Genomic DNA, 72,089 nt, shown 5'->3' with positions numbered 1-72,089 from the left:
GATGCAGAGTGGTAACCCACTGGGGATGCCAAAGGTTTGGATTTTCCCATGAAAGCAACCACTCTCACTGGATGAAGGGTGAGTAACCAGGAAGGAATCTGTCCCTTTTCAATGGCCACTGAAAGGGGAGCTGTGAAATTGTCCGAAATTTCTCTGTGTGTAAACAGAGGACTGAGGGGGGAACCCAAGGACCCTGCCTGGGCCAGACTGAACTGCTTCCCTGGACTCTTTCTACCTCTCTCTCTCTATATATATATATATGCATGTCCCTCCTCCCTCTTTCACTGCCCACTCCTGTCTCAAATTAATTTTCTTTCTATCTGTCCACCTCCCCACTGTGAACAAGTCCCACACTGTGAGAACACAGGAGCGGTTTTGCACGCTATTTTCAGATAGCATTAATTAGTTTTGAGCTTTTCTTATCGAGAGACTGATACTAAATACCTCAATAATAAGAGTGCAAACTGTGTTTGCCTCCCACAGCAAAATATTGCTTTATGAATAGAGACCAGGGGGGCAGAAGGAGAAACAGACACCTGTCTAAATGTGCAATGTCTTTTCTTGTATCTAAGTTTCTCTGCCATAAGTGTGGGTCTGTTACTCCAGTTAAACAATCTGAATCATCTCCGGCTTTGAGTGAGCATTACCACACAGGAATTTCCCAAAACTTTTTGCTGGTTGCTAGGTGACCGCTTCAGCTCCTGTGAGCATGCTGTTTGAATGAATAGGGGGTAACTAATGTCCTCACCCAATGACCACGCTCTCAACAGACCGCTCTTGTCCAGTAAAAAAACAACAACATTATGCTACTTTCTCAATACAGTCAAACACACTGCAACGGGCAGGCTGAAAAGCACTAATACTCAACATGTGCTGTCTGATGTATTCCACAGGAAAAAACAATAGCGCTCAAATATGGGAATAGCACATGCAAGTGGAATGAAACTGCAAAAATATCTATTTCAACCAGTACATTATTTTCTTCTCATTTTACTTTAACATATTTCCCATTGTTGCCTACCCAATTCAAGTAATTTAAGAAAAATCGAAGGTCCTATTATTAGTGATAAAACAAGATTAGTATGCTGTTTTCAGTCAAAAGATGCTTGTTCTAATTATCGTAACTTTATGGCAACAATTTCCACAATTAACAGCATTTGTTGTAAAAGGATATGAGCAACAACATGTTTACATTTCACCATGTTTGGCAAAATGTAATCTGTGGACTGAGATTTAATATTATGACATAACACTGTACTGCCAGAATAACTCTCTTTAATGACAAAATGCTACTCACAAAAACAAAAACACAAAAACACGCATGCATGCCCAAACAGTACTTGTACACACATACTGCATACATATGCCGGGCATACAGGCTGTGAAAGAAACTCCAATAAGTAAAAACAACTGAATCTCAGTGAGAGGAATAAAAATACCTCACAGTCAAAGCGGTACATATCTGCTATCAGACGGCCTCTGCAAAAGCTCCCTCATCTATATTCCTGACAGACCTGATGTTTCGCCCATTTGCTTTAAAACATACATTTGTGTCAAACGAATGACGCTATAATCAATCTCTCTGCCAATGTCAGAGTCAATGGCAAAACCATTTACTGCCTCTTTGAAACTTTACTATTTACCGTCAGCGAAAGGAACTTCTACATAACCAGTGTGTCTCAAAATTTGGAGCATGACAAGGCACACCACTTCCCAGTTTACTCCCTTTAAATACATTTAATTGATCTTAATGGAATAAATGTGGCAGGGAATACGTGAAATGACTAAAGAAAAGAGCTGTGCTTCACTGCTAAATCATATTTTAGTGCACTTACAATACTTCTAAAAGCCTGGGTGATATGTCCTCGCAGCGAGAGTGATGGCTCACAGGACTGTGGGGTAGAAGGAACAGCTTGAGACTGCTCGTTACAAACATTTAAACCAACCTAAAATACCAGATGCTCACAATGAAATGCTCCTTCACAGCGCTTCTGCCATCACTTCCTTTTGTTGCCAAATGCTCGGAAGTCTGTCTGAGAAATGTCATATCCATATTCATATAAGTTAAATGTACTTTCAAAATACAGTGAATACGCTTAGGATATTGTACACTGAGTGGACAACAATTCCAAATAAAATGAAATCCTGCCCATTTTCCTGTTTCAGGACATGAAGACAAAAGAGATATTTAAATTAGTTAGCAGAAAACGGCATAAAAAGCTCTAAAAGTTTTCTCAGTCTCACTGAGATAGTGGCTCAGTTTGTCTGCTGTTCAGTCCATTCGATTATATTGGCAACTACAGTTTGTCTGGGCCTTGTGCCAACGATCTTTAATTTTAATGGCTTAACTCAGCTGAGGGTGTGGTATGCAAATTTCAAGATGTGCCTGTTCCATTTCCAGCCCATCTTTACAGTCATTATCATGACTGCAAGTGAAATGGGACCCAAGAAATGGTGTTCAAATCTTAGTCAATAATTAATTATGAGCCATTTATTGCAATAATGGCCGATCACTCCTATAATGTTCAATAGCCATTAGGACTGTCTGGGGGAAGAAATTGGTAAATTGGCAAAATAGCAACTATGGTGACTCTAATTTGGACATTCCCAAGTCCCAAGAACATCACAGATGTCTATGGCCTTAATTCTTATCTATTCCTCCCTAATGAAGCAAGCAACATAATCTTAATGTTTTGGCAACTATGTCTGAATAACTAATAGTCAACAGTATATATATTTAATAGCATGTATTCACTTGGTGTTTGAGTGACCTTAGTCTGTAAGTCATAATGGAAATAAATCAGATTAGGAGTACATATTTGAACTAGCCTTGTCTTCTCTGCGGTCTCCTTCAGTTTCTTTAAGAGGATTCTGACATTTGCGTTTGTCAGAAATGTCAGACGGATTAACGACTGGTGATGAACACACATTTATGATGCAGGAATGATGGCGATTAACTAGTCCTCAAATATTGTTGAAGGAAGTGTCCTTAAATATCTTGTTTTAAATTAATACTATTAGTCAGTTGTCAGTTCGTAATGATTTAAATGCCCAAAGGAACTGTTGATTTCTAAAGAGGAGGCAGTTGAATGAAACCTTAATCATTTTATGAATCTTAACATGTTTTTGTTGTCCTTTCCATTGTGAAGATATGTTGAAATTGCATTTCCAATGACATGTGAACCCATGCTTGTTGTTAGTTTAGAAATGTCGTTGTCAAAAGTCATTACATGTTTGTCAGTATCATCCTAACTTCTGATTTGGTTATTTAATGCTTTGATCATCCTACATTTCCTCACTGAAACCCGTCCTCTGAGGGCTAGTGTGGTGGCCATATCCACTTGACTTTAATCCAGACTCCTTCTCTAACTTCTGATATGGTTATTTTCCCTGCTCTTATCTGAAGAGTTGCTCTCTATGACAACATTTTTTTTACAGCAGGCATTAAGAGGCTTAGCAGCACCAGTGCTTTAGCAGCCAAAAGGTCACTTTTGCAAATTGGGTTCATTAATCTTCTAGTGTATGGCGGCCCCGATGAGACACTCTTCATACACAGACACAGATTAAAATGGGGAAAGCGCTTGTAGATTAGCCTGAAAAAAGAAACTCTTGGAATGATAAAGACTCTTCAGAGGAAGTTGAGACTTGGCTCTTTAAAGTCAGATTGCCAGTTTCACTCATATCAGAGAGAGCGAGTGAGAGCGAGAGAGAGAGGATATATGAGCCTGGAGTGGAGTTTGACTGAACTATGATTATACCATCATAGATGATTATAGTTAGGCAATCCTCTGACCCAGTGCCTGACAGAATCTCTCCCTTTCCTCTCTCCTTCTCTCTTTTACTCTCTAGATCTCTGGGTGTGTGCCAACTGTCCCACGGCAGTAAAACACCTGCTCACGCAACAAGAAGTGATATAAGCCCCTAGCTGGTGCTGCGTAGTAGAGGTAAGGATATCTTCTAACAGACATACGGGCTGCAGAGACAATGCCAGGCCTATTTATATTACCTAGGGCACAATGACATCACTCTGCTGAATACAACTCAAAAGAGCAAAAACGAATTCAAAACAACGGACACCAGAAACTAGTTATTTGCAGTGTAGAAAATCATATTTCTACATTAAGCCATCATTTTCTTTTAATTGGCTTAAATAGCTAAATATTTAGTAAAGTACTCATTCATGTTTTGTTAGGGTCATTCTGATTTCACTGGGCATTTTTGACCTTTGCCCCCCATTCATTTCTAACACTAGTAATACAGATAGGCTAGGTTGAGCAAAAGATCCCCACCTTTTTGTCTGAAGCATCTACACATTCTTATCAGATCAGCAAAAGGGCCCCTTCATTATAGCCAATCATCATACCCAGCATATGCCAATTGGTTTGGTCAAGTTTGCATTCGTACTATGGATGGCAGTAGCTCAGTCCGTAGGGAGTTGGGTTGGGAACCGGAAGGTCGCTGGTCCACATACGGACCAAAGTATGGAGGTAGTATGGTGGCTGGAGAGGTGCAAGTTCACCTACTGGGCACAAGGGGCTCTTGAACAAGGCACCAAACCCTGTCTCCATTTAGTGCATGTATAGGTAATGAGCATGTGTGTCTAATTCAGGCCTGTGTGTAATAAAAACAGAGTGTAAATTGTAATTTCCCCTTGTGGATAATAAAGGATACATTCATTTTAATCTTGCCATCTGGAGTGGCAGAAGCTGGAACCAACCAGTCCTTCATTAGTAGAATATTTCATTATTACATTTCAGTTGTTAATACATTTCTTTCAGTTTACTAATTCAAACAAATATTCATCAATTTAAGCTAATTCTTTTGGATTTGTATAAACTATGTTCAACTAACTATGTCAGCTTCTCTCATCACTAATTAATTATTTTAATTGGTGGTTGGTGGGAGGTGTGTACGGTTTAGTCAGCCTATCATTGCTTGTTCCTCACTGTTAGCATACATTTACTACAGGTCAGCATCACACCAATTTGTAAAACAATTACAATGAGTTACTCCACAATCTTCACACATGCACCCTGGTAACTGCAGACATACCCAGTGGGGTGTAACCCCAGGTTGGGATAGAATATGAACAAACTCACTAGCCAGCATTGTTGTTAGCATACCAGAAAAAAGCATTAGTAAAGATATTCGCTCTTTCATTGTTCTCAAAAACCTGAACCGACTCCATCAAACCTTTACAGTATAATCAAAGGGAAGCACATTATCATCATATTGTAATGACTACACATTGAACTGAGTAGATCAGAAGCTAAGGATTCCCGTGTCTCTGCCATACTTTCAGCATGATAATCAAGGTCCAGACCCCAAGCACTCTCGGGCAAAAGGCAATGAATGGCTGTGTAAATTAGATCTAGACGCACTAATAAAATTAATCAAAATTTCATTTATCCATTTTGTTTTGACAAACCATACTCATCGTCCAGATGGCGTTGTGTGTTTTTTGTCTCTGTTCTGCAATCATGATGCTTATTAATAATGTATGTCTCATAAATGACTTATCAGCTCCTTCTCCACTAGTTTTTTCTCTCAGTTCCTTCTCTCTATGTTATGGTCCCGTAAACACTACGGATGGCTGGCACTGGTCCACTAAGCCAATGAAAATGCATGAGTGTTCTACGGCTATGAAGTTCCAGCTTGGTAAAAGAGACGGATTGCTTGTTTTGTCTTTTGTTTTTTGCGGTAATGCTTTTATTCGACTGACTATGGTCACGACGCCTGGAGTTTATGTAAAGCCACTTCTAAGATAGAAGGCTAATGTGTTTTTCTGAGCACATAATAAAACACTGGGGACTCAGGCTATGACATATAAACTAGTCATCACTCACACAATGAAAATTATTCTTACCTAAACATTTTCATTAAGGAGACCTTTAAAGGCTCTAATGAAACTAAACTCATAAAGGCTTCCTGTAATGATCAGTGAGGATGCAGATGGGATTTGATGTTGCTCACTTACACTAAAAACACCCAGGCACACACTTGAATTTAGAATTTGTATTTCATTCTGTATCCACTGGGTGTGTAATGACGCCGTTATTAAAGTGGGTAATTGTCTTACAGTGGTGCCATGTTATTGGATCCAGGTTCTGCAGACACATTCAGAGGAACTGGATGTAAAATCGCTGAGCAGTGAAATAGGGAGCAGGGCTGAGCAGACACACAGAAGATGGTATCACCATCAAAGGGAGATGCTAGCATTGTGCTGTCCAACCCTTGTGAATGGCATTCAGCCCACCTGTTACCCTATCCCCCTTGAGACTCGTACTCACTTTGCCCCGTTGCCTCCAGGAACCAGACACTTGGTGCATGCAATTACAGTTTCTCTTGCAGAGGTCCGCGACAGATCATATCCGTACAAAGGCATCCTAAGATAAATAGTTAATCCTCTCTCTCATTGCAAAGTACAGGTCATTTTTCACCGAGGACAATAATTCTCATCTTCTTCCCCGACAGACTTATTTAAGTCTTCAGGGTTTTTCTTTTGCTAGTTGACTTCTGAGGCTTTCTAAAGACGAATAAATCTGACTGCTCTTACTACTGCTTTTAAGTCAACTCTCCGGTCTGTCTGCCAGCTTTGCCATTAGGTAGCAGCCCTTACACTTGTAATCTGCTCTGCAATACTTATCCCTGTGTCTTACATGTCAGTTTTCTTTTAGGCGTTTTCAAACTCTAATACAAAGACGCTCAAAGCATTTATTCATCTAAAACCAAACACTGTGAACAAGAGAAGAAACTTTTGTTTCAGTTATGAAAGGAAAGTGCAATCATATGTGTACCTTACACAAGAACTGTGAAAACATAGCTATAGGGTCATAATTTAAATTTCATCTAAATAAAGTGTACTCTTCAAAAAGGCATTGGAAGAATTAAGACATTAAATATGATATGATGAGGAGCATATGATTGATGCAAATTGAATATGAGCTACTTAGAAATAATCAAGATCCCGATGACAGTACAGATAAATGCATCATAATTATTCAGTGTGGATAAAATTACAGGATAGTGAGTGTGTAATGCCAGTAATGGCATTCACCCTAAAAGGGGCCAACTACAGGGCAAAACTTGGATAAATTGATGAAACACCACCATAATACCATAAACCAGAAAAATGCTGCTCCTAGCAAACAATGAGAGCTGTGATTTATGAGTCTACCATTATCTGGGATGCACTTTAGCAATATTTAACGCATTTTCTATTAAATCTAGTGTTGTTGCCCAGCTAAACTAGGTAAAAACAATTAGTTCATTTGAATCGCTTTGGTAATGAATGCCAGAGGAAACAGCTTCTCTGACTTGAATAAATATGAAAACAATGAATATTGCAAAGCAATCAGCGTGACCAAGGTGTAAGCACCGAGAATATTCCCGAGAAGGATTTCTGTTGGAAGATGACGTTTTGTAGTTGGCTCACGGCCAATTAAGTTAACTAGTCATGCTTCATTTTCAGATGATGAGCATGCCAAAATACAACATTACTAATTAACCAGCAGTGTCAACAATCAGCGGTCAAATTCAGATATGCCCTTTCATTGCCTCTTTGGTTCAACAACAGACCAATCCTCCTTTACGGCATTATTGAACTCTTGTTTAATCCCGGGCTCACAAACAACATTAATCTAGTTTGTGCCCAGCTGTTTGAGGCGGTGCTGGCAGGCGAAGGAGGAGGTGGACCCACGGTCCAAATACCCTGTGGTCTGCACTCCAGCCAGCCAGCTGGTGTCATTGGAGCTCTTCTGGCTTGGACCGCGAAGGTGATTGCTCAGTATGGGCCATGGATTGGGATAATAGTGTACTATGGCCAGGTTGTCTCAGTGGTAGAGCAGGCGCACATGTACTGAGAGGTTTACGCCTTGATGCAGAGTTTCAGGGTTTGAATCCTGCATGGGTCTCCCCTTTCTCACCTAACTGTCCAGTCAAAAATTAAAGGTGGAAAAGCCCAAAAATGTATGTATGTCATTTAAAAAATAAATAAAACGCAGGTCTTTACTGCGGTCATTTTATCATACGATTTCTTTTAGGAACAGTCAATGGACTCATTACAGGAACAGTTCTCCTTCAGCCTATCTATAGCTATATCTGACCTTGTTATTGCCACTCTTCATTCCCACCCCAACCGGCCCGTCAGACACCGCCTACCAAGAGCCTGGGTCTGACCGAGGTTTCTGCCTAAAAGGAAGTTTTTCCTCGCCACTGTTGCACTGTTGCTTGCTCTGGAGGAGACTACTAGAACTGTTGGGTCCTTGTAAATTCTGGAGTGTGGTCTATCTGTATAGTGTCTTGAGATAACTCTTGTTATGAATTGATACTATAAATAAAATTGAATTGAATTGAACTTGAATTAATTAGAGCCATCATGCTAGCGTTATGAGGGCAGTAATTCAGTGGAGAGCCTGTCACATTCTCACTTTTGGGAGGACATGGGGCAGGAAGCAATTATGCCTGTCTAGGTCTGGCCGGCAAACACTTTAAAAAAACACTCTTTCAGAAGTGGGAAAGCATCCAGAGTTCCAAAAACACAGAATCCAATACCAGTGAAATTTTAGAACCTATAACCATAACCAGGAAAAAGTGTTTGATTTTTTTGTGAAGGCAAAAGCCCTTGTGTGGATTAGCGGTGTACGCTCTTGAAGTTAAACATGCACTGTAAAATCACCATGCTGTGTTGTGCTAAAGCACAGTGGCACACTTCTTCTAGTATTTACTTAGCAACTGGAAAAGCCAAGCTATTTCCTCTTTTGCCAGACCAAAGGAAGAGAAGACAGAATAAACAGGCCTTTCAGCCCATCCTGTGGGAAGTGTTATCCTTTTACCAACCAACCATGGCTTTTAACATTTGTAACATTTTCTTTTATCCAAATAACTAAGAGAAGCAAGTTTATTTGCCTGATGTCTTAATATATGCAAAGTCCTGAATAAGAGGAATAGGCATGGGCCGGTATGAGATTCTGATGGTATTATAACAAGAATATCACGGTATTGCAGTTACAGCTTTAAAATGTATTATTTTGAAATGTCTGGGTAAAGAAAAGAAAAAATACTATATGTATATATTATTTATTTACACACATGCTCTCTCTGTACAACCCAGATAGTCGTAAAACCAGATGTACACCATGGTGGAAGACTTACAGACGTGATATCAACTCAATTCAATTTTAGCAGTACTGTGAATGTACTAACTTCGCAGAAGGTTAGTAGGCCTATATCTCTGCTCTTCTTCGCTCTGGGAAGTTGCATTAGGGAGGAAACTAGCTGACGTTAGCCATGTTATCTGCCGTTATAGCAGCCTATTGTATTTATTTCATTATTGTTAGGCTGGCTACACACTTGCTGCGTTGCACGAACGTGGCGTTTCTGTTGCGAGGCAGCTGCGTGGATTTTTCTATGTCCTACACTCCAGAAGCATGTCTGACACGGCGGCGCTGCTGCTGATAGGTGACGAACGGGACATAGCGTCGACAGATTCAAACTCTGAAAATTGGGTAAACATAAATACTGTATATAGGCTACTGATCTGATTAAGGCAAGACAATGTAGGCAGTATTGACGGCAAAATATATCACAAAATATTTAATCCTGTATGACAGGTGCAATATTTAAAAATCGTTTTTGTTTGTTTCTTTACATTTTTATCTGCATTTATGTCAAAACCTAGAGACTTTCAAACATCAAGATGTCATTTATTAATATGCATTCATGTCAAAATGACATATAAACATCTTTTCCTTTTCTATTTTGACTGGAAATGCTTCCAACACGCTTGTGTTTCGCGCCAAAATAGGCGTTGGTTCTATTTCTAGCATACACGCGTTTTTGACGCAGCTCGAGCTGCGAGTGAGACATGCGTGCCACGCAGGCAGTGTGTAAGCTCTAACCTGTTAACATGGGAGCCGAAATGAAAACAGGACACGCCACGCAGCTGAGGATTCTGACCTGCACTTTCTGTCCTTGACAACTCATAAGAAACAGCTCAACAGCAGGACCAGTATGAGCTGCTAAGTGGTTTTAAAACTGAACTTTACAAACCGCGGTACACCTGGAAACCTGCAACCGGCCCATGCCCACTGAGGGGTGAAGAAAAGCAGGGAGTGAGATAGGTTATCCATGCTAAAGATTGTGAAACTCAAGGTTCAGGTGTGCGTACCTCTTTTTAAATCATGTCAAATGAAATCTTTATCAAAAAGGTGCATGTTACATGACGCCCTCAGTAATGTCAGATCAATGACCGCTGGACATGCATTATTTCTAATCTACCTGCAGGGACATGTAGCCCATGTATGCACTGTCAAGTTTTCAGGAATCTGTGTAATTTGTCTGCAAAGTGTCTTCCCATCTGCTCCATTCACCTCAGTCACATCCTTTACATCAAGCCCCCGTCTCTTGTCTCATGAATGGCAGTCCATTACTGCATATTAGCAGCAGAGTGAGGCAGGGAGATAAGGGAGGCTGCTGATCAAACACACAGACAAATCGCCAGTGACAGAAACACACATTTGTTGCTCAGCATTTAGCTTTGATCTCTGACTCTGCTGAGAGCCAAAGCGAGATTCGAGTCTCAGCCTTTGAACTGGGGCTTTTCACAGGAGGTCTCTCGCGCTCTCTCTCGTAGAGATCTAATGTGTGTACGCTCAACATTCAGTCATCATTTGCAATCCTGCTCCAAAACTGATAGTACCTACATATTCAGCAGGACAGTGTAGGGATGGATACAGTACAGCGCAGAGCATAATATCCGCATCACTCATAGAGAACATGACAAAGGTGATGTTGATGCTGATTATTTGAGACGCTGGGTCTCTAGTGGGCTGACAGAGGCCTATTATAGAAAAAGGATTGTTCAAGGTTTAACAGCATCGTCCTTATAAAACCTGAAAACACTCCCAAATCACAGTCGACCCAATTTTGGTATCAACAAGTTGTGATTATGCTTCAAACTTGTGCGCACAGGCAGTATGTTGATACACAGTTTACACACACACACGTGAGACTCACTTTATACTATTTTACAAGAGAGTTCTACTCAACTCTATTATCAAACTATCTTCTAAACTTCTAATCTCTGATTTGTTTTGATATTACACTTAGTTTTGTTTATATCCATGCAATTGTGCGCAAACACATGCAAGCGTGCACACACATACCCACACACAGGGCATAGCGAGATTGTTTTTGCAGCATAGTAATAGATAAGTGGCTTCTGTGTGTCTAAGCTGTCATCCATGGATCATCTCATTTCCTGACCGGGCCGGCCCTGGCCCCCTGTGTGTTATTACAAACAGCCCGGATCATGTGACAGGAGAGGGAGATTACTGTAGAAACTAATTGAGGCTTCTCTGTGTGTTCTCTGGTGGAGAACAGTGGGGTGACTGTTTGGCCAGGCGGCCTGATACTTGACCCTCCCGTGTCCCCTGCAACCACAGAATGGCCATTACAAACAATGACCCTGTCAAAGCCTGCAGACCTGGCCAGCCTGTAGGGAACCAGATAGCTCTTTTGAAGATTGGGGATTCCCCTCATCCTGAAGGGGGTGTATGGGTATGGGATTAGTACAGTAGTCCATCCGCACACCTGGCTCAATCTGTTTTCGGATTGGTTCAATCTTATTTAAGGCAGGTTTTAAACTGTGATTAGACTGGCAACATTCTCCTTGATAAAGTGTGAATGAAACATAAGCCACATAGAAATCTTTCATGGATCTTGCTATTGTAGCAGCCAGTATGATATACATACATTCACTGATGTGAATTCAGCTGTGAATACACCATTCACATCTTCTCTGCTTTCCCCAAAGCTCTGACCCAGCTACATTATTGATAGTGCATGTCCCTCCGGCTGCCTCGTACAACAACTGCCCCGGTCGTAGCGTCACCAGCTCTGGCTTTGTACCATGCAGTAGTATTGTTACCTACAGTACAACTGAACTGGTGAGAGGTCACTAACAGCAGCTAGAACCCACTGGTCCCCCACACATAGGAACAACTGTCAGCTAGCATTTGCTCTGAGGGGAGCAGTATGGCTGTCACACAGAGCTATTATTATGATACAGCCCTGGGTCAAGCTGGGGCTCCAGGGTGAAACGAAGGGATCCTGTGTCATCACTTTTTGCCCTGCTTTCCCATATAACAGCATACTGTAAGGCCTTAGCGGAGGCACATTCACATTAAGAGCTACACAAAATCCAGTCTGACAGGATGATTTACACATGGAGCTATGAAATGCAGACGGACAAGAAAACCTCCATAGGTTATGATGACCATGGATGGTATGCAGGCGCAATACCTCCTTTTTCCAACAACATTTACACAGTGACCCCTAATATCCACTGCCCTAACATAAACAGGCACATATAGGTTTGCACTTATGTGCACTATCCCAAACACACTTTTCACTAGAGAAGATCCAGGCCCTGGTCAGTGAAGCAGACAGTGGGGGATGGGGCTGTGGAGGGAGCGAGGGATTGTATTTCCTCTCAGGATATGGTCCCTGTGTTTTTATGTGCAGTAAGCCCCAGGCCCAGCCCAGTTCCAGCCAAGTGCCAGTGCCAAGGCTAGCACAGGCGCCATAGATGGCTGGACAGGTCTGATAGCACTTTTTGGGGGAATCTGAGAGCCACTGTGCTTTTAAAGCTTGGCTACTTGTGCTGAATCTCAAATGGCATCCTCTTGCCACCAATAAAGCAATAATCTTGACCACTCCTGTGTCAAGTGGCTCTCTGGTTCTAAGTAATGCACTGTGTGTGAGACTGGGAGATTTGACCTGGGCTCGGGGGAGTAACCACCCTTCTTGGACAGGATTCTGGGGTTCGTCGGAGTGGAAATGGTGATTGATCTTTTAAAGTGCTTGCTGGGCAGGTGACTATTGAATGGTGGCCTCAAAAGTAGGAGCAACCCAGTCTACACGACTAGACAGCCGGTCTTGCGGGAATCTTAGCTTTGACTGGATGGTGTTCGGTGGCTGCTCAAATGATACCGTTAAAAACTGAACTAAACTGAAAACTGAAACTAATTACTACTGTTAACTCTGCAAACCACAACATGTTACTGAAGGTTTATTTTTTCATTTCTGTGCACCAGATTTCATGCACAACAACATGCTCTCTATCAAGCATGACTGCCAACTTACCGATTTGGTGACTTTGATAGACTACCATCATTAAAAGTTATCTTAGCAAGATATATAGTGAATTTTGTGAGCAAAAAAAATAAAGATAATTTTGCCCGCTCACTGTGGCTCTTCAGCCCACAGAGTTGCTGATGTTTATGCAAAATGAAAGATCCTTGTTCAGTAGAGCAAATAGCTGTGTATTTGTATGAAGCCATGACTGCCCATGCCAGCATGACCAACTACCAATCACTGAAAACTACTGTTTGTGTTTGTCTATCCGCCACAACCCATTCCAAAGACTGCCATGACTATACTTCCCTACACTCACTAAGGCCTGCTACATTCAATCATATACAAGACTACACTACACTGGTTTTGTATCAAGTACAGGTGTCACAATTTTGATTGTTAAATTGTAAAGTGATCAAAATGAGCTATCAATTTGGACTAACACTAAAAAAAACAGACATACAGTATACGGTTGCTGCAAAGTACCCTTCTGCAATCTTGTGTCTCTTATTGTGGCATTACTGTCCCTGAAAGAAAAATGTAATCAAATTGAGACCTTTGAATTGAAAGGTAAATAGAATTGTGTATTTGAAGAATCTTGAAACCCCTACAAACTCTATGGGGTACAATACAGTAAAATTCGAGGGATTTCTAATTGGTCTTTCATGATGTTGGACTTGCAAGAGACAGTGTCCTTCAAGAATGTTCAAAGTTGATCCAGCAGAGGCATCCTGAGTTTAAGTCCGTAGTATGGGTTAAGCATTAAAAAAAATACAGTGGATCCTACACATCCTACAAATCAAGTTGGTCTTTAATGCACCAGTTTGTAGCATAAGCTTTTTGATGACAGCAATGTGCACTTTAGTGCTTAAAGGCTGTAAGCAGCTTCTTGCAACTTTCTTTACAAGCATTTTCTTCCTTACACTGAACAAAACTGGCAACACTCCTAGGTCCTTGCGCCCCTCCAGATAATGTTTCGATTCCTCCGACTGATGCTACACCCAACAATATCTCACATCCAAAATCTCCACCCCCTCCTTTACATGTAGGGCTGCACGATTATGGCCAAAATGATAATCATAATTATTTTGATCAAAATTTTGATCACGATTATTCTCACCATTATTTGTTGATTTTAAACAAAACAAATTTTATCGTCACATAGGCTATTTATAACTGCGAGAGGGAGTGTGATGTACGCTACTCACAGAGAGACGGCTGACTCATTAAGAACGGGTCCAGCCCGGGTCAAATGGCGGACACACACGTTGTGTGTATGAAATCTGTCTGTATCGTCACTGCGCTGCATTTTTATGACCTAAGATATTCTGGCCATGTGTCCCATCTCTGGCCCAGGTCCAGCAGCTCTGTCTCACACACTGTTACTCTACCAACTGAAGTTAGTTGCATTCAATAACTTCTTCTGTGTTCTTTGCAATGGCCGCCAACACACTGGTACAAATACAGGTTTGTTGCTCATATTTAATAATATACAGCTGTGTTAATACAAAATTAAAACTGTAGACAAATGTCAGAAGCGTGGACCGGCGGCCGCTGTGGGGCCGGGCGCGGAGAGTAAGAGGAGAGAGAGTAGAGGAGAGAGAGTAGAGGAGAGATTCAACACAGGCACGGCTTTACAGAAGAAATGGGTCATGTAAAGCAAAATTAAACCATATCCATATAAACAGCATTGCAGCGGATGCGAGGAAATTAGCACCGGTGCGTCCTAGAGGAGCTAACAGCTAACAGACGCTACTAGCACCGCTCACTGCTGTTGTCTGAAAAACAACAGACGGGACAAAATGTTGCGTTTACTGGTAAACTGGTAAACCTTGAGACCGACGCATAAACGACTGCTACCTGTTGAGTTTTCCTCCCGTTACTCTGTCCTCTGTGACTGTCTCCATCTACAAACTAAGCTGCACGGGGTACAGGGAACTACTCTGACCGGCACAGTATCAGACAGTGGTTTATGGAGCGGTAGATGGGCTCTGAAATTACGCTTTAAAAAAAGAAGAAAAAAAAGAAAACCCTCGATCACGCATATTTGATCATAGGAAGACAAAATCGTGATCGTGATTAAAATTTGATTTATTGTGCAACCCTATTTACAGGTTAGTCACATAATTCTTCCCAGTCTTTCAAAACTGAGTGCACGCTCAGGATGCATCTTGCTTGAAAAGAAGCAGCACTGACAACATGCAGCTTTGACACTGCTTAAGTCACGCTTCCATTAGCTTGTCCATCTAACCCTTCAGAGCTAATTATGGAATCAAATAATCAGAGTTAAGAGGCTCTGAAGGCACATCAACCTGCTGCGTGGATGTTACACTCTTACAGCAGCGTTTATGCACCGCTCCCCATTTCTGACCCCTAACCATTGTTCCCTAAGGCACTCATTATCCTATTGGTGCGATATGAACAGGTTAGTGTTTTACACAGAATGGATGTATTAAAACTAACATGCGTGTGGATGTGGTGAACAAGTGACAGAGGCAATTAGAGAAAATCCACAGGTACACTTTGGATCCATTACGGAGCTATTACTGTCACTGACCGCTCAGCGGTGCCATAAAAATATTTAAACTCCATTATGAGCAATATTGTAATCAAGCTAGTTAGTATGCCCAATATAGTGAAGTGAATTTGTTTATTTACGCCGGCTGGCTTTGGATTACACAACATTTGACAAGAACAAATTCACAGTCATGCCAATTTTCTTCGGAACCATCCAGCGTGATAAAGACAACAGGGCTTTGATGGATTCTCTCAGGGGACTTATCATGTCAGCCAGATAACAAAAAAACACTTGTTAAAAGACACATACCGCTTCTTTTGAACGCATTTAATTAGGTTTGTAAATTACTTGCATTCCTAGTGGAGTTGCCTTCAGGATACAGAACAACTTGACGTGCAAATGGAAGTCAGACTGTGATTTCCTCTTCGCATGCAATTACAGTGACTTGTGTACTTCCTTGCTGTTGACTTTTAGGAAAGCTGACATCACTACCAAATACATAAGTGTCTTATAATGCTGACGAATAGCCTCCAGTGTAGTGAAGGCAAAACTTGCTGCTTTAATGGAAGAAGCATACAGCCTTGATGTATTATGACCAAACAGCATATGAATCAGACAGGGAAATAGAGAGTGGATTAGCATTGGGACAGGTCTCCTCCCCCAGCCTTCCGCCAGCCTCCCATCATTCATTATGATGATCTATGGCTGCTCTTTATGCCCTGACTTGATATTTCAGACTCATGTGAGGTGTGGATCATTAGGGAAAGCTTTTACCATTAATAAGCAGACGTTGTTTACATGACTAATACTCCAAGAGGCAATGAGGTTGAAGCATTTAGAGCAGGACATTTATCTTCCCCACACCAGTAAATATCACCCAGATGCTATTGATATTTACTGGGCTGTAGAGAAAACGGCTGGAGTGGGCAGACTTCATCATGTAAGGCAACATTTCAGGAAGGAGGAGATGAAAGGAAGGACTGAAGAAAGTCGTAGGGAAGGGTGGATGGAAGGTTTAGAATTGTAAAAGGAAGTAGGAGAATCAGAAAAAGCCCTTGTGTATATTTGTTTGGTCAAACCAAAGTGAAATGCATGACAAAACAGAAATCACAGTACGAGACAAGTGTATAGGTATTGGATTATGTCTGAAGTAAGGAGTGACCTAGGTGGGGTTGTTTGCTAAGGGAGTTAGTGTTTGCTGTTGCTCTCACTAGACCAATTAATATCTAACCAGGGGTAAACCCGCTAAAGCCTTATCAGCTTGCTAAGATACCAGGCAATAAGGTGAATTGTTGAGTTGACTTATCATGAGTATCTACACATGTAAATACGTAGACAAATGTGTATGCCAACCATATGTGTATCAAGAGCTACTCCCAAACTTTAATAGCAACAACAATCTTAAAAAGATGGGTGACGAATTACAGGAAATGTGTATAAGTGAGTAAACAAACTGAAGGCACATGCCTCCATATTTCTTATTTTTTATTTAACCTTTATTTAACCAGGAAAATCCCATTGAGATTACTAATCTCTTTTTCAAGGGAGTCCTGGCCAAGACAGCGGCACAGATCACAACAACAATTCCATACATTACAGACAATTTCATAACAATTTCCTAAAAACTATTTAAAACATTTACAGACCATAGATTTAATTTCCAAACCTTTGAGCAAGAGTTTAAACTGACCGATTGCAACCACTTCATTCAATTTCCAGAACTTTTGTAAATTGTTCCATGTTGTGGGGGCAGAATAGTGAAATGCCACCTTACCAACTTCTGTGCGGACACTTGGTACAGACAGTAGCAGTAAGTCTTGTGAGCGTAAAGGATACAGTCTATCCGCTTTTGGTTGAATATACTCACACAGATATGAGGGGAGCAGACGCAGAATACCCTTATAATAAATATATTATAAATATAAGACATGAAGCAACCCTGTCATACCCTATCATTTTTATTCCACTATTTAGTTGTGTCAGTTATGTTGTAGAGGAGGAGCAACTGCTGTCTGGATTATGTATGCTGGCAAGGAGTTTTCTTTCCCAGTGATGGAAGTAAGTGCAGGTAAGTTGTAGGGAGGTCAACTGGGTGGAGAAAAGATTTCCCTACTTTGAGTGCCTGAATATAACTATAAACATGGAACATGTCTATTTGTTGAATGTATAGAGATAAGTAAGTATACTTGGCCAATGAAACAGATTCTGAAATCATGCTTCAGTTGCTATTGGAGCGGACACAGCACTGCTAGAGCACATATGATGGAGAAAAGAAATGGAGCTGTCAGATTTGATTTAAAAAAACTAAATTCACACGGCATTACATGTCTTTCACAACATACTGTATGTGCTATTGCAAATTAGTTAACGGTTTAATGGTTTTATTTCACCAATGGTTTAATAATTTAATAGGTATAAGAAAATTACTAGGGCTGGGCAAGTTAACGCGTTATTATCGCGTTAACTCATTAATTAATTAATGCCGACAATTTTTTTTATCGTGCGTTAACGCAGTTTTTATTATTTCTTTATTAGTGTAAAAGTTTGTTGCTCACAGGCTTTGTAAATACTGCAAAGTTGAATTTTCTTATCACCGGAGTACTTCCAGTCTGAAATATCACCTTGACAGTTGCTACCAGCAAATCATTCAACGACACACACAGTGGCGCGAGGCTTCGGCAGGCTACGTTAGATGTAGCGTGGGGGTAAGTTTAGATAAACAAAGGCCAGAGACGCTAACAAATACCATAGCAACGTGGACAGCTACAGACTGCCGGCCCATTAGAGGACATCGGTCCGAGAATCACAATGACGACGGCAAGTATGAGATGCCCTCAACACGCACCATCACAAGGAGAATACACGAGTTGTTTGAAAAGGAGAGGACTGCAAAAGCGACGACGCTACAACATGTGCACGCGGGACACTTTATTGAAGTTGCACAGCAGTGGAATGTGTCAAATAAAGTCCCCGTAGTTAGCCCAGATAGTACGAATAGATACGAAATATGATCGCTGCTGTGAGCCTTCTGCCTTCTGATCATGTCCTCTGCTTTGCGCATGGTCTCCAGCGTTCTGTCACAGTGTCTCTTTACAGCGCGTTGGACAATGTCCCTCAGTGTCTCTGCTTTACAGCGCGTTGGACAGTGTCCCTCAGTGTCTCTGCTTAATAGCGCATTGGACTTGCAAAGTGCAGAAAAGTTGTGGGGCTCTGAACCCAGTCCAGCAAGGCTGCAGAGTTAGAGCAACAACAGAACAACGTGGACATAAGAAGGAGTTGCTTAGCAACACGTTCCAACCAGATGGAATTCATCTCTGGACATGATAAATACATTATGTTTAAGTTCAGATGTACACTACATATTTTATTTAACAGGCTACATTATAAACAAAATGCTGGTAAGTTTTTGCAGAACAAATGTTACGGCACTTTTTTTCATATGGCAGAACATTAAAAAAAAAATTGCACTGTATACACCCTTCTTTTGAATTCATTATTTCATTTAGCGATTAATCGCGATTAGTCAGGGAAATTAAGCGATTAATTGCAATTAAAAAATGTGATCGCTGCCCATCTCTAAAAATTACATAAAAGTTTAGGTTCTGGTCTTCACACTCCCCAATCTCAATACAAATGAACACCAATGGTAGAATTTGGACCAATCTGTAAGACAACGCTCTCATAATCAAAAAACAATCATCAAAACACCAAATAATAGCTTTTGGAGTAAGCAGGGTTCAAATTATGATTTCATCTCTTAAAAAAAAAAAAAAGAAGAACCTAACTATTTTGGTGCTATCACTTGTCAGAAAAAAAAAATGAATCTTGTTTTAAATACAGTACATGCTCACAGCATGTATTGAAGTCCCTTCTTTTTCTAGTTTTTGTCCCTTTCTGATGGTTCTGTATGAACATTAATAGTACAAAGATATTTTGAATTAGACATTGCTTATAGAGATTTGTGCATATGGTTGTAAAACATGTTCTCACGTTAACTTGTGAATAAGGGTTTGAAATTAAGCCTAGAGTCCTCCATTAATTCCCTCTGCTCACTTTTAAGGCAAAGTAGGCTAAATAATAATACATCGTATCAAAGAAACTTTACAGTACAACCAGAACAATTATCACATAAAAACAGAAACTAGCATATTTGAAGCAATTAAAACACAGTGTAGCCTACAAATTTGTTAAAAAAAAGTGACTAGTAGGCTAAGTAGATATTTTTACATCCTTACACAATCAGTCGGTCCGCTACAGTCTGTTGGGCTTTTTCTCTCCGTTTGATAACAGTCGTATTTCCCTTTCTGCATATTATATGCTTCACCTCCTCGTTACTTTCCATTAGAAGCTGCTGCTCATTGGGTGAAACATATGTTGCATGCGTCTTCTCCATTTTTGCATCAGTGAATCTGTGATCGATAGCGTGGTCTATTTGAGAAAGCCTTTAACGTGCACTTATCCCAGCTATCTACACCTGGCTTGACATAGCTTTACATAGGCTGTTTATGGACATAAATATGTCTCAATATGTTGGGGAAAAAAGATAAAGTGCTTTATTTGTCAGTTAAATAATGGTGCTGATGAGGTTTAGATAAAACCCCCCCCGGTGTAGGATTATACTGCTTTCTCAGCTCCCACTGGCTCCCACGTATATTTCAAACCCTGGGACTAAGGGTTTGTCATCCCTCCTGTCGAGCTCCACAGACTCAAAGAATATATGCCAAAGACATTTTGATGATTTTCGTGTTGGTCTTCTCCTTTAACTTGTCATCCATGTGTACCTGCACATGCACAGACTTACATACCACATACTCACAAGACACATTCACACAAACTGCACCATGTGGTGAGTGATGCTGGCACAAATTAAAAAGCTCTTGGTGAAAGGTTAGGGTAAGCAGATGCATCACTTGACCTTTTGCAAACATCATCATTACATAAAAAAACAAAATTGGAGTGTGAGTAAACAGAAAGCAAGATTAGCATGTTTTGATGGTAACATGGATGAGGTGGAGTACTGCTAATGACAAACGGTGTACTGCCGGTAAAGAAGAATCAGCAAAAGGAAGCACAGACATGACCTGATGTACCTTTTTGCAGCACAAACCCTAGCAAAGCATACTCCAAAAAGCCCTAAAAACATTAGGACAGCCCAGTCGTGCAGAGATCAGTGCTCCCATGTAGGCTGTGTTGCACTCGCCAGGGGAGGAGGGATTAAAGACCAGGGAGCAGGAAAACACAGCCATCAGGCTCCCACAAGACACTCATCTCCTTGGTGTATGCAACTGTGTTAAATTGCAATTATGTCCTTGTTCCTGTTGTAATAGAGCAGGGCATAGGGGAGAGTGGGGGATGGACGCTGAGGTTGGGGGAGCTGTGGAACAACCACAGAGGTGAAGCGCCTTGCCAGGACTTAGTTATGTTTCCTAATATTCACGTAGAAGCTGACAGAAGACGGAGACAGTTGTTTTCTGCTAACCAATAGCTGGAATAGTCGATGACTGATGACAGCAAAAACGTGTCCTTCCACCCTATGGATTATTGAGATTAGCTTTTAGGCCCGCCTCCATGCCTCCGACCAGACCAGGAAAAGAGAGTGGCTTAACTTGTCATCCCTTTAGAGAACAGTGTAATTAACAGGCTCTGATGAGCAGCTCAATCTCCACAGACAGGAGGAGATTGGCCTGGTTTTAGAGAAGAGGCGCAGAGTGTGAGTATGTGTGTGCGAGACAGAGAAAGAAAGAAAAAGACAGAAACCCATACCTCGCAAATATATGCAACATCCCTGATGCTGACTTGCCCTTGATGGCAACCTTGTAGGTTTTCCTTTGATTTCCTATGTATTTGTCTTGGACTTAAAACGTCCCATGGCATGAAAATTTCACTTTATGATGTTTTTCACATTAATATGTGTTCCCCCAGCCTGCCTATGGTCCCCAGTGGCTAGAAATTGTGATAGGTGTAAACTGAGCCCTGGGTATCCTGCTCTGCTTTGAGAAAATGAAATCTCAGATGGCCCTACCTAGAATATTGCCCCTTATGAGGTCATAAGGGCTTTCTATCATATAGGTCATATGAGGTCATAAGGGGCAAGGTTACCTCCTCATTTTTTGCTTTGTCCGCCCAGAGAATTTGGCCCGCCCGTGAGAAAAAGAGAGACATTATAGTATTTCAAACGAGCAAGTCAAGGCCACACCCCCAGCCTCCACCTTGCCCCCCCCCTCTCCTCCTCAAAAGCTTCAAACACAGAAAAGGGCACGTCCTAAGGAAAGCTCATTGTGGGACTGGCTCTAGTGGCTGTAATTCTGCACCAAGGCTGAATTTTGGGAACGAGACATCAGACACAGTATTAGGGGACCACTAGGACTATATGAAAGCATTCAAAGAGCACCATGTCATAGGACCTTTAACAGTATTAGTTACAATTTGATCCATCTAGAATCCTGATTTGCAGATAGGATTCAATTAATTGTAAAATGCTGGAGTGGTATATTTCAAAACACTGTGGTAGTGACGGGGTGCTAAAGCAATTCATAATTTATGGTGTCACAATGCATACTGCAATTCCAACGTGAATATGGACATGGTGAAGCACAATTTCATGAGATTGTTAAACATGCCTACTGTACTGTACGTGTGCTTTAGGGATTAACTAATACTGACAAATGAACCTTTCAACATAAAAATTGTGTTATTCATCATATCTATATGTAAACAGTAACTAAGTGAAATAATGTTATAGTTACATGTGTACTATATGTTACTTAGCTGTAACCAGTTGGTAAATGTAAATGTAAATGTGCTGTATTAATATAGCGCTTTTCTAGTCTTAACGACTACTCAAAGCACTTTTACATCCTACAGGATACATTCACCGATCACACACATTCACACACTGTGGCCAAGGCTGCCGTACAAGGTGCCACCAGCTCATCAGATAAACACTCACACACATTCACACTCCGATGCGCAGCACCGGGGGCATCTCGGGGTTCAGTGTCTTGACATGGGACTGCAGGGCAAGGGATCGAACCACCAACCTTCCGATTTGCAGGCAACCGCTCTACCACTGAGCCACAGCCCCCCCCCCCAACCCGTACTTGTGTATCAATATACAGTAGAGCCAGAAAACTGTTACACTATAAGGAAAGAAGCAGGATGCATTGCCACTGCCAAAACACATTCTTATGTATTCTCATATAATAACAATAAAATATGTTTGAAGATTTGTACTCTGAAATTTAAGCTACTTTCTACCGAGGAAATAGTCCCTCGCAAATAGCAACTGGGTTACAGTTTCTGGAAAGAGATGTTGCTTTTGAATTTTTTAAATGCTATATTTAATGCTGTGAGCATTTCAAAAGCAAATTCATTGACTTCCATTTCACCTAATGCATGCTGGACTATGAGTCAGGTCTCCATGACCCTGAAAAGAACAAAAAAAGCCTTTAGTAAATGGATGTTTTAGTAACAGGCTGCCCTCAAGACTCTAGGCAACTGAATTAAATTCACTAATTCACGTCTTTCCATTTGTATTTTGTGATTCCATATACAGAAAGCCCCTGCAACCTTCTGGTCATCCAGCACCTAATGTATCTGATGATGTCATTCATTTAACCTGATTTAAAATATTAAAAAGGGAATGGGCGGACCATTCCCCTTAGTAATCTGTCAATATTGAGACAGTAGGAGCACTTAGACAGTGTTGAGAAAGCACAATAGAAAGTGTTTTAGCAGGGCCTGTTCTTCAGTCTGGGCAAACACAAATGCTTCCAGTCATGGTGGTCTTAAATGGAAATACTATTTGTTTCAGCTTATTAGTAATAAGATCACGGGGATTATATCTGAGTTTGGACAAGACATCCAATAAGGTAACAGACAGGGAATGCTTGGATGAACTGATCTGCACTAGACTGTGTGAACATCTCATAATTACTGGAGTGTCTTATTTTTCAAACAGGCTTTTTTTCCCCTGCTTCTGTTCCACATGCATTTATATCCATCTGGATGGATATATAAACCAGTGAGCATGGAGGATAGAAAGCCAGGAAACCAAGAGAGAATTGGACATAAGAGTTATGTAGATGCAGAGTCACAAAATACATCTGCCGTTCCTGGTACCTAAGACTTATGTGGCATGCTTTTCGCAATGTGTGGGAGTATTTTCTATGTTTTTCTAACTGGATGGAGAGGTCCATTAGGTAGATAGGGCAGGTTAGGCAATAAGTCACCACTAATATTAGATTGAGTCCTGTGTTTCATTGAAACAGTTAAACCAGAGTAACTGTAAACTCTTGGACCGGGTGCAGAGCATTAACTGAACATTAAACTCTTTGATTTAGGTTGTTCTGAAATAAGAAAACAAACAATGTGTGTAAGTCAAACTTTAGAATTACAGTTTACTGTAGACAGTAAAAAATTAAGATGTCTTCTGTAAGTGAATGAACCCACATTGGTATGCAGCAAGCCAATGTTATTGCAAGGCTTCAGGGAAGGGGTTATTATTTTATAGTTTTAAGCACACAATAAATAAAGGTTGCAGTAAATGAGACACTCTAAATTAATATTGGATATATGAGCAGGGCAGTGATACACTAATGGTGATATAAATTACCAGACTCTCACTCATTTCTCCTCTTTTCACTATAGCATCCAGCTGTGTCCACACACAGCTGCCACTATAAAAGAAGATGTATTTGGTAAAAAAGGACACTATGTGAATGGCACAATAGGAGAGGCTGACTCACTCAACCTTCACAGATGTACTGACAATCAGGAGCAAGCAGCCTGTGCACCTTCCAAGCATGTAAACAAATAAGTTGTATTAACTGCTGCTTTTGACTATTTTTTGGGTGCATTATTTTTGGGAAGGTAAAATCTTTCATAAGTTTATCATTGTCTTCAGATTCTTATCTTCTTACCCCTTTCTGAGAGTTCTGACTTTGGGTTCATATTAGAAACCTAAGGGCAGGAAAGATAGACATTTATGTTCAAACTTTCAGAACCGGAGCTACCTGTTGTTTGCTTCGTGTTCCCCCAGTCTAGTTAGTATTTGTGGTTGGTGTGGTATAAAACTGTAATGTATTGCTAGGGTTTACCTTAATTAAAGGAGAATTCCAGTCGATTTCAACACGTAGCTCTGTTTTTTATAAATGTGTAGTGCTGTCAGTAGCAAGACAAATGAAAACAATCTGTGCTGTCTACATCGAGTTATCCTCCTACTGGAGTTAGCACCCAACAGGCTTAAACAGGGCAAGTTCTACATGTTTTCAGCCTCCAAACATGTTCAAAATCTCATTACCAGTGCCTAGCCATGTGCAGTTATTCCTTCCAAGAGAACACAGTGAATGTGACTGCAGTAGACAAGTCAACAATTGACTAGAGAGGACTTCACTGGAAAAAAGGAAACAAACAGAAGTATGGATTAACACAACTTTTATGTCTTTGTCAAATTTACTGCAGTCAGATTCGCTGTGTTCACTTGGAAAGAATCACTACACATTTTGAACATGTCATGAGGCTAAAAACACGTTTAAAGCTTGCCCTGTTCAAGCCTGTTGGGTGCTTACTCTAGCAGGAGGATAACACTGTGTTGGCAGCACCGATAGTTATTTGTCTCGCTACTGACAGCACTACACATTCAAAAAAAAAAACAGACCTACATGTTGAAATCAACCAGAATTCTCCTTTAGCTGTTGAGGAGGAAAAAAAACTGGTAGGAAAACGATGCCAGACCTGGTTAACACCCCCTCCCCCTCCTTTCCCAGATGACATCATCCTGTCTGGGATTGAGGTACGTGATTGACCTTGAGATGTCCGACATCACAACATACCCCTTATCTCCCCTCCAGTACAACCCCTAAGACAAACTAGTATAAGTAAATTAAAAAATAAATAAATTGAATAATTATTCCCTATTCGTTTAAATAAGCATTCAAGTAATGTGAATATGAATTCTGACTTCTACCATGCAATTATCTCTTTCTCGCGGCAACGGGGTTTCCAATCCACCCGGCCTCGACTCTCTTTCTCTCTGGATCCTCATTGTTTGGCTGACCTTCCCATTTCTACTCAGTACTGTAAGCGACATGTCCAATCTCCTGCTATCAAGTAAAAACCTGCCTCCTTAAAAAGAAATTCAAAGATATAAGGAATTCAAAGATTTATACCAAACTATCTGCACTACTTGTTCTTTACCTTGTTGGGGCCCTCAAATCTTGTTAAATGTGTTTTCGGCCGGATTCTTATTTCTTTAAGAAGTGGACTTTCATTTCATGTAAACTCTATTCAAAGTGTAGCTGCAGGGACATTTTATGTATAAATAGTAATGTCTGAGTGCTGTGACTTTGACCCATGTAGTTGTTACATTATATTGCTTGCAATGTCGGTCATATTCTTCTGTCGATTGAACATACATGTCTGCATTGTTGATCTAAGTGTCATGCAGACAGCTAGACTGGAACTTTCATAGTTGAGCGACCCAAAGATTGGATCATGATTTTGTTATACAATAACAGCTTTCAGGCAAAGGTGAATAGTTGTTCCATTTTTATTCTTATTGTAGATTACCACAAAGCTATGCACCATCAAAACATGATGCTGTGTGCTTCACATTAATTCAGTTTTGCAGTACATTAGAGATCCCTTTCCAAAAACGTTTCCCTAAAGGTTTACGGGATGCCATTGTCCTTCAGTTCCCCTTCATTGACAGGCATACCACACTCATTACAAATCACGAATTTCACTTTACCAGGATTTTAGAATGCTGCCAAGCATTGTTGTTTTTGATAGTGTTTATGACACACACACACACACACACACACACAAACAAACACACACCAGTGTACTCATTAGTCATTCTGTCATAAAAGCAGTGTCAGCGTGAACAATAAACATGGCTCATCCAAAACAAGGCGTTTGTCTGTCTAAAAGAAATTGTGTTGGCAGGCATTGCCTCAAACAATGCAATAACCAAATAGGCCACACACACACACACACACACGTATATGGTATTGGATGTAAAAGAGCACAACACTGCTCCTTTGGGCCTGTCTGATTACAAATAGTGATAGAGGAGAGAGAAATGAGCCTATCTACCAGACCATCTGAAGCTAAAACAAACAAGGAGATGTAGCACAGAGACAAACAAGGAGGGGGTAGATCAAGCATACAGAAGACCAATTAAAGAGAGACAAGGTAGGATTATGAGAGGAAGATGTTGGGTGAGGAGGAGGAGGAGGAGGAGAGCAGATAAAGCAGTAAATACATCAATATGTGCTCACTCCTCCATACAAAGGTGACAAGGTGAAAGGCACTGCTATACAGGTCAACAGAAATATATTAACAATGTGTTCTAAGGTAAAGAATGGCATAAGGAGAATGGAAAGAAAGAAAGAAAGAGTGCCAGAGAGAAAGATGTTACGGTCAGCTGCCCAACATTGCTCAGCCATAAAATCTTAACTGGGGGGGGGATATGGACATTTCACACACCTATGAGCAGGGAAGCATCCCCTACTCTGATGTTCTCACACACACAGCGCAGAGAGACCGTTCAGCCTGAGACCAGATGGTTCACAATTGTCACACACACACATGCACACCTACACATGCATGTGCAAACACAATTAGCCGGTGACTGATGAGGCTGGGATGCTAGTGAATTTTTAGGGGTTTGCATGTCTAGACGCAACACAGGGGGTGGCAGGCTGGTTCCAGCGGTAGGTGAGTGTCCCGATGCATAATTAACAGGCCGGTTTGGCACCTGACTGCCTCTGGGATCATCGTGTCCTCTCCATTAGCCGGGCGCCAATCAGACTCTGGATCACCTGAGCCCGTCCTTGTCCCAGCAGCATATTGCCCAGAGGACATCAGTCACATTATACAGCCCCATCAGCGACTGGGACTCACACAAAGGCCTGAGCAAAGACAGATAGAGATAGAGTACAGGGGTGATGTCTCCCAAATGAAGCTGAGCTGCCACTCAAGGCAGATGGGGCACAAGACAAAGCATACCCTGCACAAGGATACCACCTTCCACATGCTGAAGCATTCCTCCAGTGGCACAGATCTGAACAAGGGCAGACTGATGGACACATACTGATTCAGCCTGACTGGTGCTACCTGTGGCAATTAAATTGGTTTCTTTACTCAATGCTGGATATATTCATGTCTCTTACATTTTTTTTTTTTGTTGCAGTAATTCCACTGATGGGTGCAAATGTGTTTCTTTTAAATGTCAGTCCCTCGCAGGTCAGTATGGTTGTGTTTCTGAAAATGTCACAGCAAGTGTCACCAGCTATAATTTATCTTGGACATTTTGTGGCATTCTGTTGAGATGTATTAAATAACTTTTGAGATTTATTTTTATATATATATATATATATATATATACACACACACAAACACACACACACACACACACACACACACACAGTATTCATAAAAACTAAAAGAAAGATTACTTGAACTTTTGTTTGAGGACCTGGGCCCTACTACCGCTTGTGACCAAGCAAAAGGATTTAAAGCAAGACCTGGCGCCTCTGTCATCACAGTCACATTAGTTCTACTGCAGTAATACTAAATACTTGAGTCTGCAATACCTTCAGGCTGATGGAAGCTCTGAAGCTACTTCAGACCACTCACCAAACAAACCATTTGTTCCCACTCAGACTCCAGTTCTAAATCTCTGGGCCCCTATTGACCTGGAACTGGGCCTCAACACAATACTGAAAGACTCCTTTGAGAGAGCCAGTACGACAGGCAGGAGTAGGAGGGGTTTAAGGGTTAGGGAAGCCGGGCTGGGGTACTGCGACTTGAGGGTGCCTTAGCTCCTGTTTCTCAGCTTAGAGTGATAGACTCAGGGAGATGAAAGACCTTCATGCTCTGTGAATCGAGCTCTAGACAGGTCTCACAAAACTAGATGTGGTAACACAGGGCCTCCTTCAAGACTGCAGAATGACTGCATTCAATTGGCAGACCTACTGTCTTCCTTAGTAAGGTCAGTGTTTGACTTCTGATTGGCAACAATGCAGTGGCTATGTGCTATTGTTGTGGCTCAATTGGAGGCGTCATTTGGGAGGTTCGAAGCTTTAATAAGATTACAAATTCGACTTGTTTTTTTTCATGCTGCATGGAGCTAAACTGATGTAACCACAGAATTCTCAAAATTCTAGTTCAGTTAAGTTTGTTTCATTTAAGAAGCACGTTTTCTCAAAATTGAGAGCAAGCTTTGTGTTCAGTGATGTCAGTTTCACAGACCAACAGCTGTGATCAAAGGTAAAACAACCTTTTTTCTAACATAGCCAGGGGTGAATTGTGTACCTGTCCTTATTGCAGACAAAAAAACTGGTAAAACTAGCAGTTAGGTTGTTTTCTTGCTTCTTGGCAGGTTTTTTTCTGCCAAAGGGGGTAAGCAACCACTCCAATATCTCTCTGTTGTTGATGCCAAACACTGCTGCTGCTACTAGCATGCTACTTTAAGATGAGGTTTATTTTTCAGATTAACCTACCTTCTTTCCTGTGATGTTTATTGCGAGAGGGAATGATATGCAGCAAAGTGACACGGGTCAGAGTCAAAACTGCTCCGCTGCTCTAAGAACTCAGCCTTACACACTCAGCTCATACACACTCTATACCAGGTGAGCTATCAAGGCACAGCGCAGCAGGAAAAGGGCTGGGTACCGAATCCAATGCTTTTTAGGCACTGACGGAATTGCCTCTAAAAGTATCAAGTATTGAAAAAAGCCTTGTCATTCAATAGCCAATTGCAATACCTAAGGAGTAACTCTCATCAGTGCCAGTGAGCACATGTCATGCAGCATGCTTCCACCAAGTACTCACTTCCTTTGCTTTCTTCTGGCAAATGAATCGCCTTTTTGAGGGCCTCACCATACACGAAAACTCATCAAAATTGGCAGATGCATCAATTCTGGTAAAAATGTATGTTTTTTAAGGGTTTCTGCTAGCGCCCATTTCAAGATTTAAAAAAATTGAGCCGCTGCAGTACTTTTAACGTAGAATCACGAAACTTGTTACACATATGTAGCATGTCAAGACGTACAAAAAAGCTAATTGGAGCCATACCCCAAACCCTACAGGAAGTCCGCAATTTTAAATTGATAATTCAAAATTAGTTTGGCCATTTCCACATGTCGTACTTTAACAAACTCCTCCTCGAGATTTCATGAAATTCGGTCTGTACCATCTCATTACCTTAAAGATGAAAAGTTTATCAAAAGCAAAACTTTTTGGAGCATTTAACGATGAACGAAGATGTTTGTGCACATTGACCAATTTGACTGAAATTTCTCACGATTGACCAAGGCCCAGGCATGAGGACATTTATAGGCCAAAAATAACATTTAAGAAAGGCAACAACCTTACTGTGGATGGGCTATGGATCCTTTCTCCTTTTAATGCTTTTGTAAGCCAAAGCTCATCTCTCAGTAAGTACAAATGTAACAGCAGCACTATTTGGCACCTCGTTGTGTGTCCACACCTTTGTGGAAGCAGACAAATCCATTCTGGACCCGTCAATGCAAACATAAGCAAAATGATCACTTTGAGTAACAAAAGGAGAGTGGACCACACAACCCCTTTGGCCTCTCTGGCCTATTTTCCCTTTTCTGTCTCAGCCAAGAATTCTTCACAGAACTCTGCCCACGCTACCGTCCTACTTGTCTGTCAGCTAGCGGAGATGTGGAGGTTTTGTTTTTAGCTTGAAAGTGTCTTTAATCCTCTCACAAGTCTAAAAGCAGTTGGCTGGTCAGACTGGATCATGTGATGAAGGGTCTTTTTGTTCCTCTTTGAAGATAAAGATGTGGTTTAATGGTAAGCACCATAGGTTGGCAGTTAAACGTTACGTAAAGACTTCTAAAGAAAAGATATGCTTCACTCCAAAACATAAATTTGCATGATCAAATTGTGTTTTGGTCTGTAGATTAAGACGTGAATGTGACTCTCACTCTCATATTTCAGGACCTCATTTAAGTTGAGTGACTAAAGAACCCAGTTTAGATGTCTTCACTTATTCAATCACACACACACACACACACACACACACACACACACAAAATTAGTTGCAGTGGCCTGTGCTATTAGCATTCCAATGAAGGGAACTGTCATACAGCAACATAGGAGAGGGATGATCTTCTCTCTGAGGAGAAACCGCACACATGGAACGACCGACACATGAATTCACAAATGACATATGATAAATAGCCAAGAAAGAAAAAAGACAAGTAGCTAAAAAGCATGGAAATACTCTAAAACTGATACTGACACAAGTGGAAGCAGAACCTTCCTCAACTTAGAGAACAAATGGGATAAAAGAATAGTTTTAGCCAGCGTAAATTTCATTTAGCAGAAGGCTAAGAAAGCATTTTAATAATGTAGAAAAAATGATATTACAGTCTTTGATGAGGCATTTGTATCAATTTAAATTTAGCAATTGAGTGATAATCCCAAAGATTTCAAGGTTTTTATTCCAAAACTTTTTTTACAAGCAGGAATTCGGCAAAACCATGTGCTCAGGTTTTTTTTTTTTTTCAAGGTACTGCCACCTTAGCAAAACAACCTTAATAAAACATTTTAAAAGTGCAATTAATAACCATAAACCAATGTTTTAACAACAACAGGAAGTTTTTGTAGGTCGGCCTGCTGATCAAAACAGTCAGCAATAGCAGGAGCAGCAGTGGTGGCATGCAGCGCTTGGAGGCAATCAAGGCACTTTATAAACATTAGCACCCAGGTGCTGATACATTCTAAAAAATCATAGATGCTCCTTATGACTGCAGAACCACTGCTTTTCTTCAGTATCAAAGTAATACAGCAATAGTTGTCTATACATTAGGGATAGGTACTGAACTCTGTACTGTTTTAAGTACCGACTGAATCACGTTGCTACTACCGAGGACCAATTCATGTTAAATCAAGAGGTGCCAAATTTCGGTACCTAAAAGCGCGAGCTTATCTGTCCTTTCTGCATGTTGACAAAGAGCAGAGCTCAGCTGCAAAGCAAACTATGTCCACTCTGCAGTTTGTTAAAGTCACAGTGAGTAAAGGTAATGCAGATAGAGGTTGCTTTAAAGTAGGGGTATGCAAAAATATTGATCCACATTTGAATCAACATGAATCTATTCAAGCTCTACTGATTCAAAATCAATTCATAGAATTCCGAAAAAAAACTTTTTTTTATAATGTTTGATGACGTTTATACACAAAAACGGTAAAGTGACTATATGTACTGTACATCATATATGTACTCCGAATCGTTTTTTTTTTAATTTAAAAATGTTTTTTGAATTGTGACATTTTCTGAATTTTGAGTGTAAAATGTCCTGAATAAATAAAATGTTCTAAGTAAATAGGGCAAAAAAGTTTGAATTTATTTTGACAAGTGAAATGAATGTTTTGGTAATACAAATGGAACCAACATTCAGGTATCGGTAGCAGTAAAAATGTAAACGCTACGTCATACAAGAACTACTGGTCATTAGGCAGCGAATAATTTATCATAGGTCATAAAAACAGTGACTTTTTGGGTCTCTTAGGACTTCTGAAAAACACCTCCTCCTACTGTAGAAAGGACAGCCTTTATCCGCTGTGTCTGTACCAATGTACTTTCACCAAAACATTGCACTCACTAACAGCTACCTCGCTGCTCTGTGACACAACTATAGAATTCCTCATTTATTTCTTTATGTGTGTGTGTGTGTGTGTGTGTGTGTGTGTGTGTAACTCTGCTGAATATATGTTGTGTCACATGATCGCCTCCTGGGTCAAGCCTTTATTTACTGACCGAGTTTCAGTGCGTGTAGTGGGAACACAGCCACCACAGATCACTACACAACCTTAATTATGTTATCAGTCAACTCGGGGTGTAAATATCCCAGAGAACGTATTGGGCCCAGTGGGGAAACGTCCACACATCACAAAAACACACACACAGACACAGCAACTCACAGTCTGTCGAACACCTCCAGTCCTTTAGTCACTATCAATCCCAATCTATTTTTGCCATCTGACCTATCAGTGTGTGATCAATGTCTGAGCAGGTACAGTGTACTTCTTATTTACTATCCAAACGTCTCACCGGGTCTGAGACAAAGAATGGGGAGGGAACAAAAGAAGAAAGTCAAACCTCACTGCAAACAATGAGGGCGAGGAAGAAGGTGAGACCCAGACAGATACATACACACTAGGTGAGGAAGAGGAGGAGATATGGAAGACAAGGCAGTTCAATCACTGCATAAAAGGAGCAGCTTCTCGAGGACTGCTCTAGGCAGAGCTGCTCTGTCACAGTTTTTACACATATATGTGCATGCACACACATACACATACAGATACACACCACTTCAAAATGAGCAGGACTTGTCAAAGTCGGTGTTGTTTATCCATAGTGAATATATGAAATATGGAGAATGGCGGTGTCAGGCAGCCTGGAGCAACACAGCCTGTATCTGTGGGATAAATAAACGTCCTGTGCCAGAGAGAGTTCAGGTTTGTTTTCAAAGGACGTTCCAGCCAACACTGTTGTTTAGGCTCTTAGGACCTGCCTGGACCCGTGTTGCAATAATATCTCACTCTTGAGATAACTTTCAATATTTTCACCTCTATGAAATAGCAAAAAAATGAGAGAGCCAAGTAATTGTATTAGGAACGACAGCGCACTGGCCATCCACTGCTCATTTGGAAGTCAAGAGTTCAGACCCCATTTTAATTAAAATCAAGTCACGGTTTACTTCTACAGTCGATCACTCAGCTCCACTCCTCAGTGAGCAAAATGTGGCAGTTGAATATGTTGCACAATTTTATGACTTAAGAAAACCCATAGTTGGCTTCTAATGAGTTTTCTAACAGTGATGCGATATCAGAAACTGTGTATTTTGTCTCCGTCTTAGTAATGAGTATATTTGCCTCAGTGGTTCGTTGGGCTGTAGCCAGTATTTTAAGCACACTGGCCTCGCTGCAGTGATAGAGTAATTATCATGTGTGTGACCCTCTACCACTCTGTGCTGTCCTGCCTAATTGTGGTTGTCACCACAACTTCCATTTAGTTCCAGATAAGAAACAGCTGGATGTTGGTACACGCAGACTTCAGTCCCTTTTAACAGAGGGCACATGCAGAAAGATACATGTACTAATAACTCTTTCACAGCCTCCATTCAGCCTGTGTAATGCCTGCTGGCTGGTGACTCATTCTCATCAGTGCAGGGCAGCCAGAGAGTGCTGATATTACAGTGGTGTGTACATCCACACACACACACATACACACAGCTTGTACTGTAAGGCAAGAAGGTTTTTGTTTTTTTTAGGGAGACAAATTTGGCACAAAATTATGCACCTCTGCAAAGGATTGTGCTAATTATGTCCTCAAACAGATCTGACAACATGCACCGCATTGAAAATAAGGCCAAGCTGAGTGTATACTATATGAGTACCTATGTGCCTAAAGTGACTGATAATGAGTTTTCTGCTCTTTAAGACTGCGAAGTAACAGCAAAATGTACCATTAAACCTTAGGATTATATAAAGAGCCTTACATAAAGCCTAGAGCTAGCTAAAAATACAGAACCCCAGTGGTCTTAATCCTATATATAGGCCTGCCAGTGAATAATTCAATACAAGTGACGTCTGACAAAAAAAATACACAAATTCACGCAATAAGTCAACTCAAGTACTCTGCTTTCCTGCCTGCTGAGATTTGAGGTCAGCGCTCTAAAGTGGTTTGAGCAAAGTTTGCAGCTGTAGTTTTTAGTAGGCAGTAAAAGGCAGGGAGAGTTGGAAATAGAGCTGGAGATAAGCAGGTAAGTCTGGCTGCGAAAGAGATAAAAGACAGATTCATGTTTTGTTTTCATTCTTCTGTTTGGTTCACGTTGCTCTGTGAATGTAACCGTCGGTGGCTGTGTGTGATGCTGCTGATAAACCCTTTGGAAAACCCTTTGTCAGCCCGGCCCGAGAGCCCCGTTTTGTCTGGAACAATGAAGTATAAATGTTCAGTTTTAAAAATTGATTTTCATCTTCAGAGAAGAAGACAACAGCAGAGGGAGATGTGTGTCCTCAAGGTAACTACTTGACCTTGCTGCACTGTGGAAGAATTCATCCGCGGTTGGCATTTTCTCAGCATGAGCCTTTTTTTATGCAAACATCAAGCAGTGTCCATGACCCACCAAGTCACACAATACTATTGGCTCATAAACTCACTGGAAACGAGTCATTACATATTTATTTGTACATGTGAACCCTTGAAACAGACACACACACACAAGTTATCTTTCTGTCTCTCATCGTTTCTGTCTTACATTAACACGCGCACGCATTTTGTTTTTTATTCAGCCACAGTTAAAGATGGATGTCGTGTTTTAGTCTTCCTTAACTGGCATCACAAACCGGTGTCAAAACACCACATCCCAACCAGGATTCTAAGACACAAAAGGGCAGGAAACCTGTAACCTCACCACACTAATGATTGGACAGCTTGAGCTAGTGTTGTGCTATGTGTTTTTTTGAACAGTCAGTTGACCCTGAACGTGTCCCAGAGGGGAGCTGATGGATGGGATGAGTGGTAGACCACTTGGTCAAACTTGAAAGCCCTCTTTCTTGGACCCCGGTGGTTCCGTTTGTCACAGCTCAAAACACTCTGACTGTTTGGACGTACAGTACGAGTGTGTGTCCCTGTGTGAATGAGTGCGTGTGTATGATCCTGGCATCTTACAACCTAAATTGAAGCATATAGAAAGATATTGGTGATCTGGTTTTCTTCTCCTTTTGATGTGTGTGACTCTACATGTAATGTGTGGCATGCTCTTGATAATTCAGGCATTATGGGAATGATGTAACCTATTCACTGCAGTAGTAAGACAACATAAATTGCAAGCCTAAAAGGGGCCATTGCTGAATGAAACTATCTTACAACACAAGAGACTTTAGGAGAAGGAAAAAAAAACATTTTGGAGAACATTTTAGGAACCATAATGGTTAGCAGAGTGGGCAATCCATTGAAAATTCCCATCTGGATCTCATCACAGGGAGGCAGAGAGTGGCTTGCTCTTACTGCGGTGACTGGACTCACCACACACACACACGCACGCACACGCACACGCACACACACACAATGACTCATCCTTGACAGGAAAGGGAAGTGGTGTGCAGCATAAATGTACCTAAAATGAGTTGTTGCATCCTAAAAACAGTTTTAAAATCAAGCTAACCATGCATGAACATTTGTCTGTCGGGCACGGCCCCATCCATATACAGTGCGGCTGCCATTGTATGCAGCATATGTGTAACATGTATCTGGCACACAAGCGCTTTATTCATAATTACGTAATTAAAATTAATTACAAATACACTGCTTACGGTTTTAATTCATGCTAACAATTATGTAGTAAGTGTGAAGACCGCTAAAGTAAGCAGCTAAGGGAAAAGACAGAAAAGTGAGATATCCTGTTTTTTGCCATCTACTGGGCAAGTTGTTAGCTTTCTTGCCCCTACGTTTCTCTCTCACCATATCCTACAACCTCCTTTTCTTTTTGCCTCTGGGAAAATCACACTTATCTAAATCCTTTTTAAATATTTGTCAAACATATCAATTATGGTCCAAGATTTACAAACTCGGAAAGTAAGTAAGTAAGTAAGTAAGTAAAGTTTATTTATAAAGCGCTTTTCTCAGATAAAAATCACAAAGTGCTGTACAAAAGAGGAAACACACCTCACCTCATATATTTTAATGAAAGTCTATATTTGTGTGGTGAAAAAATACTCTCATAAAAATTGCAGACAGCTTTGTTTACCAGTACATAGCTTTTGAAAACTACATTATAGCCACAGCATGCATACCCCCTTACATGTACAATACATACAGACATTGGCCATGATAGATTCCACTGTGCATTCTTCTGGGTTCTTTAACAGAAAGAAATAGTTGTGTACGTGAGAATACAACAGATGTTTTTTTTATTCCTCTTTTTAGTAAACTTTAGCATGGGTGTGTAAACGTATGCAAGCCATTGTACATCAGGGAGAAATTAGAAAAGAGAGAACAAGACAGGTGAAAAACATTGACTCTGTTTGCTCTTTACACAGCCACTCGACTTCAAACAGCATACTCTGCTGTCCTTTGTTTAAAGAACGCCCTTACCGAGAGATTAGAAGGAAGATAGTGGGGAATACAGTACATTAGGCTTCCAAATTGGGCAGACGTCCTTGCTATATGTAAGAGGCAGTGAAACACACTTCAGAAAGAAGAGGAGAGATGCTCCCCTCCTCAAACACAGTTCATCCCAGACAGAAATAGAGGGTTCCTTCCCACTCACTTCCTGCTTGCTATAATTAGACCCGTGCTCTCTCTGGCAGCCACTACCAACTTTAGGAACCCATTCTGCCTTGAGCTGGCACGGACACTGGTCTGGGGTCAGATTCAGAGCTTCCCTCTAGGATGTGGAAGACGTTTGAGGAAGAAGCTCTGATGTAGCATCTCACGCCTCGGGCAGCGTTTATCTGGAGTGTGGGATGGGAACCTGGGGGACTCCAGATCAGCTCTGGCTAGCTGTCATTAGGAAGGTAGGAGAGCTTATGAGTGGGAAGTGGAAAAACACACACACACACACACATAAGATCCTAAAGAGGGTAAAACAGCCCAATAGAGTAAATTCCCATGTATATTGTGTGACTCTGCATGTGTGTATGTATGTGCGTGTACGCATGCATGAACTTGTGTGTGACAGAGAGGTGGAGTTGAGGCTTTTCTATAGAGCGAAAAGCAAACAGTCCATAAAGAGGCCATGCTACTTTCCTATTGTAATGGAAATGAGTGTGACTCTGTCAGGGGGTTAAAGAACTCTCTAGGTCTGTAGTTACTACCACCGCTGGGTCACACATGCACATGCATGCACGCACACAAGCAAGCAGAAACACACTACACACAAATGCACAGACACAAACGCACAAAAGTACACACACACACGCACAAATGTACACATACACATTCTGAGGCGAGAGGCCCAGATAAAGAGCTCAGAGAGCCTGTCAGAGTGTCAGCTCCCATTAGGCCAAAGGCTGTTGTGTGTGTGTGCAGGCAGGCGTACTGCTTTTTACATTTCATTCAGCACACACACTCTTTTTCCCACACACACATCCCCCCCAGAGCTGTCCCGCCTGGCTGACATGCTGTTTCAGACAAGACACACAAAAGACAACGGAACCCGCCTGAAAAGACAGACATCTCCTACATTTCCTACAACACACAGCGAATAAACAAGAGAGAAAACAAAACAAGCTCTAAATGATTTTGGATGAGCAGAGGTTGTGCTGGAAAATGTAGAAGCTTTCAAAGATTCACTTCATGATTAACCTCTCAAGTGAACAAGAAAGTAAACCAGCAACAGCAGTGATGCATTTTATGTTTCCAGCTCCGAACATCATAGTGCAGTATTTATTTGTCATGGCAGTGTAAACTGTGATGTCATGCATTATTATACAGTAACTGAGTGGGGAGCAGAGAACAAACCACATCTAAGCGAGGGAGGCGGAGGCACAACGAGCAGAAAGACTCAGAGAGGATGCGTAACCTTGGTGACCTGCACAATTAGTGCTGCACTCCATTGGCTGCCCGTGGCCAGCAAGTTGTGTAGAGCAGTCCTCCTGTCCTCTCTGTGTTAGGACACAGAGAGGACAGGAGGGCTGATCATCCCACAGAGCCTTCAGAAACACATTGCAACCTGAGGAGGAGTATGATAACAACCTTAAGGGGAAGAAAGATAAAGAAAAAGAGTGAGAGCTAGGAGGAAAACAATCTTTTGAGCCTGTGTATAACCCAAACTCCTGTAAACAAAGATGTGTACACCTACATGTCTCCAGCTGTGCATGCCCTGACTCAGCTGACTCAGACAGGTGTGTCAGTGTGTTACAGCCCAGAGCACTGGCATGCTCTGGCAGCAATATCGGCTCTAACCACATAATCAACAGTGGCAATGCTGAACAGAATGGCTAGAATGATTTGACGTCTCTTTGTACTGATTTTTTTGTTTGGATCCCTGGTCTTTAGATCTTGCCCTTCTTGCCTTCATTCTAAGTCTTTCATGTCGGGAGTGCAGGCTGACAGCTGTAGCTAAAAACAGTGTGTGTTTGATCTAGGGGGAACTCCAGCCACCACAAAACATTCATCCTATACTCACACAGAGCTAGTCATGCTACTGACACACATCTCAGTCTGCCTCTCCTGCCTAATCACGCCTTGTGTTCAAAAGCTTGAAACCACAGCCCAGACCCCCTTAGGCCAGAGACGGATTTGCAAGCAAAATATTTCTCGTATACATGCTCAGAGTGCTCATTACTGAGTTACATTTTCACCCACATACATCTTCCCTAAAAGTCTAGGGATTGGCTGTGCATCAGTCATGGCCCTACATGTACTCACAGGCTCAGACCGGCGGGCAAACAGACAAACTAACACAAAAACAGACGCACATAAACTGCTCATTGCGTCAATACGGCTGAATACATGTTCACATGGGCTGCGCAATATGTATTTGATTCATGAACTCACCAGACCCCGCAGGTCTTTTAGGGATACACCCAAGACCTTTGGAGATGGTTGAGGAGGCAATGTTTGGATATGCTTATTCACTATTGCAAATAAAATACGTATTACTCTGACACTGAGATCAAAGAGCCTGCAGTAATAAAGCTGGCCAGACCTCAAATATAGCTTTTCAAAGTTAGAATTTAAAAACTATGTCAATTTAGGGTTGTGTCACAAAGTAAGGGCTGGATTTGTTTAATAGCCCTTTCCCACTGGCCAAAAAACTCACTAACATCTGGATTCTGTGTGCAGTGGGAAAGGGTACAATTAACATTGGTTCTCAGGACAAATGACCCTGTAGAAGGCACAGGTATTAATCAGCTCCTGTTACAATAGACAGAGATGGAAACAGAAGATCCGGGTAGATTTGGTCATATTCGGCCCTTTTCTAGCACGATGATGTTATGCGGCACCGAGTTTGAAAGAGAGAAAAAGTAACAGATACATAAAAGAAGTAACCAATGTGACTTTTGCACTGGCCTCCATGTTGCTTTCTACTTTTTACAAACCCTATGTTGTAAGAGTAGCGTATCTCTATTAAGAAAAAGCAGAGTACATCCATACACAGTCCATAGCTACCTGCATCGAAAGCGTCTTAAAAAGACATGAGTCTATCTGGTGTTCATAAGTTTTATTTAACTTTCAAAACCAGGCAATTCATAAATTTATATATATATATACATATATATATATATATATATATATATATATATATATATATATATATACACACATACATACACACATATATATATAGATATATATTATATATCTATATATATATATATATATATATATATACACATACATACATACACACACATACACACATATATATACACACACACATATATATATATATATACACACATACATACACATATATATATATACACATATATATACATATGTATACACACACACATATACATATATACATATATATATATTTTATATATACATATGTATACACACACACACACACACACACACACACACGTACTTATATACTGTATGTATGTGTATACACACATGTGCGCACACACACTATCCATCATTTGTTGTCTTTTTAAATAAAAGGTAGATACAGTACTTCCTTTCCTCGGCCATTCTGCTCTTGTTCAAGCTCTCCACTGGGCCGCTTTTTTTAACAATTCTAAAACCCCACTAACCTCACTGTCACACAATACCTGTTGTGTCTGCCATTTGGCTGCAAACAAGGACAAGCCAAAGCAAAAAAGAAGTCTGCAATTCTATTTGTAACAAGGGCAAGGCTGATGCTGCATGAAAGCAGCAAGTCAGCAACACTTACCTCTTAGAGAAATGAGAAAGCCCAGGGCACTGGCCACTAGCCCAGCAGCATTCCTGCCTATGAAGTATAGATAATTGTTTTGAGAGCCCCTGTTGAGAGCCGCTGTCTCATTTCCATATCTTCATGATATGATATAGTAGTATGGCCTATGATCCACTGAAAATGGCAGACTGTATAATAACCCTCTGACAGCGGCATGCTGGTTAGCTCTTCTCTTATCAAGAAAAGAATGTGGGACTTAACAGGATTTCAGAGGGATAAAAGAAAGGGGAAAGACTGAAAAATAAGGAGGTGAAAAAAACGCAGATAGACAAATGGAGAGAAGCACTGAATGTAAAGCATGATTACTTAGGATAAGGGTCATTGCTATGACTTATGATCTGCTGGTATCCATGAATGCAGCTGTAATCTTTGGTGAATGACTCTGGTCCACTGCACGACCACCAGACACACACATGCACACATAAAATGTCTCTGCAGAGATAAAGACACAGACCCATGACATACACGGGATAATATTCATTATTAGTAGAAGTATTCAACAGAGGAAATATTCACTGATCCCTTTCTATTACCTTACTCAACAAACTGGGAGGAGTAATAATATGTAGATTACTGGGATATGATGATTTAAGAAATCATCCCATGAACAATGCCTGGATGGCGAAAGAGGAGAAGACAGAGGTGGGTCTTGATTTAACTTGAGGAATGGGAACCACAGAAAAGTGGCTGAGAGGGGGGAAATACGTTATTTAGCATGCAGGATACCACTTGTCTGTAGCCCCAGGTAAGGCAGAAACACAGAGCTAAGCTACTTCAGCACTCCATCCACCAGGAAAATTGCAGAGAAAGGGTTTTCCCTGTAAAGAAAGCCATTAATTATCATGTACCCTTATACTTTGCAGTCATCACTATCTTTTAAATCCTTTAGAAGGGAGTCTGTATTGTCAACGATCAAGTTTTTTTACACTCTGTAAAGAGTCTGTCTGTCCGGAGTACAATTAATGGCCGGTACACACTCTGGACCTTTCTTATGGAATTGACTGATCTTATCTGTATATGAATGGCCACTCAGGTCAAAGGTCAAGTCCAGCTCCGTTGTTTTGACTCTGAAACCCCGTGTGTTCCCTCTGCTTCCTCTCCCCTAATCCCCACCAGCTGTGTGTTTGCGGACGTCCACTTATGTTTGTGAGGCTAATACAGGAAAAAAAAAGCTGAAGTCAGTGTAGTGTGTGTGTGTGTGTGTGTGTGTGTGTGTGTGTGTGTGTGTGTGTGTGTGTGTGTGTGTGTGTGTGTGTGTGTGTGTGTGTGATGCTTCTAAAGCCAGATGACTTACCAGAGAAATGAGTAAGATATACTTCATTTAAATATAATCTACCTATGGGAGACATAAGACGTTATTTTTATTCAATGACAGCTGGCATCCAGAAGGAGCAGAGAAATCTATCAAAAATATTCATATGGCGCAACAGGAAGGAGAAATCAATCCCATAAAAAACAGAGTACTTAATAGAGTTCCATTAGGCCGAGGCATCAAGCCAAACAGAAATGGCCACTCCACTGCAGGAGGGCATGGAAAGGCCACGCGGTTTTCACCAGGCTACAATTTAGACTGAATAAAGTCACGCTCCATTTTCAGCCAGTCCTGACAACTGCTTTTTTAAATGACACCTGATAGCCTCACACTCCCCCAAAGCCCCCCCCCCCTTCACCCATTAGCTGGAGACACACTTGAAGAACGCCATGCGTGGGAGGGGGATGAGAAATGGATGAGTGATGGATGAGTGGTGTTGTGGAGTGTGTGAGGGGTCAGACGCCAGGGTTGAACATCTCCGTCCCACCACCGAACAAAACTGTCTCCAAGTGTTTGTTACAGTGTGTGTGTGTGTGTGTGTGTGTGTGTGTGTGTGTGTGTGTGTGTGTGTGTGTGTGTGTGTGTGTGTGTGTGTGTGTGTGTGTGTGTGTGTGTGTGTGTGTGTGTGTGTGCTTCACATTCCACCTGGTTGGTGACAGTCGGAGAGAAAGTCTCATGGATATTCCCAATCCTTCATGCTGTAGTCACAGTCAAGGGTCTATCTCAACATTGTAATTTCCCTCGAGGGATTAATAAGGTATACATTCTTCTTCTTCTTCTTATTATTATTATTATTATCATTATTATTATTATTATTATTATGAGGAGCTGTGTTAAAGCTCAGCGTCAGTGATCAATTTCATTACTTTGTTTTCACAGAACTTACAGACAGGCCTTGAAGGATAATTCTTTTTTATTGCAAGTCTTGTTTTTGCAGTTTTGTCATTATTCCTATCAATAATAACACTGTACTGAATTTAAAGGCTGAGATCAAGGAACACAGCAGAAGTGCTTAAAAGTAGTCGACTGCAGCAAGAAACACGAGCAGTCAGACAGTCAATTTCAAACAAAGTCCCAGTTGACACATTGTTATTTGATAGACTAAATGAAGACAAATGGTAAAAACATTACCCAAACTGTGTGTTGTAAACACCCCCCCACAGCTTACACACTGACTCTCTGGTTTTACTATTGGCTTGTTTATAACCTCATGGTCCTGGGCCCACTTGATTCTTGCCTCATTGGTTGTTGTGTGTGTTCTCAGAGTAATGAGTACAATGTCATTTCATGACCAACAGAAATGATGGCCAGCACGCTTAAAATGTAAATAAGACCAGACGTAATTTTGACATCTTCTTTTATAATCTTTACACAACATTTTCAAACTACTACAAAAAAAAAATCATATTTGCTCACTTCTTGTACCTATTCATGCAGAGAACTTTGGTTTAATCTGACAGAATTCGATCTGGCACTGACGAAACAGGACTGGCGTTGTTCTAGAGAAAAACTCATTCTTGCGTGGTTCTGCATCCTATCTGATTCCATCTACTCATCTATCTCTTGATCCCCTGAGAAGGTGTGGCATGGAAGCCGAGAAGCAGGAGCCGAAGCATGTTGGAGCGTGTGGCGGCTGGAAAGTATTAACCCTGCAATGGCTGGCTGGAGAACTGGGTGTGCGCTGCAACGTGGGTCGGAGAAGGAAAGATTTCCCTGTTGGTGTATGTTAATTAAGCTAGAGTTAGTGGGGCCTGCTACAGCTTGTCTGGTGGTTGACCTGGAGAGACGGGATTACCTTGTCCAGCTGCTCATCTCCCTGCTGCCTCTCTTAATGCCACCTTTATTAAAGGGACAGAAGACACTGGCTCTATATCTCACAATTTGGCCATTTGCTAATAAGGTGTGTCAATTCATGTCATTATCTCTCTTACAACACACACACACACACACACACACACACACACACACACACACACACACACACCTCCCTACCTGACTGTGTCTGGACATCTGGTCTGGACATAGAATCCCAAGGCCTTCTTGAAGGCTGGGATCTTAATTCCCAAGATTAGCCTATACAATCCACCTAAGGGTTAATCAGCATGTGGCATCACATCCCACCAGCGCAACCTTTATGTACACACACTCAAGTACAAATGCCTGTTTGCAGAGGAAAATGTATGCTTACGAACAGATGTAGAATAAAATAAATTAAGATTAAATCAAACACTAGCTTGACAATCCTTCCAATCACCAATCACTCATTACACTCACCATATGTTGGCCCTCTCAGAACGTTTTTGCCACCTCCCACAAATAGAAAAGATGCCATTTGCAGCATTTGTGGTGTTTTGCTGACATGAAACATTTGCTCACCCCAGCCTGTAGAGAAAGTCCCTGGATAAAGGGCTTTTCCCTTAAATCCCTGATAGCCTCCAAGCTCCAAGGAGGACTTAGCTGGCGACTGACAGCCAGGATGGGAGGTGGGACGGGGTTTTGATGTTGGAGCTTATGACTGGTGTGTGGGTTGGTAAATAGGTGCGTAGGTAAATATTTGGGCCAGCAGTTGTGGTTTAAGTGCTCTCTCTGACAGGTTGGGGGTCTGGTTGGAGTCTGAGGCATATTACAGGTATCCGGCTGCAGGATAGGGTTGGGGTTTTAGGATGTGTAGCAGAGGCAGGGTCATCTTGCTGTAAGGTCAAGCATGGATATCATGCTGGAGACAGTGAGTTCTGTGTGGGGGCGGGTGCAGTTGGCTTTCCGGCCTTTGAATGGCACCTTGCAGCTGCCCTCTGTGTGTGTGTCTGTCTGTGTCAAACGCTGCGTCCGGTGGTATGGTCAGAGAATGCAACAGCTACCTCCCAGCGCACCCAAGCACAAGCTCCTACACACAGCTGTTCACCATACAGTTAGTACCACACACAGCACCTGTCTGCATGTGTGTGTGTCTATGTGCATGTCTGTCTATGTATGTGTGCCAGCCAGATCACACACGAGAATAGACCCATACTTCAGAGCGTGTGAACGGAGCAACCTCTGTGGCTCTTCCTTTCCTGTTCACACTTCAGCCTCGGACTGCTAAATCCACTTCTATCCTCTTCCACCCTGAATACAGTCATATCCTTCCTTCCCGAAAATGTTGACTCCTCCTTTAGCTCATTAACTTCATTACAATGAACTTGACAAGTTCTGACTGCTATGTTTGGAGCATTCATTAACTGAGCTACAGTGATGGATTTTAGCAGAGATGTTATGGGATCAATGCTGTAATGAAGGGCATAGTGTGTGGGAGGAAGCATTTATTATCATTATCAGAAGTAATAAAACTTTTGCCCCCTAACAATGGCTTCCCTCCCACACCAAGTGAATGGCAGTGCTAGGCTTGGGCCAGGAGTACTATCCTTAATAGGTGAACGCATTGTCCTAATGGTGTCAAGGTGGCATTGCATAATAGCCACATCGTCATTCATTTCATACATAAGACAGAGGCCAAATGTGTCACCATCAGCTCAAATCCAGGAACATTTCATTAAGCTTTCACACGTGTGCGCCTCGATAGCCTAGCAGATTCAAACATTTAGATGGGAAATGAAATGGGATCAATAAATAATGAGTTGAAAATGTCACGTGTGTCACTCAATCATCAGCAGTTCACATTGATATGGCGGCTTATCGCAGGCTGCAAATTACCCACAGCACTGGCTATGAATATGATTAGCTTTCTCATTTTGCCCGAGAATACTCTAATACACACAATTTCAATATATCCGAATGTATTTCACACCTTTCCGTGTATTTCCTTGAGTAAATGTGGCAGTCATCAGGATTGCATCAACGCAAACTACTGCTGTAATTTCCTTAAATTTGGAGCAGAAAACAAGTTGTGACAAAATAGATTTGCTTTCCTCCTTACCCCATCTACAAAATAATCTCATAAAAAAGGGAAGCTGAAGGAGCAATATGTGCAAACAGAACAAAGGTCATTCCACTGCAAATTACAGATATATGTTTCAGTCCTACTTACAGTCGCCGTACTTAACTTTTGGCAATGAAAACTTGTCACCTGTCTCTGACCTTTTCTTAGGAGGAATTTTCTATAAAAGCAGCTGATGAAGTAAGGTGGCTGGCATAATCGTCAAAGCTACAATCTGTGACACGCAGCTCATCTAAAGAGCACTAATTATATATCTTTGACATTTGGCGCTTAACACTTATGATCTGTAAAACTCAGGTTTAAATTCTGCTTATTTTTTGTGTAAGTAAATATAAATAATGTTAAAACCTATTTTTTTAAAGGAGATGATGACATGTATTTTAAAACATAGAGGAACTAACATAAATTTTTACAATTTTGACAATATAAGTTTACAATTCAAAACAAACACCAATGGTATGGGTTATATACTGATTTAATGACCAAAATGTATTTCTGTTCAACTTTAGATCAGCTTTTAAAAAAGCAACCTGAGACTAATGTAGTAAGGTATCACCTACAGAGAAAGTGTTTCATGTCTAGTATATTGTGAATTGTTTTTACATCCCATTTGGGGTTTACTCTAATCCAAAAGGCTAAGCACCAGATTGAGTGAACAGATTTTTGACATGGGTGGCCCTCGTGGGTCCGGCTGAGTTGGGGATGTAGAAAAAAGGTCTGAGTCTAGATTGGACTTCTCAACAGGACTGCACAGTCAGGTGACAAATGGTGCCCCAGGCCAGCCAAGTGCCAGAAATGGCCTCTTAATCAATCAGAGGTCACCATGGAGGCTCAGTCCAGACTGCCTTCACCCTGAGAGGCAGCCATCTGATAGAACACTCAATGCCAAGCCGCAAAGCACACAACCTTTTCTCCTAGTTAGCACATCACTGCTGCTCTCATCTCAACTGTTCTAAAAACTGGACCACTCACTGCAGAGACGTCTTTGTCTTGTCTTTGTTATCCTTGTTCACTATTACAGTGATGCTGAGTCAACTCAGCCGTCCTCGACATGTTTAAATTACTAGAAAAATTAGAATTTGGTACCTTTTGTTATTCTAGATGTGTCCCCGGTTTTTATTTTCTCAATTGCTCTAATTAGCTGGGTGGAAATGGTGTTGTAGTCGAACATCCGATCCCATGGTTCCCTCCATCTTTGGCCTCAGCCCCAACCTTAAGCCTCTCACCCCCATCCTTGACACATGGCCATCTGTAGTGGCATTTCAGGCAGTAAATAAGGGAGTGGAGGGTAGTGCACTCTCTGGTAGGCCCGACCTAGGGGCCAAGCCCTCACATTCTCCTTTGCACCCTGACGCCCACCCCCATACACCCCCTGGGGTTGACCTACACACTGCAGGAACCCCAAGGGAGTATATCAGGCTTTAGGAGTCGCCTTCTTTCCTCTGTCTACCCTCAGCACACATCACTCTACTCTCCCACCATCACCATACATCTCTCCATCTCCCAGCATGAATACCTGCATCTGTCCATCCCAACTAACAATCCAAACACAAGGCCTTTATCACTCACCCATCTGCACCACTTCTGTCACTGCATTTTTTGTAAATAGGTCTGAATTCAGTTATCCTCCCATGACTTCAATATCTTGTAATTCTTTTTCTAATTTGGTCAAGAAAAATCATGTTTTGCACTGACATTTTCAATAAAAGAGAGCAAAAAAGTAAAAAGTGCAATCAAAATAGTGCCTCAACCATTTTTGGTCATCTTATGTGTAGGAAGACAGGAAAATCATAAATAATTCTTTAACTATACTTGGTTTGGTGATAAGTCATGTTAGTAGCAAAATAATTGCACTACAAGCAGATTGAGAATTGTCAAACCCAACAATAGTGCACCAAAACGCATTAAAACCTACTGAAACTGTGTCACATTCCCATTACTCCCATGACAAAACTGTCCACTCACTGGGGGAAAAAGACCAATCAATAGACCCACCAATCACCATACACCCACAGATCCATATGTGTGTTCACCCATCCTGACACTCAGTACCTTCGACACATTGATCCACTATCCATCTTCCCCCTCTCCCACCATAATAGAAGCTTGTGCTGATTCAGTCCCCATGGGATACAAGGCCTCCACATAGAAGTAACCTAGGACTGACAGAAACATTGAGTTGCAAGATTGAAGCAGGAGAGGCCAGAAGAAAGCAACTGAAAGTCAAATAAATGACAGATTAAACTCTATCAGTTGAGATAACCCCGGTGAGATTGGTGAAAGAAATGGAGAACTATAGGGGGCCCAAGGAAAAAGAAAGGTTCTGTCAAATGAAGAGACTGGATATCGAGAAGTAGTTTGAAAAAGAAGAAGAGGATGGGACAAGTGAAGGACAAATGGGGACAAAGACATGCAAGTGCCAACCCGGGATCAGGCAGATCAGCAGTGCAAACTAGTGTTTCCTGTGCAAGTATTGAGATGCAGATCCCTATTTCTCAGCTAATAATGGGGGCTGTCAGGAGTGTGTGTGTGTGTGTGTGTGTGTGTGTGTGTGTGTGTCTCTGTCTCTTAGAGAAAAGAGAGGGTGAGGATGTTCCCTTGGTAGAGATATTCTCACACATCTGCCAGCCTACTTTTCTAATGGGGTGCGAATGGGCCTCCATTGTGCGGCCTTGCAGACCTGGTTGGAATGACCTGACACGTTCAATGACGACTTCAGCTTCGCATGCATACAGGAACACACACTCATGTTTACACACACATGCTTGCTTGTAAAGAACTAGCTTAAACAAAAGAAAAGAGAATGAGGGTGATTTATTATGGCTATAGAGATGTATTGTGTTTATATGTACTTATGGTATTGTATGTATTAGCAAAACTGTTTGCTAGAATATATAATGTATGAGTTTGTAGAGTTATTTGACAAAAGTAAACTTTTACTCTGCTATTTATATTTCTTCACTTTTAATAGAATAATCAGTTGCATGATGCTGAGCTGAACTATAAGGAGATTTGTGCTTCTCCCTCTTAAATCCAAACATTTCTAAAGCTGGGTTTTACTAAGCAGCCACAACTCAGCTGAAATGATTTTTACTAGGCTCTCTAGCTGACTTGGAGTTGGGGGGATGGGGTTTAACAGAGAAGGGGGGGGGGCGCAATACGGGGTCACACAGGAGGAGAATTGGGAGGGAGGGGGTCTTTTTCTTTCTCTCCGGGCTCTAGGAAAGAAAGGAAGGAAGCCAGAGCAAGGCAGAGGAACCCAAACCAACTGAGGAGAGATGGATGGTGGGGGGAGGGACTGGAGCAAGAGCGCTGCTTATTGGTAGGCTGTGTCTCTCTCTCTCTCTCTCTCTCTCTCTCTCTCTCTCTCTCTCTCTCTCTCTCTCTCTCGATGGATTGACTTAACACGGGTCGAATTACACCATTTGCCGTGCATTAGTTTGTTTTTCTCCCAGCCAGGAGAAGTTGATTCACTACGACGCTCACGCAATTTTTTGTTGGATTACAGCAACACAAAAAGGATACAAAATAAGCATTTCAGATGAGGTGAGTTCCCTGCCGCTACGTGGACATATGCAACACTCAGTCGCGCCGCATTACGCAGTGAAAGTCGAGGGGAAAACTAGAGAGAAGTCTTTGCTGGAATACGAAATGTTTCTTCTGATCACGTCGTTATGCTATTCTGCAAAACTGATGGTTGCAGGACAGAAATAGTGCAGGTCTGGACTATTTTGTACTTGTGCTTCAATCCATATTTACTTTGTATTCCTTCCTTCCCAGCACGTTTATCTGTCCTGCTCGACGCGTCTTTCCGGCGCTCAAGCAGCGGTGGAACAAGAGGGCAAAACAAATCTGAAGTCCCCTCTTTTATTTGTGAGACAGCTAACTCTCCAATTGAAAATGCCAGAAATCTTTATTAGGCTATAATGAGTCGAGCAGTCTCAGCATTAGAGCATGTATCAAACTGGTGAGCAATGGCTATTGAGATAAACAAGCACAGAAAATAGTTTCGTAAATCTAGTTTTGTTCTAAATATATATTCTGGTGCTTATGTGGGATATCGCGCTCTCAGTGAGTAAACGCGCCCCATCATCTATATATCGTCTTTAAATCAGCATTAAATCAGTGATTGGAGGCTATGAAGTCAGAGCGCGGCGTTAGTGGATTGCGCGTCGTTAATGTTTATGTCTTTTCCCTCTGGTTTCCAAAGTTAATAGTAGTGGAAGGGGGCTGGTGTGTCGGTGTATGAGGGAGGGGGCTGTGTGGTCGTGGCAGAGCTTTTGAAGATCAGTCAGCAGAGCTCAGGGGCCCGGGGACGGAGACAGAGACAGAGCAGACAGAGACAGAGCAGGCAGTCTAAATGCTCGTGTGTGGGGCGAGCGGCTGAAATCTGTGCGAAACTGGATAAAAAAAGAGGAATCTTGGGTCCGGGTGGATCTTAAATAACAGGAATATTACATGCTGGGTGTTTTCTCTTAAATGGATTACCAAAGGAATATGACATTCAGTCGGATTGCCCCACTCATGAGTGGATTCGCACACTCAAGGTAGGTGTCCTCGGTGGTTTTTAAAGTACTGGTAGGCTGTAGTGTATTTTCTTTCTTGGATACACTCTGTGGTGTATTATTAAGATGGAGCTTTGATTTAATAATAGGACAAATAACTGCTGGCTCCCATGCTATCCGGAGAGCTACTTTGTGAACGGAATCTGTTCAAGGGAATCGAGTAGGATTTCAAAGTAAAAATATACACGTTTATAAAGCAGAGATGTACACATAGATTAGGATTGGCAGAGAGTAAAATCAGAGCCCCGTCAAGCCAATCTCGTCTGTTGTGTCTTCTTCTGAGTTGTGTTCAAAGGCTCAACGCATGAATACATTAAAGTTGGTCGGATATTTCGTCTTCATAAAATAAACTTGGAATAAAAGGTCACTGGCACACGATTGTAGGCTACGGACCATGCTGTCAAACACAACCTAGGAAAGCGCAAAAGACGAGTAGGACTTTAACGTTGGTGTCTTCTCACTCACCTTTAATTTATGTCGTGTATTCCCAGTTTCATTGTGGTATTATAATATTAGATGATACAGTAGGGAAGCGCTCGCAAGCTTTCTGGGGGCAGAGCAGCGCGAGAGCCCAGCCCTGCGCATGCATTAAGTGCCGTGGAGGCAGATCAACGCATGCCCCATCACAGTTGTCACTCCACCGCTGTCCCCCGCGTCTTTGTTGTCTTTTGTATGAGTCTTACATGTGGGCCGAAGGGGTCTGAAAAGATTTGCCACGGTTAAAACTTGAATGTCTTTACGCACCCAGTCCGCACAATGCCTGCATTAGAGCCCGGGCTGCTGCGTGGATTGTGTACGCAAAGAGAAGAGGAAGGTCCTTACGCAAAACTTGACAAATGACTAAGGAAGAAGAACAGAAGAATAAAGAGAGAGAGAGTTAGTTAATATGTTTTTTTTCATAAGGAGACATGTTGGTCACATTTAGGAATTGTTCTTCCGTGTCTCATTATTTAAGAAAATGTGGCCAAATTAAGTGAATAAGTACAAAGGAGATGAATCAAATACACAATCAAAGGTTGTACTCTGAAGTTGTCCTTATAGACTAATCTGGTGTGCTAAACTAATTATAAAAACAAATTGATTGGTGCTATTCTCTCAAACCAGTGTGGTCCCTTTACAGAAATAAAAACAGAGCAAATGGGTTTAAAACCTATACCAGATGTGTGAATTTCCCTGAAACTCTGGAGTGTCAGAGCTCTGTCACAGAGAGAGGAGAACCGTAGCTACAGAAACTACATCATGATGTTGGCAGGAGCATCACGCTCCGGCCAGCTCAGACATCAGAACCAGCCGTGGGTTAGTTGACAGCACAGCTGGCTGATGTCTCACCTCGGCTCACTGGCCACGGGGTCAAAACTCAGCGACCAGAACGACCAGCGTTAACCTCCACTTTAGCCGGCTGTAACCCCGGAACAACCAGCATTGAACCATACAGCGACCAGTGTTAACTCTTTACACCATATGCCTTATGGTTGCCCCAAACTGCTGCTTGGAAACCAGTTGTTCAATGCTAAATTGCTTGAGTGAGACAAGTTTGACCTTGTGTGCAGCATTTGGAGTCAATATGTTTATACAGTTTGCTTTGTTCCTTCAGAACCCCCTTTTAGTAGCCCCAGAACAGCTCTCCTCAATGCAGGTCCACTGGCTGGGGGTGGGGCGCTATTGTGTTGACTTGCCCAAAGCCCCCTTTGTTTCCTGGTCACACCTGCAGCTCAGCCCCTTTTGTGCTTTACTATAGCAGAACGACTGCTGAGAACAGCCTTTCTCCTGTTTCACTCCTCCTATCACCAAGGTAGAGAATAAAGGGAGGGAAGCACAGTTTAGGGTGGCACAGCCCTCTCTTCTGCCAAATCTCTGAAGCAACAAGTCCGACCAAGCCTCTCAGAAGTGATCCTTGGGTAAATAGCACGCGATTAGGTGTAGTGGTTGTTACTCAAGTGGTAAAAAGGAGTAGTAATTATTTTCTGGCCCTGTGTGGTGGCTGCTCTAATCAGCTGGCTGACTCACATTCCCGTGTGGCTGCATTTTGATTATTTTCTAAGAGCAGTTGAGAGTTGAGACAACCGTGGTACAGGACGTATCCAGTTTTTGACAGTCAACATTCTCACGCACGCATTTAAACACACATACACCAAGAGTGAAGAAATGTCTGAAACTAAACTCCTGGGCTATCCGATTACCTGAGCTGTTTAGGCTTACAGATTAGTATGGTGCAAGATGACAAGCCAAGCAGCCTGAAGCAGCAGCAGCCATTGTCCTTCTGGGATTGCATCCACCCATCACACTTGCACGCAATTTACAAAACCTCACGCACCCCTGTTGTTTGTCTTCCTTTTATTAGCCCCAATTCTTCCCAACAGGACTTCCATGTAAACATAAATCCATTCAGTGTTACAGTGGGGGAGAGGTTATGGCTGACATATGCCAGTGAAAGCACAACTAAGAAGAGAATGTGTGCTAATCTGTCATTTTAAGCTTGGAACACTAAATCTTTAGCTTTAACTACCAGAATTGGACTACAGAACCTTACACCCACAATCAGTAGAAATAGTAATCCACCAGACCCCCTCCCCCTCTCCGGGTTAAACACCATGGGCCCGGGCCAACAACATCAGCAGGGAAAGTGCGTGGTTGTAGGACATTGAAAAGCCTGTAATAACAGAGGTAGAGTGAGGCAAGGCTGAATGGCACCGTGTTGCGTGACAAGCCCAGCATCTTTAGGCTTGTCGAGGCCTATATGTGTGTGTACACACACACACACACACACACACACACACACACACACACACACACACTGAAGGGCAGGAACCAGAGAGCGCAAAGGAATAGTCAATAGAAAACACGCTGGGCTCACCAGAGACTGAGAAGTAATTTTAGATCGCTGACCTCTGGATGTCTTGTTTCTGTTTTACATTAAAGTTTCTGAGGAAAGCCTTTGCCTCTGCAGTGTGGCTAATATCACGCAAGGAATCATGGGAGATCGGAGCTGGGGTTCTGCCTCTTGTTGGAGTGCTTTTCTTCTGAATTGTTTAGTGAGGGAGAATGGCAGTGGTGCGTGCTTAATAAGAGGGGATATAGAGCAGGACTCTAAATTCGGACTAAACCGAGAACATTATTTACCTGTGAACATAGCCAAGTTTGGAGTGGAAGCACAGCCTGCAGCCTGTATGATAGCAGTATGGAATTGAAATGTGGAGCATGGTTTATTTACCTTTCACAGATCCTCTTTTTTTATTCTCTATTGTGGTGCGTTTGGTATCTATTCCTGTCCCTCGCTTCTCCTAGAAACTCAGCAATTTATTGCTTGGGCCTTAATACAGCACATTTCTCGTTGTGACAGTGTCTGAACCAGGTACTAAAAAAGGAGCTGCTATGCTTTTAAGGAACACCACTGCCTGTCTTTTTAGTGATTTTAGTGGAAGCTTTCAGTACCTTTATCCCATTTTTAGCGTGTCTGTCTATTGTCTGTGTGTCATGATGGATGCCTCGTCTTACTGCAAATCAAATCTACCTACGGGTACACATCAGTTAACCGATCTTTGCAGAGCAGTGTCATCATGTCTCATCTAGATTAAGTTGCTGACGATGTTCTTCTGCATAGATCTGGGAGCCAGTGTGCATAGATCTGTGGATCATTTGTGTCCAGACTAGATTCATTTGTAGCTAGATAAGAGTATGTGGACTGCTCCAGCGTCAGTGATGTCATAGGTCTTCATTAAATCTTAATTTTTTTTGTCAAAAAATATAAAACCTGTAATTTAACTATTATGTGGACTAATTGGGATGAAGCGTTACATTATCCCTGCATTACCATTGCAACTTCAAAGGCCTCAGAGTGCTGAATAGCCATGATTACACATCATTTATGACTAAAACATGCTGGCATTACTCTGCTTCCATCTCCACCACTTCCATTATTTTTAGTGACACATCATCGTGCAGGAACTGCTCATATCAAAATTGGATTATTAAGTCCCTGGAAAAACACACTGCGCTTAATATCAACATAGGCTTTAAGGCAGTGCAGCCAAATTGTGTATTACATATTTCACGTACACTGACAAAAGGCTGACATGCTGATGGATATTGTCGCTGTCAAGTAAACACCTTGTGCAGCATAATCTTCCACTTGACAACCATGTACATTACAGTTTATCTTGTGTTTTAAACTAAGTATTAGGTTTTTTATTTTAACAGCCCTTTACAAGATGAAAGTGGGCAGATTGTGAGTTTCAAAGTTTCCAAATGGCTACAATGACATGGGAAAATCCATCGATTGCCTTTGCTAGCCGCTGACCTACCATGCTTCCTGTGTGGATCAATCAAGGCACTAATGGTTTGGCAGGCAGGGCCCTCAGACAGCACTGGAGCAGGTGTGCTTTGGGGCTAATTGAAAAATGAGTCAATAGTTTGTGTGTGTGTGTGTGTGTGTGTGTGTGTGTGTGTGTGTGTGTGTGTGTGTGTGTGTGTGTGTGTATGTGTATGCCTCTGTCGTTGCATTACACCATTTGAATGTGTGTGTGTCCATGTGTGCTCCCAGCTAATCCATCCCTCTGCCTGTGTGACGTCTCCCGGTAAATTGTTTATATCCGTTCAGGCTTTGCCTGCATGAATAATTTGTTTGCCTTATAAATATTTGAATGTACAGCGATCATTAATATGCACAGACACAGTCTGTCTCTTAAGCACTCCTTTGCGCACTAACATACACACTAAACTCCTGCCACTCCCACAATGAATTATGACAAATGTAGTTGCTGGTGTAACATGTCTACAATCAGATGCAGTACAAACAACAATGTATAGTATACAAAAATGTATGTGACTTGATCTTCCCAGAACAAAGATGAGTGATTCAATGCACTGTACTAAAGTGCCCCCACCCTACGGAAAGGCTGGAGCAATAACAGCCAACAGAGCGCTAATAGAAGTCAGCTAAGGTCAGAGCAGAGGCTACACCAGTGATGCTGATGAAGTTGCAATGTGCTGATTAGTGTTGAGCCTTGCCTGGGACAAACCAATCCGAGCACAGATGTACAGAGACAGCAGGCCCGCTATGTTTCTAACAGAGTGGACTTCCGCTGCATCCAACACACACCGAGACACCCCACCGGCCACTTGGCTGACCTTCCCTTAGACAGCAGATGCAGGGAGAGGTATAGGGGAAACGCCAAGCACTGCCGCTGAGAGCTCAGCCATCAACATGCCTGAGAGGGCATGATGTGTGCCTTATGGTTGTATTTCACTAATGTAGTGGGTATCAATGAGAAAAGGAAAACTTTACAGTGTCATGTGGTAACCAAATTGTTAGAATTTGGCGCCTAAGACTACAGTTTGCAGCAAAAGGTAAATACATGAAATGAATTACATGTCAAGCAGCAATGGCATGCGTTTTGTGTGTTTCCAGGTAACATCTCCACAAGAGTGAAACAGGAAGTGTCGTCTGTGAGCAGCCATGGGCCAGAGAGCTGCGCTTCTGCTCAGTGAGCTGCTGCTGCTGCTGCTGCTGCTGACAGCGTCACGCACTCTCCTCGCAGTCAGCTTCCCCGAGGACACCGCACCCCTCGATGTCGTTGACGCACACTGTGAGTACACGCACGCAAAGGAGTTCGCCAGGGATGGGGGTAGAGATTTAAATTGCTGCTACATTACTGAAAAAGTCAACAACTATCCTTACTTACTCGGGTCACACATGGAACAAAGACAAACATCGGCAGCCTCCTTCTTCTAGTCGCGTCAGCAGTTCAGACAATAGCACACCAGCGTGCCATATTCCTAGTAATACAATCAATAATCAATCAATCTACTATGTGGTCAGTTGGGGCATTACGTGGATTTCATTTGCATCCCTGTGATGTACTGGAAGAACAGAGAGATGTGCTGACATAAGCAACCATTATCTAACGCAGAGATCTTCAACACGGGGTTCGGGACCCTTAGAAGGTCCTCAGAGTTACTGTAGTGGGGGCTAACAAGTTATGGTTTTATCGTTTTGTTTTCAAAACTTAAAATATGTCTTAAAATATACATAAACATACGTCCAACCTATTAATAGCTGAGACCAATCGGCCTATTTGTGATTTTTATTGGATTACCTTTTTTTATTTATGCAATATTGATGACAGGCTGTAACTAAAGGTAGCCACTGTGCTACATGTATGTTTAACATTAAAACATAATGTATGAATAGATATGAATAAGTCCATTGTTATTAGCTTAGTATTGTATGCACCATAAAACATGTATGTATAAAGGCTTAAGGCCAGACTACTCATTATTGTAGGCCCAGTTTAATATCTAACTCAATTTTATACAATATTGTATGTAGTGGGGGGTCCGTGCTCCGTCTCTCTTTTAGCCGAGGGGTCCTTTCCATTACCTTCATCGCAGGAGGATTTGTAGAAAGCACACACACAGCATATTTATTTCTAATCAGTACAGTACAGATAAATATAGCAAGAGGTGAGCGTGGTTCAACCGTGCAAAATTGTCCGCTTCTACCACAAGTTTCCCATTAACAGTGTGTGTGCGTGTGTGATTTCTGCACAGTTTCACGGCGGTACCCTGTGTTCAGAGGCAGGCCCTCTGGCAACGAGTCACAGCACCGCCTTGACTTTCAGCTGATGACCAAGATACAGGACACTCTGTTCATCGCTGGCAGGTAAACTCAAACCACATCCACACTATCTCTATCACTCTCTCTTTCACACATCCCCCACACCAATAAACTCAGTCACTCCTTGGCATGCAAACAATGGCATGGGTGGGGGTGGGGAGGGGGGGCTCTTAGTGTTATTGGATCTGTGGCTTCTAGACCTGCATTTGATGTATATTGCCAGTATTGATCTAGGAAAGGCGTCTATCATGGCGGCCTGACACTCTGTCAGGCCTTTCTTGGCATCTTTACATGTCTTTTTGGTATTTATGGGCACTGGGATTAATCTGACCGCCAGCACTAATATTGTAGCAGGAAATCAACTCGACATCTACAGTATAAAACTCCTACCTCTGAAGTCCCTGTAATCACCACCACATGTATCACATTTGTCAGGTAGATCCCTCTTTTGCCAAGTTGGGTTATTCACATTTTACCAAAAGTGAAGCCATATGCTGGTCACTAGGGGTTGATACAATGTGATCCCACTGCTTTTATTACATTTTTATAACCAAGGTATAATCAAAACAATAAGTGGTTATCGTGTAAAATGGTATAGCAGAGAGGATATTCAGGTTTTCATAAGGCAGTTGCATAAAAAAAACAGACTTCCCTATGCCTCAACCCTACCACACCCTGTTTACCGTTCATATAATACAGACATTTACATAACTATATTTTACTGTAATTATTTTCAGGTTTTTCAGGTTTATGACATTAGACTACCCGGGTTTAAAAAAAAAGAGAGAGATTGGTTTAAACTCATTCCCATTATTGCGAATTAAAAATGTTGTTGCGTTTCCTGCCGCAAGAAGAGGCTGAAAGCATAGGTCACAGTGAATGAGATCCTCTACTGACAAGTGCAATTTGGGGGGAAAAAAAACATTTGGGGAAAACAATGCAAATGAGCTGCTGACTATTCACCAGAGTACATCTAACAAATAAAATAAACTGCATAGTAGACTTTCTGGAAACTGTATTTTTGAAATTGAGACCGGAATTAATTTTGAATGAGAATTTGACCCTTTCATCAAAAAAAAAATAATAATAATGATAAAGACACTCCAGTTTAATTGTACTGAGCTGTGTGTTTTGTTGCCGTCTGTCCACAGAGATCAGGTGTACCTGGTCAGCCTGAGAGAATCCTACAGGAATGAGATCATTCCTTACCGGGTAAGATTCTCGCCACAAGCTGCTCTCTCAATCCACAAACACTAAAAGGGCTCCATAGAAAATACAGAGCAATCCATCACACACTGGACAGGTTGTAAAATGAGAGAGTGGAAATGGGAGGACTGGGCGTGCGTGCGTGTGCATGAGTCAGTGTGTGCGAGTGTATGTCGTAGTCTGCGTGTGTCTAATGCGCTGTGTTGGTTTTCGCAGAAGCTGACATGGCGATCGGGCCAAGCTGACAGAGACATGTGTGCTATCAAGGGAAAACACAGAGTACGTACAAAAAAAAGCCATTCACCTTTTGTTTTACATTCCACCACGTGGACAGACGCTTAAACATGTGAGCAGATGAGCTGGCTGCCTCTAAAAAAAAAACGCTGCCCCGTTTTTTCTGTCTGTGTTCAGGACGAGTGCCACAACTTTATCAAAGTGCTGGTTCCCAGAAACGATGACCTTGTGTTCATCTGTGGTACCAACGGCTTCAACCCCATGTGCAGATACTACAGGGTGAGTATCCAGTGCCAGGGCCTTGCATGCTCAGATCTGCACATATGCTGTTGTGTAAATGCACTTGAAAGTCATTTGCGTAACACACCCTTCATTTTAATTTCTTGTTAAATAAGCTAGACCTGTTTGAATGATTCATGTGCGTGCTAGTTTTTCTAGTGTGTGTGTTTTCTCTGTGTCCCTTGATGAAACCTTTTTAATGTGTGGGTGATTGGTGTATTCCCTTCAGCTGGATAACCTCGAGTTTGATGGGGAGGAGATCAATGGACTGGCACGATGCCCATTTGACTCCAAGCAAACCAACGTTGCCCTTTTCGCTGGTAAGAGTCAAACTCTTCGCCTACACACGTCTTGCTGAAGAAGAATGAGTTCCTACTTATGCTCTCATTATCACCTCAGTGTCTTTGCCACAGTAAAACTTTGCCTGCAGCGATATCAGCCAATCAAGCCTTTAAAAAAGAAGAAACAAAGCATTGAAGAGCAATGTATCCTAATTTTTCTTTTTTAGAGGGGAAGCTGTATTCGGCAACTGTAGCCGACTTCCAGGCCAGTGATTCTGTCATCTATCGCAGTATGGGTGATGGATCAGCCCTAAGGACCATCAAATATGACTCCAAATGGCTGAAAGGTAAGTGATTGCCTCTTCATCACTCTAAATCTTTATTTATCTTTCCCTTTGCTTTCCTCGCGATGCACGTGCTACCTGCCAGCTAGCTAAATGCCCATGGTGCACGTATGTGCGTGGCTGTCAAGAGCTGTTGTTTGAGTGATAGAGTGATCTCCTGCCTTGCCAAGCTCCATGGGGATATTGCCTGTTCTCTCCCAGGCAATCTAGGTCACCCCCAGCCATATACCGCCTTGTACAAATCCCTGAAATATTCAACATGCACAGTGGTGGTGACGGTGCAGAAATACACTTCAACTCGCTGCTTCTGTCTCTCCCTTCAGAACCTCATTTCCTGCACGCAGCAGAGTACGGGAATTATGTGTACTTTTTTTACCGAGAGATTGCAGTGGAGCACAGCAATCTGGGCAAGGTAAGACAGCGCGCCTTCCGTTTATAAAGCAGAACAGATCCAGTAGGCAGGCCTTTATCCCAAAAAAAAGCTTACACCTCCCTCAGTGCAGTGTTTTTGCCACAAATGGCCCCAGTGGTAATAGGGCCCATTCAGGCGATGGTACATTGCATAATAACAAACAAATTACAACAGCCAGTGTTTGCTGGGAATGTTCTACTACTGTAAAACCACTACACAGTGAGAGGCTTTGTCTCACGGAGATGTGCACTCTGGGTCTGCCACCTTGTCACATGCAGAGGGCATTGGGATGTTCAATGTTTGGAGGTCAACTTCAGATTTGACCATGCCTCATCCTAAACGGGTCTGGCCGAGCCACAGGAAGCCAGCATCCTCCATCAGCCACCAGCCAATAAATATTTCAACCCTACTAATGCTTGGGTGACACCTGGCCTCTGATGGAGGTTTGCACTGGTAAATAAGTAAAACTGTCAAAGCCAACTGCTTCTTACACTTCATTTATACTCTAAGCCTTGGTAATGAGTGCAATCAAACACACATTCACATGGTGCTGCATTGCCGGTGTCTAACTTTAAAAATGGTTGCTACAGTCAGGGGGAACATTGTCTACACAAAACTTAAAGATGAGAGTGTGTGTTTGTTAAGTCGTCTGTCCCGAATTGCTACAGGGTAGAGAGATGCATTATTCAACATGTTAGAGTGTTTTTAGTGACGTTCACTCAGCTGCCTTCCTCTTCCACCTGAATTTGTCCTCTCTTAAACCCCTTCTTCTCGCAGGTTGTTTATTCCCGTGTGGCGCGGATCTGTAAGAATGATGTCGGTGGGTCACAGCGGGTGCTGGAGAGTCACTGGACATCTTTTGTAAAGGCAAGGCTGAATTGTTCAGTGCCAGGGGAGTCCTTCTTCTACTTCGATGTGCTTCAGTCAATCACTGATATCATCAACATCAACGGAGTACCCTCGGTGGTGGGTGTGTTCACCACGCAGATGAACAGGTGAGCTGCCGTTGCGTTAGTTGTTAAAGTAAGCAATGCCGAGGACAGACACAATAAATTTAGGAGTCATATATGGATGATACATTGAGTTTTTTCTTTCTCTACAGTATCCCAGGGTCTGCTGTGTGCGCCTTCTCCATGGCCGACATAGAGAAAGTATTCTGGGGTCGGTTCAAAGAGCAGAAGACTCCTGACTCTGTGTGGACTCCATTTCCAGAGGAGAGACTGCCCAAACCTCGGTAAGGATTAAACTTCACTTTTCCCTTCAAAATTTCCAAATTCTAAACCTTAAAAAAAAAAAAAAAAAAAAAAAAATATATATATATATATATATATATATATATATATATATATATATATATATATATATATATATATATATACACACACACACACACACACACACACACACACACACATATATACACACACATATATACATACATACATACATACATACATACATACATACATACATACATACATATAGATATAATATATGAGAGCAGGTGGTGCTTGACTCAGCAGCTGTTTACCACCTGACAGTTTTTCTAATTTTCTTAACCCTTCTTTCTCTAGGTTAAACCCAATGAAATCAAATCTTTTTCACTAGTAGAGGGACCAGGGCATGAAGTTAACTTCTTTGACCACCTACCTACATTGATGTTAAAATGTATACATGTTGGCAGGTTGTCTTTCGCTGGACATTTTGTTGTTGACATGTTCGAGTTACACACGTCTCGTCTTCATATCAGAAACAAGGAAATTAATTTGACCCGTTCTCATTCCCGCTTGGTCAGTGGCTGCACATGGGATTGCTGGGATTGTCACGAGTAATGAAAATGAGATAGGGGGCCCCGATTAGAAATCAATGTCTTACAGTAATGCGGATCCCTGATTGGTCTGGGCCAGTAAGCAACTGCGTACCCTGCTTACCGATAGTTACGTGTCTGAATCACACAATTCTCATTGGTTACCAGCCAACGTGGCAGGCAGACTGACAGTATTACCCGCCAATTTCAAAATTCACCCACATTTGGCGGGTGGGCGGGCCTTAATTTCATGCCCTGAAAGGGACCAAGTTATTAGCTTGGACCCAGCACACACATTCACCATCTGGCGATGATTAAATATTTAATTAGGCATAATTAGATGTTTTGCATATTTAACCTGTATACAATCAGCGCGTACATTTGTAGCCCTGCCCTGTGTCCAAAACACAAAGTCCACAAAGCACCTCATTACCCCGGTAAATCATTAATGGAGGATAACCACGCATATGTATATTTTATGTTTCCAGCTGAGGCCTTTATGTGATCATAATAAGCACCTGCTCCCCCCCGTTGCACTTTTCATCCATTTCAACACACGCTATTATTTCCGTGGTGCGTGCCATCGTATAGGCTGATCTTTGACCTTTCGCCCTCCATCCTAGACCCGGGTGCTGTGCAGGTCATGGTCCAGCTGCATCCTTAAAGAGCTCCATCGAGTTCCCGGACGATACCCTGCAGTTCATCAAGTCCCACCCCCTCATGGACACAGCTGTGCCGTCTATTGGTGATGAGCCTTGGTTCACCAAGACTCGCGTCAGGTAAACGCAGAAGCCCATCATGGGATGGCAACACCTCAATTTCTGATACCTTTTTTTAAATAAATAAAAACACAAACTAACCTTTATGGTCAACCAAATATGATACATTTCTCTCATTGCATCACTACATAATGCTGTCACAAACAGCTCTCTGTTTGCCTGATCACTGTAAAGTTAAATAAAGCTTTATTACTTATTTTTAAAGAATAATAAAATAAAACTAAAACATCCAATCAAACTTTTAATAGTAATTTAAACTTGTTTTACTGTGGAGCTCAAGAGCCAAAGCAATTCATGTATTCAAAATGGTCTCTCCTATTTCACATGGGATAACCACTACTGTGAATAACACATGCTTCTCTGGTGTGTGTGTGTGTGTGTGTGTGTGAAGGTACAGACTGACAGCGCTGGCTGTGGACAATGAAGCAGGACCTCACAAGAACTACACCGTGGTGTTCATCGGGGCTGAGTCAGGGGTTCTTCTCAAGGTTTTGGCCAAGACCTCCTCTGTGTCTCTGAACGACAGCCTGCTTCTGGAGGAGATAGAGGTCTTCAACAGGGCCAAGTAGGGATACACACACTTTTCCCCCCTTCTCTCTTCTCTTTTTCTCTTCCCCTTCTGTTTGAGGAGTCAGCAACTTTTACAGTGCAGCATCCGGGCACAGATGGCAGTGTCTGTCTGCTTTCTGTGCATGCACAGTATGTTTTTAGTGCTCATTTGTGGATGCGGAACACGCTCCGTGGGGTGTGTTGGAGGTGAAAATCCTGCTAGACTGTGAGAGAACGCTTTATGAGACTTCTTCACCTAACAAGTGATTACATCTTTGGAGACTGAAACAGTAGACAGACTTATCTGATAAAGCTCTGATCAGGTTTCTCTCTTCCCATCCCAGGTGCCTGTCTAACCACGAGGATGACAAGCGTGTCCTCTCGCTGCACGTGGACAAAGAGGCACACAGCTTGTATGTTGCCTTTTCAAGCTGTGTCATCCGCATTCCCCTGAGTCGCTGTGAACGGCATTCTTCCTGCCACAAGTAAGTGGCGCGCAATTGCACACGTAGGGGGTTCAAATGTGCTTTGTACGTTCGGCCATAGGTTTGTGGCTTTATTGTTTTGTGTTTCAGAAAATGCCATAAAGAGAATGATAACAGCTTTATCTTATGCCTTTGGTTAATGTTCAGTCAGTCACAAATTATTATAGTGCACTTCCCAGAATGATTAAACCCGGTGTTCTGAGTGTGTGTTTGTTTGACTCCAGGTCTTGCATTGCATCAAGGGATCCTTACTGCGGCTGGAAGCCTCATGGGGCATGTGAGAGGATAGAGCCTGGTGTTTTGTGAGTTCAAGCCTCAGCTGTGATATAAAGTGAAAATATTATAGATGAGAAAATGAGATCAAGAACAATTTTCGCTATTTTTTTTACAAGTCTCTTTTCTTTGCTCTCTTTTCAGGACTGGATATGAGCAGGACGTTGAGTTTGGAAACACTGCCCACCTGGGAGACTGTCAGGGTACGGATCTCATCTCCATATCATGCCGTCTATCCTGAGACACACAAACACAGACATACATACACTGACACACATACATGTACACATGTACGCAAAGACAAACTCTTTCCACACGCACCATAAGCCTGCACACTTACACCAGTAACCACTCCAGTAACTTGCCCCTACATAAGTCTATGTGCAATATTAACACACACATCTGCATACAGTACATGGCCACCTGTAACTTATGCCACCAGTGAGGCAGAAACATGGACATGTAAAATTAAGGGGTCATGTTTAGCCGGTGCAAATGGTAGAGGTCTTAAGGTATCAGAAGGCCAGAAAATGTGCCTTTTCTTTTTGGAATTTACTATAAAAAACCTGTCCCTTCATTTGTACCAACTAACCATGACCCCCGCTGAACCTCAGTATTGATCAGAACCAGAGGGCCCACAGTGACTCCAGTGAGAAAAGGACACTGCTAGCGGGTGCTTTGTATCTTTACTTAAACCAAATAAACTGCACTCATGGTGTCTCTTAGGAATTTTAGTTTCTACTTCTGAATTCCTTTATACTGATTTCTTGTCCTTTTAATTCTTTTAGCGTTTTTGGGCACTACATCAGCGCCAGATTACAAATCATTTGGCGACCCTACCTCTGGTTAGTTTGATCTTTTACTCAAATGGTTTCTTTCCTTGAGTTCAGCATCTCCAACCCTGTCTTTCCACCACTGCCACCTTCCATCTTTTCTTACCAAACACCTCCTGAATGCTTATGTCACCTGCTTCATTTTCATCGTCACAAACCGATACATGGGCAACATTGTGCTCCATCTTAAAGCAAATTTACTTCCTCCTTTTCACTATTCCTGTTTCAATCCCTCGTCCGTCTTGCATGCCCAGCCACCATCCCTTGGCACCTTTACTGTTGTGTACCAACTCCTCTTTGAAAATCAGTATCCTCTCCCTTTTTCCCTTCCAAATTTTCTAAACAAACACAAAAATGTACTTTCATTGGTCTATAAATGTGAACTGTTATTAGGTTTATTCACTATTTTGTCAGACACTAACCTTAAAGATTACCTATTGCCCATGCCTACTAACCGGGATGATAACAGTATGCTTTACCCACATCTGCACAGTTTGTTAACAAATTTGTTTGTCACCACAGACATGGAGTTTTCATCAGCGCCAGTCACTGTCCACCCCAGTGGGCCCATAAAGCCCCCAGTACTCATACCCACTCAGAGCCCCAGCTCTGAGCCTGGTCCAGAGCTCTACGGCTCAGGCTTTGTGCTGCAGGATGACCCAGCCACCTCCCATTCTTTAGATTCTATCCCAGGGGGGCAAGAGGGTAAGGCCCACAGAGAGGCAGCCAACATGCCGCAAGGAGCCTGATCTAATAGCTGCCAACAACTCTTCACTAAGACACACACGGGAATCCACACATAGGCTCACATATGCAAACATACATGCACACATTGGCAGCTATTTAGGGTTTTCATATTTTCATATTTTAATGTAGTCTCTTTCTTTTTTTAAATAGACATTTCCTTACATAATTTAAGTTGCTACACAAATTATATTTTCATGTTACTATAGTTTTCTTTCCTTTAAATTGTCATTTTCTTATTTTCTTTCTTGGTTTCTTTTAAATTATTTATTCCCGGTTTTCTTTTAACCTTACACTCACCTCATATTGTTTCTTTAAAATCTTTGGTTTGGATTTAGCTTCTTTCTCTGCCAGTTTAGATTTCTTGACTCTAGCTGTAGTAACAGTTTACCCTGGCTGGTAGATCATTGACTGGGCCTGCTCTGCCACATCACTGTTGTGGCTGCACGGTGGATGACTAACTCTTTCAATGTCTGTGGTTACTAACAAACTACCAGTTGAGAGAAAGCTATCTCAACACCTGGAAGACGAGCACTGCTTGCCTTTCCTCTGAACAACTTCCCGCTGGTTGATCTCTTGTGCAGATTACTTTGGCTCTCCATCTCAAATGACAGTGCACACCTAACCCTTTGGTACCGGTTTAACGCATGACAAAAAGGCTCTAGTGGATCATGGATCAAGTCTTCCCTTCTTCACTAACATAGCACTGCTTCTTATAGATGGTGAAATGGATGTGGGTACCTAACAGCTTCTGCCAATTTTCACCATATTTCTTCTTCATCCGGGTTTAGATGAATAGGAATGTGTCAATATTTACAAAATTTGGTTGTGGCTGACTGGCTACCTTGTATAGAGCAGAGTTGTGAAATCAGAAACTCATGCATGGTTGTGTTCTCACACAAACATGCACATTCTGCTGTTGAATGTGGAGGGCCGCTTCACTGAGCAGTTTGACTCTTTTCACCGGGGGGTTAACCAATACTTTTTCCACTGTTTTGTAGGTGTGTGGGATATCCAAGCAGGTGAGACCAACCAGATGGTCCACATGAACATCCTCATCACCTGCGTGTTTGCTGCTTTTCTCATGGGTGCTCTCCTGGCTGGTCTGATAGTTTTCTGCTACCGAGACTCATTCCTCCGTAAGCCTAGGCATGTCCACAAGGATGCAGAGTCTGCACCTTCTGGCTCAGACTCCACTGGAAGCTTTGTCAAGCTCAACGGCCTCTTTGACAGCCCTGTCAAGGTACAGCCATAAAAGCAGCTCCAATGCTACATCAAAGTCTTTTGTGGAGATGAGTGATTGAACAGGATGTGAAACTATCTTATCTTACTCCTTTGGTTTTTCTTTTCACATTCTTAGGAGTACCAGACCAACATTGATTCTCCCAAGCTCTACACCAATCTGCTGAGCAACAGCAAAGACCTGAATTCCCCCAACGGAGACACCAAAACTATGATCCTGCGGGATGGCTGTCAGCCCCCTGAGCTGGCTGCCCTGCCTACACCTGAGTCCACTCCAGTGCTTCAGCAGAAAAGCCTGCAGCCCATCAAAAACCAGTGGGAGAGGGCTCATGGAAAGGCCAGCGGGCCTCGTAAGGAGTCCAACTCATCAGCCAAGAATCCTCAGTTCCTTCCTCCTTCTTCTTCTTCTTCTTCTTCTGCTCCTCCTACCTCCAACTCCAACCACCCTCCCCTCGCTTTGGGTCACTCCCACATCCCTAGTGCGGTTGTCCTGCCCAATGCCACACATGACCGATCTAACCTTGACAATGGAGATGATACATTGCCACATTCATCTGAGAGGAAGCTGAAGAACCCAGATTCTAAGGGAAGTAGGAAAGACCAGAAAAGGTCTGTGGATGCCAGAAATACCCTAAATGACCTTTTAAAACATCTAAATGACTCAGTGGCCAACCCAAAGGCAATTCTTCAAGAGGGATCAGGGCCTCGCCCAAGGCAACAGCTCACACTGGAGCCCATGGAGGAACTAACAGAATTACCCCCCAAGGTGCCCAGCCGTGAGGCTTCCCTGTACTCTCCCTCCTCATCCCTGCCGAGGCACAGCCCCACCAAGAGGGTTGATGTGCCCATGCCTACAACTCCCACAACACCAACGGGCAGTCTGAGCATGGGGGGCACCCTGGAGAGACAAAGAGGGGGGTATCAACTCCACCGGAGTGCCTCTCACAGGCAATCCCTATCCACCTCACCAAATGGGGTAACCATGGGGGTGTCTGTGTCTCGACACCATAGTATGAACAGAGGGGGTTACATGCCCCCAAAGCCCCCCTCCAGACTCGACTCCCAAGGCGGAGTGATGGGGGCAGGAATGCACACAGCCCACCCATCCTCTATACCCCGACAGACATATAGTGGGTATGGCTCACTCCCTCGCACAGGGCTTAAACGGACCCCATCACTAAAACCAGATGTGCCCCCTAAACCCAATGGGTTTTCACCACAGACTCCACAGATGCGAGTGGTCAATAAGTACAGTTATTAAAAGAGAGTGGACGCTTCTGAGTGAGCTCTTGGCCTTAACTGTAGAGCTTTGAGCCCTGAGGGCTTGGGTGGGGGGCTACGGAGTGTGTGTTTGTATATCGACTTGAGGTGTGTTCACCCTTTAAATGATATTCACATTCATTCACACTAAAAAGGGAAATCCCGCATGTGGCCAAAGAAACTCCTAGGGGCTTTTTTGTCCCTATATCTCCATTTCCCTCGTCACGGTAGCCACATGACATGAACAGTGGACAGTGGTGAATCTGCTGCTCCCCATTGTATATGGGCTTGGGTTTTGCCCGTTCCCATATTAGGTACGAGGTTTAAGACACAAGCTTGGACCGCTACAGGGTCTCCACGTGTGGTGCCATGTTAAAAAACAGTGGAATACTTGAAGAATTGGTCTCATTTGTCACTGCCCTTGAGCACTGTCTTCCCACTAATGTGAACTGAACAAAGAGGAGAGGTAGGCCATGCCTTTGATTGTAAGATGGCTTGGGGCGGTGGAGAGGAAACTCAAAAATCATACGTGTGCGTGTCGCTTAAGATACATATGACCGCTAACAGCTGAAATCAAGCAGCAGGCAAACAAAGAAATGAATGTGTGTGTGTTGGTTGATTGGAAAGCAGATTTGAGTCAAGGTAGTACACATATTACACCTTCACTCTTGTTTATCTAGAGTGGTGCCACATGCCAGAGGTTGCATCTTAAGACCTGTCTAAGACCTAAGTCATCAACTCTAATTTCAGTAATAATATTTTCTCTTCTTTGGCCTTGTCTGAACCCATCTGAACCAAGCTTAAACCAATTTTTGTGCCACGCTGTAGTGTTTTTGGTAATCAGGTTAGGCTGAGGTGAAGTTGGTCATGCCTGGTGTATACTAGGACAGGGACTTTGTAACTCACTGGGAAATTTTAATTTTCTGTTTTTACATTTGCTGCTATTGGTTTTAGACTTAGGCGTTTGTCTTTGATGCGTTTACTCTATCAGACTGGGATAGCCCTACATATGGGTGTGCACATCTGCTTGTGTGTGTGTGTGCGTGCTTGCGTTATATTGCAGACAGGCAGCCAAGAAGTACAGTTTTCACCAATCAAACGCACTAAAACTAATACATGGAGACAGTAAAATGCTTCTCCCTAGGATTGAAACCTCCCCTATCCTCCACTGCCCCTTTTGTAGAAATTATACTGGTGGTTCAGGAGACTTCTTTTCTTTATGTAGCAGTGGTATTATGAAAAAAAACATGCATTTTTTCATCTCATTCTATAAAAGAATTTTGAACAAAATGATTTGCCTTTATAATGTTTTACTGTGTTACTTTAAAAAAAGTACCATATAACACTAAATTTACAACAATGGTATAGCCCATGTATAAGAGTCCAACATTTCAGGGCACTTTTATTCCAATAAATGTGTGTGTCCCTTAATAGAAGAACACTATAATTTTCCCTTTACATTAATCCTATTAATAAGGTATATTAAACCGACCCTAGAACAATACATGGATATAACTCCTCTGTCATCTGCCGTGCTGGTTCTGCAGCCCGGGTTCCCTGTGCAGCTTCCCCGTTAGTGGCCAGTGTACAATCAACACAACAATTTATCGTGTGTCCAAATAAGTCATGCTGGGAATGACAAGATCTTGTATATACTTAAATACTATAAATATGGAGTATACATATTTTTAGGCAAGTGAACCTGAATCTGTGCATTGTGTGCCTTATTCACAAAATGAACTACTACAGTATAATATTGGCAATGTCAATTGGTCCTCTGTATTGCTGTCTGTATTGTCATTTGCTATATTAACGATTTTTATACAATAAATTGGAAAATCAGTAGGATGTGTTGGAAAATTGCGATTTTAATGCAAACGGAAGTGATTCACTTGTGACTGATAGTCGTGTATAAGGACAGTCAAAACATTGGGGTATGAATAAATTTGTCCTCTAGAGGTGCCATGCAGTGAATGTATTTTGTTGACAGTGCGATGTAGGGTGGTTAGACCTTGCACTGTGGAGCAGTCGGCTCAATGCAGAACATCCTGCCCACAACCAATGTATTAACACAGTGTTCACATTAAAGCCGTCATGTAAAGATGTTGGCATGGGCTGTAGTCACAAATTATCCGTTAATCCCCAGGATTGCAGTGACAGAAATTGTGTTATTGGCCATAGTGACGATTGACTTTCTCTTGGGTTCATTATTTGGGTGACATCGGCTATCCTTTCCAAGTGGCAGTTGTCAGTTTAGCCCAAAGCCACCTTTTGTTTACAAGTGATGATTGTATGTAAAGACTTTCTGCCTGTCATTTAACAAGATTTTGGGCTCTCTTTTCTACTCGACACATGCACACTGACATCACAGACAGACACTCAACATACACTGCTCAACTGCCTTGTACATTGCAATATGAACTGGGTGTTTCTGTTGCAATTTAAATTGAAGCCTTTATATTTCAGTCTGAGCTACGTTAATGTGCAGATGAACCGGATTTTGTCATGTAATCTTGATTTAAAAATTGTGCAACATGGCGATGCCATGCCAGCTGTATATATGATCTCCAGAGTATTTCAGCGTGTAGATATGTTGTAAAGTTGTACTGTGAATGTGTAAATAATAATAATGGTCTTTGTTTCATGATATTTTTTGTTGATTTTTTTAACACAGCATGTAAAGTTGAAATAAAACATTATGGCACAGAAGGAGTGGTCTTGATGTTTTTTCCAACTTAAGGAGTTTCATAAGTTAGCTCCTTATGTCATGTGTTTCTGATGTAAGCTGCAAAGAGTTAATCTGGGGCGCCTGGATAGCTAACCTGGTAGAGCGTGCGCCCCATTTTTTTTTTTTTTTTAAAGAGTTAATCAGATGATTAGTGTCTTGTAAACTAGGAGCCATAAGATGCGTTTGGTACTTACAGCATGACATGGGTGGGTAATACTGTATGTGTCCTAGCTGAACTCTGAGCTGACTGAGACATGAAGAGTCGGCAGAATGATTAAAAGCTTCAGACTATTTTTAGAGCTGGGTTGTTTTGAAGTTTGGGGCCAGCGCAGAGTCAACTACGCCAGATAGCATGTGGGAAGGTTTCCAAAGTAGTATGTTTCTTTAGCCAACAAACATCTGGACTTACTGCTCAAGGCATGAGATCTGAGTCACCAATGAGCTGTGGCAGAACGCACACACACACTAGCGCATGCATGCAAACATTTAGATGCGTTCAGCATAAACATCCAACGCATGATGTTACGCACAGATAAGCTTGTGATAAGACTCGCTGTCAACAAAAAAAGAATAAAGGAGTGATGGAGTCACGTTTCATGTGTTTTCAATTTGCAGAATGGAGAACTAAACTGCTTGTTGAGGATCGACTACTCACTCCCCTATCAAAAAGACATGCACATTCACATACCACACTACTGAACTTCTGACAAGCATTCATGGTTAAGTTCACCCAAATAGAGAAGCATGCAGAAAAAAATGGATCATAAAAACAGGATTCAGTGTCAAAACAAGACAACAGGAATGCAGCTGTCCAAATTACAAACACGGGATGTCACGGTGGCTTAGCGGTCCAAAAGCACATCCCACATAACAGCAACATCCCCAATTTGAATATGGCCGAGGTCCTTTGTTGCATGTCATCCCCCCTCCCCCCCCCCGCACCCCTCCTCCCCACATTTCCTGTATGCCTCTTCACTGTTTACTATCAAGTAAAGCAAGAAATGGCCAAAACATAACCCTAAAAAACATCACAAACAACTTTTGACTATCATATATATTTATCACTTCAAATTCTAACTTCCCGCAGAAGCTCAAGGTAACCACGGAAACAGTATAGTCAAATATTGAGATTGAAAGAAAAAGGGTTTCCATCTGACTGATCTACACATAAGGAAGTAGTACAGGAGAGCTCTGACACACACACACACACACACACACACACACACACACACACACACACACACACACACACCTTTGGTGGGGAATGAGAACAACAAAGAGGCACCTCTTTCTTTTCTGACGTACATCCCATCCTCTCAATTTATCAGATGGTCTCTTTGAATTCGTTGAACGCTAATCCAACACGACTTGTGATTCTGTGGCCGTTTCATTCACCTGTCCATCCGCCTGGCCATTAAGGGTGGGAATCAATGGGCACCTCACAATTCAATTCAGAGGCCAACGATTCGATACCGATTTTCAATGCAACAATTTGTTTTAATGTACATTTCCATGCGTGATTTTAAAAAATATATATATATAAATCAGAGTTTGTTAGATTTGGACATATACAGTATTTGTTGCATACAAAATTTATTGAAATCTTATGTCGGAGT

The 72,089-nt window shown here is 42.0% G+C and overlaps 1 protein-coding gene across 7 annotated transcripts; it reads left to right on the top strand.

Annotated features, from left to right (window-relative positions):
- Positions 1-49,106: 49,106 nt before the first annotated feature.
- On the top strand, positions 49,107-69,214 carry sema6dl (sema domain, transmembrane domain (TM), and cytoplasmic domain, (semaphorin) 6D, like). 7 transcript variants are annotated; one of them, XM_034869614.1, is made up of 20 exons: positions 49,107-49,382; positions 55,809-55,986; positions 56,951-57,062; positions 58,169-58,229; positions 58,440-58,502; positions 58,635-58,736; positions 58,966-59,056; positions 59,245-59,364; positions 59,685-59,773; positions 60,551-60,768; positions 60,876-61,007; positions 62,204-62,359; positions 62,751-62,924; positions 63,253-63,393; positions 63,618-63,695; positions 63,811-63,869; positions 64,455-64,511; positions 65,022-65,204; positions 66,245-66,486; positions 66,604-67,746. In XM_034869614.1, exons 2-20 carry the CDS (start codon positions 55,857-55,859, stop codon positions 67,744-67,746), a joined length of 3,351 nt encoding a protein of 1,116 aa, XP_034725505.1. In that variant the 5' UTR covers positions 49,107-49,382; positions 55,809-55,856. The 7 variants fall into 7 exon arrangements, with proteins under 7 accessions (XP_034725505.1, XP_034725527.1, XP_034725535.1 ...); XM_034869624.1 differs by lacking the exon at positions 49,107-49,382 and adding an exon at positions 50,109-50,383; XM_034869636.1 differs by lacking the exon at positions 64,455-64,511.
- Positions 69,215-72,089: the final 2,875 nt, after the last annotated feature.

Source organism: Etheostoma cragini, chromosome 1, assembly GCF_013103735.1.
Source record: "Etheostoma cragini isolate CJK2018 chromosome 1, CSU_Ecrag_1.0, whole genome shotgun sequence".
Lineage (NCBI taxonomy): Eukaryota > Metazoa > Chordata > Actinopteri > Perciformes > Percidae > Etheostoma > Etheostoma cragini.
Note: the sequence above shows the minus strand (reverse complement) of the source record. Positions and strands in the feature narration are given on the sequence as shown.

What these genes read in the sequence shown, in the direction of transcription:
- sema6dl (XM_034869632.1), top strand. Translation starts at nt 55,857, where the DNA reads ATGGGCCAGAGAGCTGCGCTTCTGCTCAGTGAGCTGCTGCTGCTGCTG. An exon ending in AGGATAGAGCCTGGTGTTTT is followed by an intron (nt 63,696 to 63,810) that starts GTGAGTTCAAGC and finishes CTCTCTTTTCAG; the next exon opens with GACTGGATATGAGCAGGACG. An exon ending in ATTTGGCGACCCTACCTCTG is followed by an intron (nt 64,512 to 65,021) that starts GTTAGTTTGATC and finishes TTGTCACCACAG; the next exon opens with ACATGGAGTTTTCATCAGCG.